The sequence below is a fragment of the Triturus cristatus genome, unplaced genomic scaffold (assembly GCF_964204655.1).
Source record: "Triturus cristatus unplaced genomic scaffold, aTriCri1.1 SCAFFOLD_255, whole genome shotgun sequence".
NCBI lineage: Eukaryota > Metazoa > Chordata > Amphibia > Caudata > Salamandridae > Triturus > Triturus cristatus.
The window spans coordinates 931220-996000 of NW_028187355.1; the positions used below are offsets into that span (position 1 = coordinate 931220).

The 64781-nt window shown below is 50.4% G+C and overlaps 1 protein-coding gene across 1 annotated transcript; it reads left to right on the forward strand.

Annotated features, from left to right (window-relative positions):
• Positions 1 to 8586: 8586 nt before the first annotated feature.
• Positions 8587 to 51814, forward strand: LOC146771209 (E3 ubiquitin-protein ligase TRIM11-like). Its single transcript, XM_085640292.1, has 3 exons — positions 8587 to 9043; positions 35516 to 35611; positions 51497 to 51814. The coding sequence occupies exons 1-3, from the start codon at positions 8630 to 8632 to the stop codon at positions 51791 to 51793; spliced, it is 807 nt and encodes a 268-aa protein (XP_085496418.1). The 5' UTR covers positions 8587 to 8629; the 3' UTR covers positions 51794 to 51814.
• Positions 51815 to 64781: the final 12967 nt, after the last annotated feature.

Consider the following 64781-nt stretch of genomic DNA (forward strand, 5'->3'; position numbering starts at 1 on the left):
AAAACAGGTGCATTAGGGCATCAGTAGTGCAAGCTTGCCCACCCAATAGAGCAGGTACATCAGGATATCAGCAGTGCAGGGTTCCCTCACTCACAGAATATATACATCAGGGCACCAGCAGTGCACGCTTTCCTCTCACAGAACAGGTACTTCATGATAACAGAAGTACAAGCTTCCCTCACTCACAGAACAGGTACATAAGGGCATCATCAGTGCTAGCTTCTCCCACTCACAGAGCAGGTACATCAGTGCATCAGCAATGCAAGCTTCCCTCACTCACTGAACAGGTACATCAGGGCATCAGCAATGCAAGCTTCCCTCACTCACAGAACAGGTGCATCCGGTCATCAGCAGACCAAGTATCCCTCATTCACAGAACAGGTACATATCACCATCATCAGTGAAAGATTTACTCACTCAAAGACCAGGTGCATCAGGGTGTCAGCAGTGCAAGCTTCCCTCTCACAGAACAGGCACATCAGGGCATCAGCAGTGCAAGCTTCCCTCAAACACAGAACAGGGACATAAGGGCTTCAGCAGTGCAAGGTTCCCTCAAAAAAGGACAGGGACTTCAGGGCATCAGCAGTGCAAGCTTCCCTCTCACAGAACAGGTCCATCATGGTAGCAGCAGTACAAGCTTCCCTCTTTAGGAACAGGATCATCAGGGCATCAGAAGTGCACGCTTCCGTTACTCACAAAATAGGTACATCAGAGCGTCAGCAGTCTGAGTATGCTTCTCACAGAGCAGGTACATCAGGGCATCAGAAGTGCAGACTTCCCTCATACACAGAACAGGTAAATCAGAGCACCAACAATGCCAGCATCCCTCACTCATAGACTAGGTATATCAGAGTATCAGCAGTGCAAGCTTCACTCATACGCAGAACAGGTACATCAGGGCATCAACAGTGCAAGCTTTCCTCACTAACAGAGCAGGTACATCAGGGCTTCATCAGTGCAGGCTTCCCTCACAGACAAAACAGGTACATCTGGGTATCAGCAGTGCGAGCTTCACTCACTCACTCACAGAGTAGGTACATCTGGGCATCAGCACTGCAATCTTTTATTACTCAAAGAGAGGGCACATCAGGGTTTCAGCATTGCAGGTTTCTCTCACACACAGAACAGGTACATCAGGGCATCAGCAGTGCAAGCGTCACTCATTCACAGAGCAGGTACATCAAGACATCAGCAGTCTAAAGTTGCCCCTCACACAGCAGGTACATCAGGGCATCTGCAGTGCAGGCTTCTCTCACTCACAGAATAGGTACATCTGGGGATCACCATCTTAGCTTGTCTCTCATAGAACAGGTAACAGGGCATTAACAGTGCAGGCTTCCCTCACTCATGGAATAGGTGCATAAGGTTATCAGCAGTGCAGAGTTCCATCACAAGCAGAACAGGTACATCAGGGCATCAGCTGGGCAATCTTCCCTCACTCACAGAACAGGTGCATCCAGTCATCAGCAGACCAAGTTTCCCTCACTTACAGAACCGGTACATCTCACCATCATCAGTGCAAGCGTTCCTCACTCAAAGACCAGGTACATCAGGGCACCCGCAGAGTAAGCTTCCCTCTCACAGAACAGGTAAATCATGGTAGCACCAGCAGAAGCTCCCCTCTCTTAGAACAGGTCCATCATGGTCGCAGCAGTGCAAGCTTCCCTCAAACACAGAACAGGGACATCAGGGCATCAGCAGTGCATGCTTCCCCTCAAACACAGGACAGGGAATTCCTGGCATCAGCAGTGCAAGCTGCCCTCACTTACAAAACAGGTACATCAGGGCATCAGCAGTGCAAGCTTCCCTCTCACAAAACAGGTCTATCATGGTAGCAGCAGTTCCAAGCTTTCCTCTTTCAGAACAGGTACAGCAAGGCATCAGATGTGCACGATTCCCTTACTCCCAAAATAGGTACATCAGGGCGTCAGCAGTCTGAATTTGCTTATCACAGAGCAGGTATATCAGGGCATCAGAAGTGCAGGCTTCCTTCACTCATAGAATAGCTATATCAGGGTATCAGCAGTGCAAGCTGCACTCATACGCAGAACAGGTACATCAGTGCATCAAACACTGCAAGCTCTCCTCATACGCAGAACTGGTGCATTAGGGCATCAGCAGTGCAATCTTCCCTCACTTAGAATAGGTACAGCAGGGCATTAGCATTGTAGGCTTCCTTCATGTACAGAACAGGTACCCCAAGGCATCAGCAGTGCAAGCTTTCCTCTATCAGAATAGTTAAATCAGGGCATCAGCAGAACAAGCTTCCCTAATTCACATAACAGGTGCATCAGAACATCATCAGTGCAAGCTTACCTCATAGAGTAGGTACATCAGGACATTAGCAGCGCAATCTTTCCTCACACATAGAACAGGTACATCAGCAGTGCAAGCTTCCCTCACTTACAAAACAGGGACATCAGGGCATCAGCAGTGCATGCTTCCCCTCAAACACAGGACAGGGAATTCCTGGCATCAGCAGTGCAAGCTTCCCTCACTCACAAAACAGGTGCATCAGGGCATCAGTAGTGTAAGCTTCCCTTTCGGAGAACAGGTACATCATGGTAGATGCTGTATAAGCTTCCCTCGCACAGAGCAGGTACACCAGGACATCAGCAGTGCAGGCTTCCCTCACTAACAAAATGTATATATCAGGGCATCAGCAGTCGAAGCTTACCTCTCAAAGAACAGGTACCTCACGGCATGAATAGTACAGTTTCTCTCACTCATAGTATAGGTACATCAGGGTATCAGCAGTGCAAGCTTTCTTCCTGACAGAATAGGGAGGTCAAGTCATCAGCAATGCAAGCTTCCCTCAGTCACAGAACAGGTACATCAGGCATCAGCAGTCTAAGCTTGCCTCTCACAGAACATGTATATCACGTGAGCAGCAGTGAAAGCTTCCCTGTCACAGAACAGTACATTAGCTATGCAAGCTTCCCTCACTCACTGAACAGGTATATCAGGGCATAAACAGTGCAAGCTTCCCTCTCACAGAAGAGGTATATCATTGTAACAGCAGTACAAGCTTCCCTCTCTCAGAACAATTACATCAGGGAATCAAGGCATCAGCAGTTCAAGCTTCCCTCACTGAGAGAACAGGTACATCAGGTCATCAGCAGTGCAAGCTTCCCTCACTCACTGAACAGGTAGATCAGGGCATCATCAGTGCTAGCTTCTCCCACTCACAGAGCAAGTACATCAGGACATCAGCAATGCAAGATTCCCTCACTCACTGAACAGGTACATCAGGGCATAAACAGTGCAGGCTTCCCTCTCACAGAACAGGTATATCATGGTAGCAGTAGTAAAAGCTTCCCTCTCTCAGAACAGTTACATCAGGGCATCAAGGCATCAGCATTGCAAGCTCCCCTCACTCACAGAATAGATACATTGCCACCTATTGGCCGCCCGATCCCGCCTCCCAGTTGCTCCTCCCTCCCTCTCCCCCTCATATGGAGGCCGAGCGCAGCAGCCGCGCCGCTGGCGCGCCAAAAGCGCACCAAAGGCAAGCCCGTCTGCGCCCGTCCACGCCTGGACCGCGCCCAGCGCCAGAACCCCTGGCCCCCACCGCACCCAGTACACCCGACTGAGATACGCCTCCGCCGCCCTCAACGCACTCAACACCGGACGAACACCCGCCTGCTACCGAGCCACCCCGAAGCAAACCCATGGGCTCTTCGCATGTCAAGCCTGCAAATACACCTGCCTCCAACCCCGCAGTACACCCACCGGACCTCGCATCAACAACAACCACCCCAAATGCATCCTCCTCAACACACGCTCCATCCACAGACACGCCGTCGAACTGTGGGACCTCCTCGACACAACAGCACCAGACGTCGCCTTCCTCACGGAAACATGGATGAACGCCTCCTCGGCCCCCGACATCGCCATAGCCATCCCGGACGGCTACAAAATCACCCGGAAGGACCGCATCAACCAAACCGGAGGAGGAATCGCCATCGTCTACAGGAACACCATCAACATCACGACCAGCACCGAAGACACACTCCCCACTGCCGAAAACCTTCACTTCCAGATCCACACCGACCCCAAGACCACCCTTAGAGGAACGCTCATTTACAGACCCCCGGGCCCACGCACACAATTCAGCGAAACCATCACCGACTTCATCAGCCCGCACCTCACCAGAATACATCCTCCTTGGGGACCTGAACTTCCACCTGGAGAAAAACAGCGACAACAACACCACCACCCTGCTCGACAACCTCGCCAACCTCGGACTCAAGCAACTGGTGAACACCCCCACCCACAGCGTTGGCCACACGCTCGACCCCATCTTCTCTGCCAGCAACCACGTCTCCTTCAGCCACTCCTCGGGACTACACTGGACCGACCACAGATGTATCCACTTCACCTACAAAAAGATTACATCCCACCACCGCACGCAACAAATCCCCCGCAGATACTGGAGCAAAATCACTACAGACCAGCTCCACTCATCACTAAACCAGAACCCGCCAGCCAACACCACCGACACCAACGATGCAGCCCTCAACCTCACACAGTGGATCACCAACTGCGCCGACATCCTCGCACCACTAAAGAATCCCCCAGGCATGGTCGGCAACAGGAAAACCTCATGGTTCACCGACGCCCTCAAAGAATCAAAGAAATCCTGCCGAACCCACGAAAAAACCTAGCGCCGCGACCAAACTACAGAAAACATGACCGCCCTCAAGACCGCCACCTGCGAACACCACCAGCTGATCCGCAACACCAAAAGGACATCATTCAAAGAGCGACTAGACAACAACACCCACAACAGCAAGGAACTCTTCAACATCGTCAAAGAGCTCTCCAACCCCAGCGCCAGCAACAACGACATCACACCGTCACAAGAATTCTGCAACTCCCTCGCCACGTTCTTCCACCGAAAGATCGCAGATATACACGACAGCTTCGGACCCCAGACTCCATCCCCAGTCACCGAACCAGCAACCCCCACCACCACCCTCAGCGCCTGGACCCCCATCAGCACTGAAGACACCACCAACGTCATGAACTCCATCCACTCTGGCTCCCCCTCGGACCCATGCCCCCATCATATCTTCAACAAAGCGGACACCATCATCGCACCCCATCTACGAAACGTCATAAACATCTCTTTCGCGTCAGCCACCTTCCCCGAGAGCGGGAAGCACACAGAACTCAACGCCCTTCTGAAAAAACCCACAGCGAACCCCAAAGACCTCAAGAACTTCCGCCCCATCTCTCTTCTCCCCTTCCCGGCCAAGGTCATCGAGAAGACCGTCAATAAACAGCTGACTGCCTTCCTCGAGACAAACAACTCACTCGACCCATCCCAGTCCGGATTCAGAGCCAACCACAGCACCAAGACTGCCCTCATCGCAGCCGACGACGACATCAGAACCCTGATGGACAACGGAGAAACGGGAGCCCTCATCCTCCTGGACCTCTCGGCTGCCTTCGACACCGTGTGTCATCGCACCCTAATAACCCGCCTCTTCAACACTGGGATCCGAGGAAAGGCCCTGGACTGGATCGTCTCGTTCCTCTCCGACAGAACCCAGAGAGTCCGCCTCCCTCACTTCCGCTCAGAAGCAACCAAGATCATCTGCGGCGTACCCCAAGGCTCCTCACTCAGCCCAACCCTCTTCAATGTCTACATGAGCCCCCTCGCCGCCATTGCACGCAAACACAACATCAACATCATCTCCTACGCCGACGATACCCAGCTGATACTCTCCCTCACCAAAGACCCAGACACCGCCAAAACCAACCTGCACGAAGGGATGAAAGACGTCGCAGAATGGATGAAGCTCATCCGCCTGAAGCTGAACTCAGACAAGACGGAGGTCCTCATCCTCGGACAATCCCCAGCCGCCTGGTACGACTCCTGGTGGCCCTCAGCTCTGGGCTCCGCACCAACACCCTCGGACCAGGCACGCAACCTGGGATTCATCCTGGACTCCTCCCTCACAATGACCAAGCAAGTCAACGCCGTCTCATCATCATGCTTCAACACCCTGCGCCTGCTCCGAAAGATCTTCTGGTGGATCCCCACCGAAACCAGAAAGACGGTCACCCAGGCCCTCGTCACCAGCCGACTGGACTACGGGAACGCCCTGTACGCAGGAACCACCGCCAAACTTCAGAAACGACTACAATGCATACAGCACGCCTCCGCACGACTCATCCTCGACATCCCTCGCTACAGCCACATATCCACCCACCTGACAAAACTACACTGGCTCCCAGTCAACAAGAGGATCACATTCAGGCTCCTCACCCACGCACACAAAGCGCTCCACGACGCAGGCCCAGAATACCTCAACAACCGCCTCTCATTCTACACTCCCTCCCGCCAGCTCCGCTCCACCAGCCTCGCCCTCGCCACCGTCCCACGGATCTGCAGAACCACCGCCGGAGGAAGATCATTCTCCTACTTGGCAGCCAAGACATGGAACTCCCTCCCCGCACGACTACGAACTACCCAGGACCACCTCACCTTCAGGAAACACCTCAAGACCTGGCTCTTCGAGCAGTAGCAGAACCCCCCCTCCCTTCAGAGCCTTGAGACCCTCACGGGTGAGTAGCGCGCTCTATAAATGTCATTGATTGATTGATTGATTGATCAGGCCGTCAGCAGTCTGACCTTGCCTCTCACAGAGCACGCACATTAGGACATCAGCAGTGCAGGCTTCGCTCACTCACAAAGTAGGTACATCTGGTGATCATCGTCTAAGCTTGTCTCTCGTAGAACCGATACATCATGTCATCATCAGCGGAAGCTTCCCTCACTCAAAGAACAGGTACATCAGGGCATCAGCATTGCAAGCTTTCCTCTCACAGAACAAGTAAATCAAGGTAGCAGCAGTAGAAGCTTCCCTCTCTCAGTACAGGTATAGCAGGTCATCAGCAGTGCAAGCTTTACTCAAACAAAGAACAGGGGCATCAAGGTATCAGCAGTGCAAGCTTTCCTTACTCACAGAACAGATACATGCCTCTTACAGAGCAGGTACATTTGGGCATCAACAGGGCAGGCTTCCCTTACTCAGAGAATAGGTACATCAGGGTATCGGCACTGCAACCTTTCTTCATGTACAGACCAGGTACATCAGGGTATCAACAGTGCAAGCTTCCCTCACTCACAGAATAGGTACATCAGGGCATTAGCAGTCTAAGCTTGCCTCTAACGGAGCAGGTAAATCACAATTGGCAGCAGTAGAAGCTTTCCTCTCTCAGAACAGGTACATAAGGGCGTCAACAGTGCAAGCTTCCCTCAAACACAGAACAGGTACATCAGGGCATCTGCAGTACAAGCTTCTCTCTCACAGACAAGTTGCATCATTGTAGCAGTAGTACAAGCTTTCCTCTCTCAGAACAGGTACAGCAGGGCATCAGCAGTGCAAGCTTCCTCCACTTACAGAATAGGTACTTCGGGGTGTCAGCAGTGCAAGCTTCCCTTACTCAATGAACAGGTACAGCAGGCAGGAGCAGTGCACACTTCCTTCTCACAGAACAGGTATATCATGAGAACAGCAGTGCAAGCATCCCTCTAACAGAACAGGTATATCATGGTAGCAGCATTGCAAGCTTCCCTCACTCACAGAATGGGTACATCAGTGCATAGGCAGTGCAAACTTCCCTCACTCACAGAATAGGTACATCAGTGCATCAGCAGTGCAAACTTCCCTCACTCACAGAATAGGTACAGCGGGGCGGGAGCAGTGCAAGCTTTCCTCACTCACCGAATAGGTACAGCAGGGCGGGAGCAGTGCAAGCATCCCTCTAACAGAACAGGCATATCATGGTAGCAGCGAACAGGCATATCATGGTAGCAGCATTGCAAGCTTCCCTCACTCACAGAATGGGTAGATCAGTGCATTAGCAGTGCAAGCTTCCCTCACTCACAGAATAGGTAGATCAGGGCATCAGCAGTGCAAACTTCCCATCAGGGCATCAGCAGTGCAAACTTCCCTCACTCTCAGAATAGGTACATGAGTACATCAGCAGTGCAAGCTTCCCTCACTCACAGAATAGGTAGATCATGGCATCAGCAGTGCAAACTTCCCTCACTCACAGAATAGGTAGATCAGGGCATCAGCAGTGTAAGTGTCCTTTACATACAGAACAGACAATAAGAGGCAGCAATATATTCTTCCCACACACACAAACTACTATTTTACCGGCCTGACCAGCAATGCTATGGTAAGGCCAGTAAAAACATTGATAAACGAGCAAAAGTTGGTCTTTTTCAGCCTTTCAAACAAAAATTAAAAAACAATTACAGGAAGAAATCACTTTTGAAAGTATTTTAGAAATGTTTATGAGATTCCTAAAAGATTTTAAAAAGCGAACTTGCAGAATTGGCCTGTAAAAAATAACACAGATGATTTTACAGAAACCCATCTACAAGCTCCAGTTCTGCACTTACAGATCCTCGAAATAAAACCACATGACGCGTAAATGGTGTCACCCGAAAGTTAATCACTAGCAGCAGAAGAGTCAGTTCTCTGCTCTGTGACTGTAACATGAACCCGGAAGTCCCAGCGCAGCCAGAGAGGGGCAGACGCACAGACACACCCACTTCACAAAGAGAGAAACTAAAACCAAAGTTCACTTCCTACATTTCTGAATCATGGCGACAGCAGCTCAGCTCGGGAAGCTCCAGGAAGAGGCCACTTGTTCCATCTGTTTGGAATATTTTACTGATCCGTTGACTATCGATTGTGGACACAACTTCTGCCGCTCCTGCATCACTCAGAGCTGGGAGGGAGGAGATGGAAACTTCCCCTGTCCACAGTGCAGGGAAATATCTTCTGGGAAAAGCCTCCGGCCCAACAGGCAACTGGGGAACATGGTGGAAATGTTAAAACAGCTTCATCTGCCCCCCGTGAAGCCCCCGGAGGAGAATCTGTGTGAGAAGCATAACCAGGCACTGCTGCTGTTCTGTGCAGAGGATCAGAGGATGATATGTTTGGTGTGCCGGGAGTCCAAGGACCATAGAAATCACTTAGAGAGTCCTGTAGAGGAGGCTGCAGAGGAGTACAAGGTATGTGCGTGGGCATTCATGGATTCCAAAGTCCCAGTGTGAGCCCCATTAAGGAACCTACTAAGGAGCACACGGTGTGTGTGTGTGTGTGTGTGTATGTGTGGCTTTTCTGGAATGACAAGTGAAGGTCACAGGGTATGTCTGGAAATTCAGGGTTCACAAAGTCCCTCTGAGAGCCCCATCAGGGAAGCTGCCTGAGAGCGGGAGCTATGTGTGCAAGTGTTCAGAGGTGACAAGTCATTCAGTGTACCCCATACAGGAAGCTGCAGAAGAGCACAAGGTATGTGTGTGGGGGTTCAGGATTCACAAGTGTATACACTACTGGAGTCTAATAGAAGATGCAGTGTCTTTGGGTGTGGAGGTCCCACATAAATGGTTGTCCAAGAGCACAAGGTATGTGAGTGGATGTTCAGAGTTCACTAATGAAGACATACAATGATTCCAACAAAGGAATACACAGCATTTAAATCAGATTTTAGGGGTCACAGGTTAGTTGCGCCTCCTAGAAGAGGGCAAGGGACCTCTGTGATCATTCAGGGATCACCGTTCACTCTGTGGGTCTCCATGGGTCCCTGGAGAAGGGACATCTGTGATCATTCAGGGATCACAGTTCACTCTGTGGGCCTCCATGGGTCCCTGGAGAAGGGACATCTGTGATCATTCAGGGATCACAATTCACCCTGCGGGTCTCCATGGGTCCCTGGAGAAGGGACATCTGTGATCATTCAGGGATCACAGTTCACTCTGCGGGTCTCCATGGGTCCCTGGAGAAGGGACATCTGTGATCATTCAGGGATCACAGTTCACTCTGTGGGTCTCCATGGGTCCCTGGAGAAGGGACATCTGTGGTCATTCAGGGATCACAGTTCACTCTGCGGGTCTCCATGGGTCCCTGGAGAAGGGACATCTGTGATCATTCAGGGATCACAGTTCACTCTGTGGGTCTCCATGGGTCCCTGGAGAAGGGACATCTGTGGTCATTCAGGGATCACAGTTCACTCTGTGGGTCTCCATGGGTCCCTGGAGAAGGGACATCTGTGATCATTCAGGGATCACAGTTCACTCTGTGGGCCTCCATGGGTCCCTAGAGAAGGGACATCTATGATCATTCAGGGATCACAGTTCACTCTGTGGGTCTCCATGGGTCCCTGGAGAAGGGACTTCTGTGGTCATTCAGGGATCACAGTTCACTCTGTGAGTCTCTGCAGGTCACTAGAGAAGGGACATCTGTGGTCATTCAGGGATCACCGTTCACCCTGTGGGTCTCCATGGGTCCCTGGAGAAGGGACTTCTGTGGTCATTCAGGGATCACAGTTCATTCTGTGGGTCTCTGCAGGTCCCTGGAGAAGGGACATCTGTGATCATTCAGGGATCACAGTTCACTCTGTGGGTCTCCATGGGTCCCTGGAGAAGGGACATCTGTGGTCATTCAGGGATCACCGTTCACCCTGTGGGTCTCCATGGGTCCCTGGAGAAGGGACCTCTGTGATCATTCAGGGATCACAGTTCACTCTGTGGGTCTCCATGGGTCCCTGGAGAAGGGACATCTGTGGTCATTCAGGGATCACAGTTCACTCTGTGGGCCTCCATGAGTCCCTGGAGAAGGGACCTCTGTGATCATTCAGGGATCACAGTTCACTCTGTGGGCCTCCATGAGTCCCTGGAGAAGGGATAGCTGTGATCATTCAGGGATCACCGTTCACTCTGTGAGTCTCCGCAGGTCACTAGAGAAGGCTTACCATACGCATTAGGTAAGTTTGTTAGTTGTAAGTGCGTTTCAGAGTGTGACCCATGTAAGAAACTGCAGAAGATCCCACTGGGTGTCTGTCAGAGCCCCGAGGTTTTCACCTCGCACCACATAAGCAGCTGCAGATAATCAGAAATCATATGCATGTGGGTGTTTTGTGATACCAAGCAGGGCTTTAAGTGGGCCGGGTCTGTCCGGGTCTGAGCACCAGCAGTTATTTTTAGGGGGCCTCGAAACTGATCTCTATCGGGCTGTATTTTCGGGCCACACAAAGGTAGTCCGTTTTCTTTTTTTTAATTGGACTGCAGTGAGAGCAAGCACATCGCTCACTACTGAGAAGTGGAGACATCACGCCAGGTGAGCCACGTTATAGGGGACGGGAAATCCTTTAAAGAGAGCCCTTTTCTCTCAGGATTTCCCTTCTCTTTTTGCAGTGTGTGAGAAGTTGGCCTGGTATATGCTGTCCACTAGTTCTAGTGGGCACCTTGTATCAGTCCAAACAACCCTTATTGATGATAAGTTAAAGACAACCTTTATTGATAGCTATCCTAGTGGTAGCTGTGGAGAGCAGCCTTCAGGCTAAGTCTCGAAGGAATGTAAAGCAGCTTGTTTTACAAGTCTATAATCTCTGAAATGACCAAATGAAAAGAGATCCTCACCAGGTGTATATATAAAATATATGTATTTATTCTAAAACACACCCCCCTAGTCTCTTTATGAGTTACAAGGCAAATATCAACAGTAAATAAGCACAACATACAGTTAGCCCTAGGGGCGTACGGCCGCGTACCAAACCCTATACTAAAATAGTGGTATAAGAACCACGACTGAACTAGACACAGGCCTAGAGCCTCTAGAATTGCTGCGACCCCAAGGAACCACCGAAGGTAGTGACACAGGGGACCGTGTGCAGTGTGACAACACAGCCGCGAGCTTCCGTTAGCTTCTATAGAGAATGTCGTGGTTAGATTTTTAAAGATAAAGGACACTTAGGAGAGGACTTGCAGCTAACCCTTTTAGACTTAAGGGGTTCTAGGGCCCACACCCACGGAAGCATCGGAGTACTCGTGTTACCTCCCCCAGGGAAGCCGGGTGCATAGGTGTCAAATGGTGTCGGGTCGCGTCGTCGTTTTCAATGGCTAACTGCTGCAAAGTGCTGCTGCCGGGACGAGGAGAAGTGTCCGAAGAGATCCAAGCCTGGATCGAAGATGTAGAAGACCTGAAAGCAGAGGGGACAGAGTCTGGGTCACTTGCCGGTGACCAGGTGCACGGAAGTCGAATGAACACCGATGTCGGGGGTTTCTGGTGAAGAAGGTGAAGTTTGACTCTTCAGCCACGAGGACCAGGAGGTGTCGACGATGACCAGGAGCTGGATTCGAGCTGCCCACGAAGGATGTCGAGTGCTGCGGTGTCGGTATCCGGATTGGACCCAATAAGCCTTGGCAACAGCAACCCACGCAGAAATAGAAGAAATGCTTCGGTGCGGACCATTAAGGTCCGAGGGACTCCCCCAGCAAGGAGGAGTGAGGGCACGTCTGGAGCAACCAGGAAAGCCCAAGGAAAGCCAGAGTTACTTTCTCAGGGACCCACAAGTCGACAGACAATTGATCGCAAGGATGCGTCGAGAAGAATCAATGGTGGCTCACGTGTCACTCGGAGTGGGTAGGCCAACAACCTTCGGTGAGGTCACTGCTCAGTGTATGGGCTACGAGTAACCCAATTCACAGCCTCAAGGAACATTGAGAAGCTGATGCACTAGCAAATGTGATCGATGTCCAGGGATTCAGGTTCCACGGTACCCACGAGGTCTACGGGTCTCAGCCTTGCTGGGGACTCGGGTCAGCCTCTGGGAAGTCTGGAAATCCACCTCTGGCATTGCAAAGTCTTCGGCGTCTGGTGGGAGCTTCGGAGATGCAGACCGGACAGATGCTTCTTTGGTGCCTGCCAATCAGGGGAGTAACTCCTTTACTCCAAGGGAGATTCTTCAGTCATCTGGCGTTGAACAGATTGTCGAAGGTCCAGGATTCAGTTGCAGAGTTTCGTCCAGGAATATCTAAAGTTCTGGTTACAGGGGTTCCTTCTTTATACCCAAGTAAGGGGTTGGACTTACTCTGGGGACCCACCTATGGGGGGGTTTGGAAAGAGGGGTGGCTGCACCCATTTCCTTTGTCCAGTTTCGCACCAGAGCAGGGGCTTGTAGCCCCTGCAACCGGTTTGAACTGGGCTATGCACAGGGACACCAAATGTGCCCCGTGTGCAGGACTTCAAAGCACTCTTGGAGTGCTCCCACCCAGTCCCAATACACATCAGCCTGTCTGGGAGGTGGTTACACCTCCCTGTGACAGGAAATCTATTGTCCAGGCCTCCCCTGCCGGAGTTTCGGTCAGCAGTAGGAGGCCAGACTTGTGTCTGTGGCTGCAGCATCCATTTTGTGATGCTAAGGCTGTATTAAGTTTCTACTGGGTATACCAGTACTGCCATGTCTCTCCCTCTAGAAGGGTGGGATCATACTCCCACACCAGTTTCTGGTGTGGAGGTATGATTCCAAGGTGTTAGACACCAAATACGACATGTATCCGTGCAGCCAGTCCAAAGTTAGCATTTACCGTTTGGTTATAATGTACTTAAGAGTATATGGTCAGGCTGCACCACTGACAACCCCGGAGGATAGATTCTGAAGGCTGCAGGGGTGCTCTGATCATGCATGGGCACCCTCTCACATATAACCAAGCACCCTGCCTTCAGGATTGATAAGGCCTGCCATAGGGGTGACTGATAGGTTTGTATGTGCAGTGATAAGTGAGATATAGTGAACCTACATCTCTGTAAGGGGTGCATGCACCACCTTACCCAGGCTGCAGTAGCAGTCCTGGGGTGTCATTTTGGATGGCTTTCCAGGGGTGGCACAATACATGCTTCAGCCCCTGGTAGGCCTCTGGGGTACCTATGCCCTTGGTACATAGTATACCATATACTAGGGACTCATAAGGGTACCCCAGAATCCAATCTGGAGTGTATCTAAAGTATATGAAATAATTTTAGAGAGGAAGCAGCTAGGCTGGGGTCCTGGATTACAGGGCCCCCGCCAGACTAAAGTCGAAAAACAGTGAAACATCAGCAAAAAGTCGGGGTAACCATAGGAAGCAGATCCTACTCTCCTACACAGTGCAGGAGCAACATCATCGTGGGATGATTAGGAGAGAGAAGAGCGTGCAACGCCCATTGCCCCGCGCTGAGACAGCTTCCACACACACAGCCGCACCCAGTACTTCACAGGTCTTTAAAAGACCATTTGCTTGTAAATGAGGCTCTGTTGTTTTTCACCCCTTTTTACAGCCCCTGCATCCCCACTCTGCCTATTGCTGGAAGAATTAGCCTCCCCCGAAATTTGGCTCTAGTTGCGCCTCTGCAGAACACCCCAGGCAGCCAACTCCAGCACGACACTGCTCTGACCTTTCACAGTGTCTTGTTTTAGTGCTACGAAAACACACACTTTGCCTGGCTCACTTTGGGGCAGATTTACAAGCCCATTGCAACACATTTACGCCGCCGTTGCGTCACTTCTGTGACGCAGCACCCATGTAAATCATGCGCCATGTTGCGCCGTATTTACAACGTGATGCATCTAGGGAGATGCGTCACGTTATAAACCCCTGCGCCACATGAAACCTGCGTCAGGTTTCATGTGGGCGTTCCAGCGCAGAGTGGGCGTTCCCTCACAGGTATGCCTCGTAAAAGTGACGCAGTGAAATCTACAAGAATTCACTGAGTCACTTTTACAGCCATGCTGCTTTAAAACCCTGCGCCTGCTTGAAGCAGGCGTAAGGATTGATGCAGCATGTTAGGCATAGGGCACCCCCGCCCTTGCGACGCGACTCCACCACTGTGCCGCATTCCTGCCAGGGTATGTGACACGCATCTGCCCATCCATGCGCCACGGCGCGCCGCATTGTAAATGCGGCGCATCAGTGGTGGCGCACGTGTGGTTTTGCGGGTCGCAAGTGTTCTGGCGCATCCCTGCCGATTTGCAGAGATGCGCCAGACCTTGTAAATTTGCCCCTTTGTTCTCACACCCCCTCTTTCATATGAAGATAGTAGCGTCACCTTGTAAATATGACCCTTATGGCAGCAGTCCGCTGCAGTAAAGGGAGGGGCTATGGGTGTTGCTGTGTGCGTTCCACCACAAATCCCAGTGCTTTTCTAGGCTGCCCCTTATTTACAAGGGTGGTGTAAATATGGGGCAGCACCAAAAATAAGACCAGGGAAAACCTGGTCTTAAACAGGTGCAACGAGGAGAAATGATTAATTTCTCTCAGTTTTTGCTGTTTCTTTGTGTGCGCAATTCGCCATAAGCGATTGCTCATGTGCAGAAAGGGGCCCTTCCTGCACATAAACAATCATTCAAAAAATGACGTTTTCCAACTTCTATATGTGCTGCATTCTTAAGCACACATAGAGATTACAAATCGCCATTAGTGCTTGTTCATGCGCAAATGAACAATTATTCCCTGCAACGCAGGCACCCTTGTGGCGCTAGGCAGCTAAATTTAGTGCCATCACTAGGGAAAATGCAGGAGTGCGCCGCATTCTTGCAAATACGGCACATCCCTGTGTTTTGAAACTGTTGAAGCGTGGCGTTAGAAATTTTGGCTTAAGACCTAGCTCCGAACATTTCTTGTAAATATGCCCCATAATGTGGCAATGCAGGGTTATATTAGATGCTCATGTGGTTATGGTACACAGAAGAAGCGGTGCAGTAATGCAGGGTGTCGCACATGGTTATGGAACATGGCAGAAGAGGTGCAGTAACGCAGGATGTGGCACAAACAGTCTCATGGTCATTGTACACAGCAGAACAGGTGCAGACGAAGAGGTGCAGTAATGCAGGGTGTGGCACACGCTGTCACATGGTCATGGTACACAGCAGAACAGGTGCAGACGAAGAGGTGCAGTAATGCAGGGTGTGGCACACGCTGTCAGATGGTCATGGTATACAGCAGAACAGGTGCAGACGAAGAGGTGCAGTAATGCAGGGTGTGGCACGCGCTGTCACATGGTCATGGTACACAGCAGAACAGGTGCAGACAAAGAGGTGCAGTAATGCAGGGTGTGGCACGCGCTGTCACATGGTAATGGTACACAGCAGAACAGGTGCAGACGAAGAGGTGCAGTAATGCAGGGTGTGGTACACGCTATCACATGGTCATGGTACACAGCAGAACAGGTGCAGACGAAGAGGTGCATTAATGCAGGGTGTGGCACACGCTGTCACATGGTCATGGTACACAGCAGAACAGGTGCAGACGAAGAGGTGCAGTAATGCAGGGTGTGGCACGCGCTGTCACATGGTCATGGTACACAGCAGAACAGGTGCAGACGAAGAGGTGCAGTAATGCAGGGTGTGGCACGCGCTGTCACATGGTCATGGTACACAGCAGAACAGATGCAGACGAAGAGGTGCAGTAATGCAGGGTGTGGCACACGCTGTCACATGGTCATGGTACACAGCAGAACAGGTGCAGACGAAGAGGTGCAGTAATGCAGGGTGTGGCACACGCTGTCACGTGCCGTGGCCAGCGCGGCCGGTGCCAGATCTGGGACCTGGTTGCGGGTGCCCAGGAGATCCTGGAAGCCACGCGGGGCTCATGGAGGCCCTCGTGTGTGTTGTGTAGCAGCGCCTTGGGCAGTCGTGGCCCCTGGCAGCTGGGGCATAGCCATCGGCCCCCACACAGAAGACTCACCCACATCGGACGGCTCAGACGCGAGAGGTAGTGCGGCATCCTCAAGGTCGACCCTGTGCAGCTCGAAGGGGTCCGGCAGGCGCCTTGAGCCACGGGTGTGCCCCGCAGGGCCGGGTGCCACCCCAGGGATTCCCTTCGACCCAGGAGCACCGGGGCAGACAGTGACACTGACTGTGCCCGGGTCGATCCTGTTGACCAACCTTCGTGGTTGGATGGGCCTGAGGGCCCAGAGAGGAGACCTGCTTGTGGCCGGGGCTGCGCCCACGGGGGTACTCCGGCCCGCCTGCGCCTCCCATCCTACTAGGGGCACTCGTGGGGCCCAAAAGTACCAAGACACAGCAGTGGAGGCAGGCACTGGGCCCCGCTGGCTGGGGTCCGCGACGGCCGGAAGTCGACGTTGCAGCTGATCGACGACCTTGGGACCCGTGCTGAGGGTGTCACGGCCCGGCTGGGGATACAGCAGAGGTGGCTCTTCACATAAAGGGCCTGTGAGGAGACATGCCACTATTTTCCCGCCCCAGAGTGGATACTGAAGCCGCCCCATCGAGGGCTGGTGGAGTGGACCACCCACACTTGAAGGTTGTGGGTCCAGCTCCAGCCGTTTTGCAACATCCTGGAGGGACTGCAGCCTAGGGCCCCGTGGGACTGAGCTGGTGTGAGAAGACCTGTGGGCTAGGGGTCCGGCGAGTCTGATCCAGGTAGGCGGTCTACTTGGCTGGCTGACCCAGGGCTGCGGAGGCAGCTGAGCTAGGCTTAGTGGGGCTTGTGGCCTAGGGCGGCCAGATTCCGTGAGGCATGGCCCGCTGTAGTATACCCGAGTGTCCCCAACGGGGCACCTAGGTGGCAGGTTGCCTATCGGAGATACGTGGCAGAATCTTTAGCGGAAGGAAATACAATCAGAAGCGGGGTAGACACTGCGCTATGGCTCCCCCTCACCACCTCCCTTTTCCATCATGGCCAAGGATAAACCAGTGGTCCCCACCTCCAAGCAAAGCACCCTGGACCAGTTTGCTCAGCCCCTGGTGGCACGAGCAACACAGATACCGGGAGCCCTGTCGCCAACAATTCCACTTTGCTGGCCGCGAGCACTCAGGTCCGCGTTACCCTAGACACAAAGATTAGTGCTGTGGGTTTGGAGGTCTCCTTTTTGTGTCAAGATCTTAGAAAGGCTGTGGATCGCATCACGTAGGTGGAGACTTTAGTCGTACAAGCGTTCACGGCCTACTATGCCTCCTTATACGAGCAGAAGGAACTCGTATCGAGCGTGACGATAGGGGATTTTCTAACAGACATATCTCCCAAAAAGCTCCCAGATCACCTGCGTGACCAGCTAGATGCCCCCATAACCACAGAGGAACTCGATGCGGCTTTATCCAACATGCACGCCGGCCGCGCGCCTGGCCCCAACGGCTTCCTTAGTGACTTTGTGGTAAATAAAATATTACGCTGTCAGACTTTTAAAATATAAATAAGATCATGCATAAAGCAAGAGGCTGAGTCTGTGGTATCAGGTTCATAAAGGGATTTATTCCAATAACTCGAGTCAAAGGGAGAATATTTCCATCACCAAAATTGGATCTGGAAAGGGGCTCAAAAGTATTCTCAATATTCTCAAAACATTATTCACAGAGTACAGTATATATACATTTCTCAATTGTACGTAAGCAAAAGAGCAAGAGAGAATGAGATAAGAGCATGTGGGCGTGTAAGTAGGCGTGAAGGTGGGCGTCCATGTGGGCGTCCACTTGATGATAATGGGTAATTTGTCATGTGTGGGTGGATACCTGGAGAATCCTGCAATGTCAGCAGAAATATTTGGCAGAGATGCGTGCGCAGTCGCATGACGTGTGATAGACGTGCAACTAGAGGGAGAAAGGGACTTGACATTTAGCTCTACATGTGGAGACAAAAGTCTGGGGTTATGTCAACCTAATCCCAAATCATATCTAACATCCTATGTTTAAAGAACTATGTTATCCAAAAGAAAGGTCTCTCGGAGTAGAACCTTATTCTATACTGACTATATTGACTGTGAGTGCGTGTACAAGCGTCTAAGTGTCTACACTAAATGCGAGGGGGTAGGAATATTCCATGGTAACAGGGCTATGAATTACTTGCATAAAGACAGAGAAGCCGGGCCCTTTGCTCGGTAGCTGGAAGAATGTTTACTTAAACTACTAGACAGGAATGCATTGGGCAGGGAACGGAGCAGATAATTTCGAAGGTGAAATACAGTTTTTGGCAGAGAATAGGCTGATGTCAGGCTTCGTGAGCCGTGCAGAGAATGAGACAAAGTTCATGGTCACAGATGCAGGCTCAGACTGGAGCTTTCAGAGGCAGAAGGCAAGAAGAGTTTGATGACAGAATCAGGGCCTACTTGCCTGGACTGTAAAATGGCATAAGTGAACCATATAAAGCCGGTAGCCTTTCATACTTAGGAATGGAATATCCGGCCTATTCATGGCGGATCTGACAGAGGACATGTTGACGGTGGACGCACATGTGTTTGCGTCTTCATAACTGGAACTGGAGGGAACATACATGTACTTGTGATTCATACATGAAACCGTTGGGGTCCAAGATAGGGGACATAACTGATCAGAAAAATCCATATTTCCACATTCCCTCCTTGTCCCCTACTTGCCCGTCAAGAGATATCAATCTTCATCAATCCATTGATCTGTTCATATAGCATCATTTGTTCTTCTTTTTTCTTCTGGGACGAACAAAATCTTGGTGGTGGAATACACGATGTGGCACACAGACCACAAATCGCTGGTCCACATTGTAGGCATAAGCAGCAACTGAATAGTATGAGAAAGCCAATACCTAGGAAAGATAGGACCTTCCATCCAAAGGTAGATAATACACTCCAAAACCAACCGGACCAAGTCCAGGTGCCTGGATTCTGGTGTATCTGGCTTACAATCTTATGAAGGCGAGTTATGGCTTTATATACAGATGGCGAATTTTCTGGTATGAAAAATGCAACAGCTTGATTTGATGACCCTACAAGCTCCGCCCCTATCGGCCAGGATAACGTCAAGGACAAGACTATTTTGAAGCACAACAATCCGCATAGCAGACTGCTCTTCTGTTAAATTGCCTAAGGCGGAAATAGTTTCGTTCACTACTGCTTCAAGGGTTCTGGTTAATCTACGTATCAGCTTACTATTGGTAACTGTACCTATATAGGGAAAGAAACCTTTATTGAAATCTGTGTATTTTTCCCATGCTGTTTCAGTGTAATCGACAATTGGGAGATCTCTCTGCTGTCTATTGTGTACTAAATGAGTATTTCTATGATAATCAGGAGGAGCTAGGAAAACAGGTGGTAGGAGGAATGCTATGTAACAGGTACCATCCCAATCTAGAGGTAGGCGTATATATGCGGTCTGGCCACATATAAAGTAGGAATGACGAGAAGCTCTAAATGTAGACTTGCCTTGATCACTGAATTTTATTACAGTGGTGCATTTACTATGGCCCATGTGTATGGAGCCATTCTTTCTTATACATAATTCCCCTTTTACTGGGAATACGGACATGGCGGGCAAGATTGGTGTAGCTTCAGATTCAACGTTCAGGATCATGAGGTTAAGTGTAAAATTACCTAATCCATATACTTCATGTTCTAGATCAGGTCCTGTTCTTTTGGGAAGTCCCTCCTTGTTAGGGTAGCAGACTTTAAGCAAAACTAAGTTCAGGTTTCCCCATACCCAGTTGTCTTGATAAACTGCGGAATTCGAATCTAGGGAATTAATCAAACTAAACCATGCTCCACAGGAGCCATTGTGTGTGAACGGATAGAGAAAGAGGGGCAAAACTCCCTTATAGTTCTGATAGGGGGGGAGTCGGCCACAGACCCAGCAGTCTGTAGCATTGCTAGTCTGATGTGAATGGTGCAGCATCTGAATAAAGGTATTGTTGCGTAAGGCAAGTCGATATGATAGCTCATAGGATGGCAGATCACTAAATGTGTGCTTTATGGTATCATTAGTGGAGGAGTATAAGAGTGAGGCAATAGGAGGAAAAATAGCATGTAGTATTAAGCTGATACATATTATCGTGATGCACATCTTGCTCTTTTTTTATCAATATTATTGTCCAAGATCTTATGCAAGCCAGAATACATGTTCAACCGCTTCACCACCTAGTGGACTTAATTGATCAAACGGGTTCTGACTTTTTTCTCCTCTAGAAAATGGTGTTCAAAATCCAAAATCCAAGTTTAAAGTCTTTTTCCTTTGTAAAAGAGTGGTGAAGGTGCACTTTGACTTTAACGGCCGTCCCCGTGGTCCAGAGCACTGACTTTGGCGCCTTTCATCCAGGAGCGATGGAGTATTCTTTGACCTGGGTGTTGTCAGGGAAGGCGGCAGCAACCTGCGAACAACAAGAGAGTAGTGCAGACATCAAGGAAGCCAGGTAATCTGTCAGCATGTTATTATCTTTTAGGCATTGGAGTGCCCCACATATTTGGTGGTCTACCAAAGACCACTTCATAGGGAGATAAGCCTGTTCTAGAATGAGCTACAATTCGCATGTAAAAGAGGGCAACCGGCAGGGCTACCATCCAATCTATACCTTTGTCTGCGCAAATTTTTAATGTCTGATTATGTCTTTCTACAAGGCCTGCTGCTTCAGGATGTCGCACACAATGGAATTTCCAGGTATACCCTAACAGAAGGGACACCTGCTTCATTAGTACCAGAACATATTTGTAACCTCTACATCTGTTTATTTGGATATAATCCATTTGGAGCACTTCAAAAGGGTGGTCAGGTGGATGGAATCCACCTTGTTCCATCGGAATGCCTTTACCTGGATTGAATTGGCAACAGATCATACATGTTCTGACCTTTTGTTTCGCTGCTGCACGCAGGTGCTTGTTGAACCATATATTCTGTAAGCTATCTATCATTGCTTTCTCTCCTAAGTGTGCAGGACTATGTGCGGTATTTATGATTATTTGTACCATTGAATCAGAAAGAAAACCATATGGATTTGCCCTTATTCATCCAACCCTGATCAGTCAGTACCCCTCCTTGTTCCGATCATTTCTTTAATTCGTCTACAGTAGCATGTGTCTGTATGTCTTGTACATCCTTGGAAGGATCCCTAACTGTCATGGCTTTGGACACTTATTGAACCTGTAACTTTGTCATGTCTAGTGGGGTCTGAGCTGTCTGTTTAGCAGTTCGGTCTGCCAGATCATTGCCTTGGGAAATGGTATCTGTGGCTCTAGTATGTGCTTTACATTTTAGGATAGCTATGGCTGTTGGTAAATGTATTGCTTCCAGTAGGGCTTGAATATGGGGGCCATGCTGTATCTTGGCCCCATGAGAGGTCAAGAAACCTCTTTCTCGCCAGAGAATCGGTGTAAATGTTTACTCTTAGGTGCTTAGCTCTTATGCACGCTTGTGTCAGGGCGATGAGCTCTGCTGCTTGTGCTGACAATATGTCTATTCTTTTAGTCTCTATTATTACAGTATCAGTAGTCACTGCATATGCTGCCACTAATTCTCCCGCCCCTGTCCTCATGCATGAGCCGTCAACTTATAGTGTTAGGTCGGGGTCTGGGAGTGCAACGTCTGTCAAGTCTTGTCTTGGTTTAGTCACGGTATGTATTACTTCAACACAGTCGTGTGGTGAAACGCTTTCTGTACTGGAGGGCAAAAGGGTAGCAGGATTCAGTATGTTGCATCGTCTGATCTCTATGTGTGGTTGAAATAACGTTGGCTCATAGCCTGTCAGTCTAGCTACAGTCAGGTGTTGTGTTTGTGTCCGGTTCAAGAGAACCTCTACTGCGTGTGGTACTTGTACTGTCAGAGGGTGGCCCAGCACTATCAAGTCACTTTGTCTTATGGCTAAGGCCGTTGCTGCAACTGATTTTAGGCACGCAGGCAAAGCCTGTGCTACTGGGTCTAATGTACTAGAAAAATAAGCACAGGGCTCGTGTTTTCCTGCATGATCTTGTGTTAGGACAGATAGTGCTGTTCCATCCCGCTCTGTCACAAAAAACATAAACGATTTGTAGTAATCAGGGTTTGCTAAAACTGGTGCTTGACATAAAGCTCTCTTTAATTCTTCAAATGCCACAGTGTGTTCTTGTGTCCAAGGGAGGACTTTAGTAGAAGCTGTATTAGGGGCTTGGACTAATTCCCCTGAAAGATCACAATAAAACATGAGAAAAAGGGGAAAACACCATACCTATTTCCTTGGCTTAATTTCTAAGGGGGCTAATTTCTAAGGGGCTTAATTTCTTAAGGGGCTAGCGGGAAGCGAACCTCCTCAGGGGCCAGCAGAAAGCCAATATTCTCCTCCTTCCCCCCCTTTTTGACAGGAGGAAATCTGAAACAGATTTCACTGCTGTCAAACACTATCAAACCCTGTGTCTTGTCAACACTATTAATCCCTGTGTGTAGCTACTGGGCGTAAGCAAAATTATAGGAGATACACAGCGTATTTGAAACGGCGAGAAATCCTTCAAATTAATGTACAAACCTCATTGTGTTAGCTCATAAGCTGGCCAAATGACATCTCATATGCAAATGTCCCTATTACATGAACCTACACCAACCTGAAGTCAATATTAATGCTAGGAGGCCCTAATAGGAATGCTAAATTACCTAAATATTCGGAAAACCAAGTTCAAGAACAGTTGTTAATGTTGATAATTAATAATTTATCTGCTAAAGAAATCAGTCATTTTGCAATAATTTCCACCTATACAATAAATAGCCTAATTTAAAAACAAGTCAACTTTTGGGGCCACCACTTACAAGAATGAGCTTACTAAAGCAAACTTTAAAAAGGAAATCCTGTCAGATATTTTCTCATTACCCTAAATACCGAGCCTTATTTGTCACTCTGTGGTGGCAGTCCTTATTTAAAACAGGCCTTTCAAGAGTTAAGATGCGAGTGCACAGATCATAATTGTTCCTTAATGTCCAATCTGGAAACATATGACCGAGGCTGCCTGTCTATAAGAGAAAGGCAGTCATGTGAAAAATATTTTAGTCTTGCATAATTTTTCCATTTATTTCATTCATCACCAACACCAATTAGACATACACTGATAACGTGTTGTCTGCTATTTTGACAGCATGATAAAGGTAATATCACGTCTGTGAAATTTAGTAATTGTGAACAAGTTCCAGCCAAGCGCTGTGCAAAGATCGCCGTCGTCACGACTATCTCTGTACTTGCACAGGAGAACTTGGTATTAAACGCTAAACAGACTGGTCAATACAACACAAAAACAAAACATATATAAAATACATATGCCGGAGGAGGAGCCTAGCGCGCATCCAAGATGGTCGCGTGAGCACAGGGCTCCCCGGACCCTCTCTGCTCCTCGGAATTTATCCTGAGAATATCCTGACGTGGCTTATGGAATCTGGGAGATAACGACCAGCTGGGCGTATATCTCTTTTCAAAATTCAAATCGGACCTGGGAATCCTGAGTTGTCGTCGTCGGAACTTTTGGGACCCACCCGACGGAGGTGACCGGGGTGAAGGAGACCCGAGGGACCGGGCTGCAATTGAACAACAGCGGCTTCAGCGCGGTGCCAGCTGCCGATCCACCACTTTCGGTTTCGGTTTTGCACTTCAGGAGACCGGCAGGGAGGTGCGCTCGGGGTGGAGAGGTGCTTCCTGGGCCTCTGCATGAGGTTTTCTTTCACCTGCCACTAGAGTGCCTATCGCCTCGGACCCCCTATACCGACAGTTTGTGGTTTTCTTGCTGGTGCCCTTACACCTCTTGATTGGAGTTCCCCTCGGGTGACCGTGTTCACATGGGGGGCAAAGGGGGTCCCGAGGGCCGCAAGACCAAGGCTTCCCTCCGCGGGGGAGCGGTCCAGAGCAATAACATGGACCGCTACACCCAGGGCAGGGGGCCCTCTGGCGCTGCTGGCCTCCCCTCGGACACTGCGGAGGGAGGCGCGACCGTCACTACGGAACTATCCCTGCAGGACATTATGGGCGCCATTGATGGCATCAGGGAAACCATCGCGACGCAATATGAGGCCCTGGCCCGTAAGATTGACACTGTCGCGATCGATGTCACCCTGATCCGGGCCGACCTCTCCAAAACTAACGAGAGGGTCCAGGCTCTCGACGCACGGACATCCACCCTCGGTGCGGAGGTGTCGGATCTGCGGGCCGCGCTTGGAGACATCAGGGTGGTTAACGATCATATGGCCCGGCGGCTTGAGGACTTCGAGGGACGGGCCCGACGCAACAACATCCGCGTCATAGGTGTACCGGAGTCCTCTGACGGCCGCCCGGTTGACCTCGTGGTCGAGGAACTTATCCTGAAACAGTTGTCCTCGGCTGGCCTAAGTAAGTTCTTTGCCGTGGAGCGGGCCCATCGAGTTCCGGGCGGTCGGCCACGGCCGGGGGCCCCTCCGAGGCCTATCGTGGCCAAACTGTTCTACTACAGGGACCGCGACGCTATTCTGCAGGCCTCACGGACCCACGGCCCGGTTCGACATGAGAACTCGACCATCAATTTTTACCCGGACTTCACGCAACTGGTCCAGAAACAACGGATGGGATTCCAAGGGGTGAAGCGTCGTCTCCGTGAGCTGGGCCTAAAGTATTCGATGCTCTACCCTGCAAAACTCCGAGTGGAACACGGGGATCGGACAGCCTTTTTTGACTCTCCTGTGGCTGCAAGTGACTGGCTGGACTCTCTGCCGGACGGAGGTGACCGTCCCGGACCCTCTGCGGGCACCGCAGGTGTTGGGTCCCCTTTAGAATGACTTTTGGTCCTTGATTTTGCCTTTTTGCACTGTACAGTCGGGTCTTATTTCATTTGCACATTGTGTTTTACCAGGACCAGTGAGGGGGGCGGGCGGGGACGGGTCCCTTACCTCCTCTGGGTTCTTTCCGTAGAATGGGGTTAGTGGGGCGACAGGCACACTGCAAGTTGGGGGGGTTTTTTGGCCCGCAGGGGTGCAGGGTGGGGGGAGTTGGTCATGGGGTGGGGGTGGGGGGGAGGAGGGTTTGTTTTGCTGTGTGTTTTTTGTTTACAGGGCGAGGTACTGATTTTTGTCCACATCTGGGAACTGTGCTGCAGGCTGGGGGACCCTTGGTCTATTGGGGGGGATGGGGGGGACGGGTTGAGGCTTATGTCATGGAACGTCAATGGGTTGGGGGACCGTATCAAGCGGGGTGTAGTACTGCAATATTTGCGTCGTTTGACTCCTGATGTGGTGTTTCTCCAGGAGACGCATCTGGTTGGCAATGTTTGTCATGCAATGAACAGGGGGGGATACCGCCTCGTGGCCCATTCTGGTTTCACAACTGGTTCCAGGGGGGTGGGCATTCTGCTGCGAACCTCACTTCCGGTGGAGATCACTAAGATAGTCTCGGATGACAGAGGGCGCTATGTGTGTTTGATTGGGAGGTGGGAGGGGCAGCCCCTTGCCCTGGTTTCAGTTTACGTCCCCCCGGGCCTCCAGAACTCCACCTTCACTGACTTGGGTCGAATGCTGCTTGACCTTCCGGACAGCCTCCTGCTCATGGGCGGGGACTTTAATTCTGTGGTTTCGGGTGAACTGGATCGTCACCCACCGAGGACCCTCCCCGCTGCCCAGGCATGGCTGGGTGGGATGCTGGAGACCTTCGGCCTGGTGGATAGTTGGAGATTAATGCATCCGACCCAATGTCAATTCACCTTTCACTCGGGGGCGCATGGGAGTCTCTCTAGGTTAGACTACTTCCTTATGCCCGCGGCGTAGACTGGTCGGATTCGAGAGGTCAGGCATTTGGCGCGGGGTATCTCCGACCATTCTCCGCTGTGGCTTCTTTTTGACACCGGGCCGCGGTCTGCAGGACGGATCGCTCCCATTAACCCATGGTACCTGCGAGACCCTACGACTCGTGACAGCCTGGTTAAGGCTATGGACCAATACTTCCTGGATAACGAGGGGTCGGTGTCTTCTGCAATGTCCCTGTGGGAAGCCTTTAAAACCGTGATCCGCGGACACGCCCTTTCCCAGATAGTGGTGGCTAAGAGGGTCAAGAGTGAGGCAGTGGTGAGGCTGGAGACTGACATCTTGGGGCTGGAGTCGGCCTTGGAGGCGAATGTTACTCCGGACGGGCTCCATGCCCTCAGCCTGAAACAGTTTGAATATAGGTCCCTGGTCACTGACGCGGCCAAAACTATGTATAGGGAGCAGCAGGGTCGACTGTACGATGCCGGGGACAAGGCGGGAAAGTTGATCGCGTGGCTGGACAGGAAGGAGAGAGTGAATCGTGTGGTCCCGGAGTTGCGTGCGGCGGATGGTGTGTGTGTGACGGAGCCTGACGAGATTGTGGAATGTTTTGCCGACCACCTCCGGGCTGTGTACTCCCCAGTGACTGACAGGGATGAGGACGACTCTCGCCTTCTACTGAGGGATATCGCCTTGCCCTGCCTGTCCGTTGAGGACCGTGAGCGGCTGGACGCCCCCTTGTCGGCGGATGAAATAGCGACCGCGATCCGCTCCCTTCGCTCGGGCAAGGCTATGGGTCCCAACGGTCTGCCTATTGAGCTATATAAATTGCGCCCCGACAAGCTTGCGCCCTTCCTCAGTCGCATGTTCCGTGAGTCTCTGGCGGCGGGTTCCCTCCCGGCCGATCAGCGTTTGGCCACGATAGTCGTTATCCCCAAGGAGGGCAAGCCGCGAGATCGCTGTACGTCTTACCGGCCTATTTCATTGCTAAATGCGGAGCCTAAGATCCTGGCGAAAGTACTTGCCAATCGTCTTTTGAGCGTCGTGTGCGATCTGATTCATCCGGACCAATGCGGATTCATCCCGCATCGTAACACCGCTCTTAACTTGCGGCGTCTTCATGGCGCCCTTGCCAGGGCGGAGCTCCTCTCTGAACCGGCCATGCTGGTTTCTTTGGATGCCACGATGGCTTTTGATACCATCGAATGGCCATTCCTCTGGGCTGTCTTGGCTAAATTTGGCTTTGGGGAAGGATTTATTGGCTGGGTGAAGCTTCTGTACACGGGACCCATGGCTCAGGTGGTGGTGAACGGGCGGGTCTCTCGGCCCTTTGCCCTCGGCAGGGGCACGAGGCAGGGATGCCCGTTGTCCCCTTTGCTCTTCGCTCTCGCCCTGGAGCCACTCGCGGCTTGGCTCCGCTGGGAGCCCTCGCTTAGGGGGATCCGGTGGGCCCCGGGCTTTGAAGATCGGGTTTCGCTGTATGCGGACGATATTCTCCTATATCTCACCTCACCGCGGCAGTCGCTCAACGTCCTCTTTGACGTTCTGACTTCCTTTGGGAATAACTCGGGTCTCACGATCAATTGGTCTAAATCCTGCGTCTATCCGATCTCCGGTGGTCCTCCACTCCTACCGCCTCGGCTTCCGATCCAGGTATCTCTGAGCGGCTTTAAGTACCTGGGGATATACGTTTCGCTGGACCCGGTGGCTCGCTATGAGCAGAATCTCCTGCGTCCGCTCCGGCGATTGCGAGAGGATACGGCCCGGTGGTGCAGGCTGCCCCTGTCCCCGCTGGGTCGGGCCGCGCTGTTCAAAATGATGTCCCTTCCCAGGTTCCTCTATGCACTCCAGAATTCCTTCGACGTCATCCCAGTGGCCTACTTTCGGGAGGTAGAGAGCCTGCAGAGGAGACTGGTGTGGGACGGGCGGGCGCGTATTGCTCTTGCTAAGCTTACTCTCCCCTGGTACGACGGGGGCATCGCGCTTCCCGACATTCGCAGGTATTATTGGGCCGCGCAGCTTTCGGCCATCAACCATGCCACGTATGCGCCTGGCCTGAACCCGGCGTACGAGATGGACAAGTTCCTGCTTCCCGGCGGGGACTATAACAGGGCGCTGTACTCCCGCTCGGCTGGCCGGACCCTTACGGGTCCTACTAAGATTGCGGTGCGGACCTGGAGGGCCGCCACTGCGGCCACGGGCTGGGGTGAGCGACTGACATGTGCTACTCCTTTGTTTGCCTCCGATCGCCTGGGGAGCCTCTGGACTACGAAGGGGTTTGACCAGTGGGACACGATTGGTATCAGCAAAGTGGGAGACCTGTGGCAAAAGGGCGCGGTTAAGACTTTTGCGGCTCTTCAGGCCGAATATGAGCTTACGGACAGGGAGTTCTTCCGCTATGCCCAGGTTCGACACGCCCTGCTCTCGGTCTTTGGAGAGGGGACCAAGATCCCGGTTTCCTCGCCCCTCGAGGACCGCATACTTGACGGACATGTCCCGGACAGTACTATTTCTTTAATTTATAAGAAACTGATTAATCATCGGGCTGACCTCTTGGTGCGCCTTCGGGAGGCTTGGACGGGGGATGGGGTGGAATTGGACGACGAGGACTGGCAGTCTGCACTGTCGTCCCCCAAGGAGGTCGCCATTCCAGCCCGTCTCCGGTTGGTACAGCTTAAGATTCTTCACCGGGTGTATGTGACGGGTCCTCGCTTGGTCTCGATGGGATATTCCGACGATGGGCTCTGTAAGCGGGGTTGTGGGCTCAGTGCCACCTTTCTCCATATCCTGTGGGAGTGCCGCGAGGTGGCGGACTACTGGCGCCGGGTGCATACGGTTATGGGACAGGTCACTGGGGTTGTGCTGCTGCCGGAGGTGCGTCGCTGTGTCCTGAATGTGTGGGAGCCCAATGATTATAGCGCGGCTCAGACTCGGTGGGCGGCCCTGGGGAACATGATTGCCAAGAGAGATATAGCGCAGCTTTGGGGTGCTCAGCGGCCGCCCGCCGTGTCAGTATGGAAGGAGAATATGGACTGGTGTATGTTCAGGGAGAAGACTGTGTATGTTGCCCGTGGTAAGCCGGGGGCATGGGGCAGAATCTGGGGGCAATGGAATGCATATCGCGGGGGTATCTGTACGCCCCCCCTGGTGGACACCGATATCGCCATGTCCCCCTGACCCTTGACGGTTCCGGGCACTTTTTGTAATGACTACATATGGACGTTCATTTCCCTTGGCCCCCCCCCCCCGTCCCCAGCCTCCCGGTACTCCTTCCTTTCATGTGCTGCTTAATGGTCTGACCTGGAGTTCCCCGGAGGAAGCCTGACCTGCGCCGTTTGTCTTTATGCCTCGCCTTTTGTTTTTCTTTTAGTTTTCTGTGTTTGTTGGATTTAAGTCTCCTGTGCCTCTAGAACTATCCGGACTCACTACGGGGCCGACCCCCGGGAACCGACTGCAGCTTTGATAAATGTATATTTCATTCTGTACTTAGCGGCCGGCCCTGGTGGTTGTAGGCCCGTGCTTGTAATCGAATTATTGTTCAATAAAAATTTAAAAAAAAAAAAAATACATATGCCAAGCCATCAGTATACCAAGCACAGAAAGCATAGACAATTACACTAACATATATAAATGAGCAGCGATGCGCAATTACAGTACCTACAGCTCAGATGCGAACATTCTGGCCTGCTTAATTTGTCAGGCTTTTAATCAATAATTGATTTACCTGCCCTATACACCCCCATCTGAAATCACCGTGTCAAGTCTGACACACAGAATCAGCAAGAATAATCAAAAACGAAGAACACACGAACCTGTTTGGTTTCTTTTATAAAAACAGAATCAGCAATAATAATCAAAAACGAAGAACACACGAACCTGTTTGTTTACTTTTATAAAAATGAGCTATGCATCTTCGTCAACACAATGTACCCTAATGTCCCAGACGAAGACGCACCTCTCATCTCTCCTCACATACTTTTAACCACTGGATCATTTATCCAATGCAACTGGTGGCAGCTTGTGGCCACAATTCAAAAATGTCTGAATTTGAAAATCGTTTTTATATAGGCACATAGCCCTTAAAATTCCAAGCAAGAGCAACATTTTACTTTCTGGCCAGAAGCAATATAACAATTGCTAAAAAATAAAACAAATCTTCTCCATAGACATTTCCTCGGGGCACTGTTTTAGCACAGAATAGACCAAGGGAATCTTTCTCGACTTACATTTCTCAGCTGCCCTGTCTTATCAGAGAAGCTAAAAATAGCCCCTCAGCGCGGCCTGAGCCTGGGCTGCCAGCCAACTTTTTTTTTGTTGTTCCGGCTGCAGGCATTACACAGATGCGATGTCAGAGAAGCTTTCTAAGCAGTGCCTCTGTTCTGCTCCTCTCACCGGCCCCCACCTACACTGGCTACAAGGTCAGAATCTGTCTCCGATTTCTGTATCACATACTGCTCTACACAGCCCCCACCTTCTCCTCACTCTGAAGCTGTCAAAGACAAAAAGACTACTCAATTCCATAAAAACTGCAATAATTCGCTCAATTGAAAAATTATTTTTACATACAATTTGCACTCAGGGGGTCATAATCTCACCGACTTGACCCAGCACATTGGCTCACTGGACCACCAAGAACACAAACCTGTATTCTTGAACAATTTGCAAATTCGAAATACCCACAATTCTTTTTTTTTTTTTTTTTTTTTTTTTTTTTTTTTTCCAGCTAAATTTTTCAAAAATTACTCTTTCATAAGAGTGTTTCGTTGTCCATCTACTTGTTCTGCTTTTACTCGGATACCTTCCTCAACTAACATATTTTCTCGAACTTTTTTTTTTGAATTCTCCTTACTCTTCTCTTCCTGCCTACGTGCTTTTTCCGTACGTCTATACGATTCTTTTCGCCATAAATCAATGGCGTCTTTCTGTTACTGTCTGGCTATCTTTTTCCATAATTCTTCTTCTACTCTCATGATGCAATCTGCATCCCATGTCCCAACTGCGGGCCACCTCTGACTTTCTGGTAAATCCTTGGTGTAGTTCACCCATAAATCAAGAAATAATACGGCATCTAGGCCATGCTTATGATACATAAAGTACCCTGGAGTGTCCCTAGGTGGAATGGGAACAGCTTCTTCGAGTACCCCTTTTCTAGTTGTGATCTGTCTTAATTTCGAAAAGAGCGGCATATTGAGAACTGATCTGATACTTGATCTTGAACAAACTTAATACAATAAACACGATAATGAACATTCATTCACACCACAATATGCAGGACGTTTTAACACATTAAACATTTAACATTTAAATGAACAACAATGATGATCGTCTGCAAAACTAAATCACCAAGCATAATTCTCGACAATAACTAGATACTTCGGAATACTTGATATACTGCTAAACAGTACATATACACTGCTGAAACAGTGCAGACCGGATTTGTGTACCCAAATCCGTCTTGACCGGCACAACCTATGTGCACGTCAGAACGCCTCCCCGGCAATGGTACTCACCGGGTAGCTCGGAACGGAAGGCCTCGGAAACTGAACTGAACTTGAACCGGACTGGACTCGACTCGAAAACTTCGGACACTCTGGACACTTGGTGGGCCTCTGTATACCTCGGACACAGCTCTCTCGCAGGTGGGCTCTGGGTAGGACAATCTGCGTTCCTCACCGCCTCGTATGGATGCCTGGTCGCAGTCTGTCCCCTTCGTTGGCCTGAGGGAGTTGGCGGGAAGACCCGCGACATGCGCGCTTGAAGTCCATCACGGCTGTGGAAGGGGCAAAACTGGACCTTCATCTCCGGCGTGTGGGGAAAGAGATTAAACTGTTCGGGCGCCATTATGTGGTAAATAAAATATTACGCTGTCAGACTTTTAAAATATAAATAAGATCATGCATAAAGCAAGAGGCTGAGTCTGTGGTATCAGGTTCATAAAGGGATTTATTCCAATAACTCGAGTCAAAGGGAGAATATTTCCATCACCAAAATTGGATCTGGAAAGGGGCTCAAAAGTATTCTCAATATTCTCAAAACATTATTCACAGAGTACAGTATATATACATTTCTCAATTGTACGTAAGCAAAAGAGCAAGAGAGAATGAGATAAGAGCATGTGGGCGTGTAAGTAGGCGTGAAGGTGGGCGTCCATTTGATGATAATGGGTAATTTGTCATGTGTGGGTGGATACCTGGAGAATCCTGCAATGTCAGCAGAAATATTTGGCAGAGATGCGTGCGCAGTCGCATGACGTGTGATAGACGTGCAACTAGAGGGAGAAAGGGACTTGACATTTAGCTCTACATGTGGAGACAAAAGTCTGGGGTTATGTCAACCTAATCCCAAATCATATCTAACATCCTATGTTTAAAGAACTATGTTATCCAAAAGAAAGGTCTCTCGGAGTAGAACCTTATTCTATACTGACTATATTGACTGTGAGTGCGTGTACAAGCGTCTAAGTGTCTACACTAAATGCGAGGGGGTAGGAATATTCCATGGTAACAGGGCTATGAATTACTTGCATAAAGACAGAGAAGCCGGGCCCTTTGCTCGGTAGCTGGAAGAATGTTTACTTAAACTACTAGACAGGAATGCATTGGGCAGGGAACGGAGCAGATAATTTCGAAGGTGAAATACAGTTTTTGGCAGAGAATAGGCTGATGTCAGGCTTCGTGAGCCGTGCAGAGAATGAGACAAAGTTCATGGTCACAGATGCAGGCTCAGACTGGAGCTTTCAGAGGCAGAAGGCAAGAAGAGTTTGATGACAGAATCAGGGCCTACTTGCCTGGACTGTAAAATGGCATAAGTGAACCATATAAAGCCGGTAGCCTTTCATACTTAGGAATGGAATATCCGGCCTATTCATGGCGGATCTGACAGAGGACATGTTGACGGTGGACGCACATGTGTTTGCGTCTTCATAACTGGAACTGGAGGGAACATACATGTACTTGTGATTCATACATGAAACCGTTGGGGTCCAAGATAGGGGACATAACTGATCAGAAAAATCCATATTTCCACAACTTTCTACGACCACCCAAGGCGCAGCTCGGCCACATCTGTTGGATGCACTCCATGAGGCTCTGGAGCAGCACATCTTACTTCCTGATTGGCGCCGTACTGAGATAGTGGAGTTCCTTAAACCAGGCCACCCCCAGAAGAACCATCTTCTTACCGCCCCATCTTCCTCCTAAATTTTTAACCCAAACTGTTGGGTAAGATCCTTGCTGACCGCCTCCGCACATATGTCCAAGAACTGATCCACCCAGACCAGGCTTACTTCATGCTGCACCGGTCTGCCCAGCACCATATTAGACGGGTCCACAATGCCATTGCGAAGGCCCCGGAGCTGGGCTGCCCTGCGGCCATTCTTTTGGCTGATATAGATAAGGCGTTCGAGTCCCTAAGTTGGACTTATTTATTTCAGACTCTCTCAACTTTGGTCCACGCTTTTTGTCCTACATATAATTATTACTCACAGAGCTCTCGGCCTCTGTGCGGGTAGCAGGTTTTCGGTCAGCACCCTTCCCAATTCGTCGGGGTACAAGGCAGGGTTGCCCCCTGTATCCATTGCTATTTGCACTCGCCACAGAGCCCTTAGCTACATGGGTGCGGCGGGACCCATTAATTCGTGGGTATGAAAGGTCACAGGATCAGTCTGACAGAATTGCGCTATATGCAGACGACGTACTATTCTTTTTAAGCGATCCTGGATTTTCCCGCCCCCGGATTCTCCAGATACTTTGGGTGTTTGGGGAGACCTCCGGCCTTGGAGCTAATCCAGCAAAGCCAGTGTTATTTCTAGTATGCGGAGCCCATGGGCGCGGCTCCTGGGTTTCGCAGTTATCCCACACAACCGAGGGCTTCAAATATCTGGGGGTCTTCATCTTGCCTTGTCCCACGATATCTTGGGCACATAATATCAATCCACGCACGTGATTCGCCCAGGTTAATGCACTCCTTAATAATTGCCTATGTGGAGGGGGCGACGCCTGTGTTGCGCTACGAACCTGCATGCAGTCGACGTACTGTGGCTGTCGCCGAGCTTCCAGGCTTCCGAGCATGGGACCTCATTGGAATCTCTACCCTGAACGACATTCTGCTGGGACCCACTCTCAAATCTTTTCAGCAACTGCAAATAGAATACCACTTGCACCGGACACAGTTTTATAAATATCTGCAGCTGAGACTCGCCCTGACTCCCCTAATCTGCTCGCTGGGAGGTCTACCAGAATTTCACCCCACTAGAGAGACGTTTACTAATGGGGGATCTTGGCACGCATAAGATCTGGGAAAATCTACCAGACACTGACTACTCATACCCAAACCACACTACACAAAACCCGGGATGCGTGGGAAGCAGACATTCCCGACCTTACAGACGATGACTGGACTGAGGCTCTAGCTAGTCCCGAGGTGCCACTATAGCCGCACAATACCGCCTAATTCCATTTAAATACCTCCACCGAGCATACTACACCCGCTCCACCCTCTGGAGGATAGGCGTTATACAGTCCCCCACATGTCTGAGATGCAGAGAATCAGAGGGGACGTTTCAACACATGGTCTGGAGCTGTGGGGCACTGCAACCATTTTGGCATTCAATATCTTCTTGTCTGGGTCTGGTCCTGTCCTGGTGTCTTCCATTCGATCCCAAGCTTTTCTTACTTCACAGCACCGAGGGGATAGGGGAAAATCACTATAAACAACATCTTCTATTGTTGGGCCTCACATTTGCCAAGAGGGGCATTGCCCAAACGTGTAAGGGTACCTCCCCGCCATCAATGGGTGGGTGGAGAAAGGCCATGGACAGATGCATGGAGGCTGAAATCGTGGTGTACCAGGCGCATGGTTGTCCACAAAAACATAGGAAAATATGGTCTTGTTGGGCAACAGACCGCGGCATAGACCTGCCTCCCCTGCCACCATTAGACCCTCCCTAAACCAGGCAATCAAATCAAACTGGACCATATTTAGGGTAGATGAGTCGCTCTGTCTTCTAAACATATACCCCTGAACATTTTGCTTATAGTTAATCATGTAGTAACCTGTGCCAAGTTTAGTTATTGGGCCTGTATGTTCACAGGCAATGTTGTTGTTTGAATATAATTGGTACCATCTCATATAAGCTGTATCCGAAATATATGCTTCGAGCACCGACGGCTATGTACCGTCAAAGTCAATAAAATTTGTTAATAATAAAAAAAAACTGCACTCCATATATCTACACTTATTTCTTGCACTTTCATCTCTGCAGGTAAAACTTCAAGAGTGGCTGCGTCTTCTGAAGAAAGAGGAAAAAAGTATTCAGGAATCTACATTCAAGGAAGAGGAACAATATAAAACCATGCGGGTGAGTGGCTGCAGTGAGTGCTGTGTCTCTGTGTGTCTGTATATGTCCATGCCCATGTCTTTTTGTGACCTCTTTGGGTTCAAGAACACAGAGGCTGATGAGTCACCCTACAAACTGGGTCATGGTCCCCACCAAATAAATATACTGACGGGAGTCACTGCACTTGGATATTGCGGCTGAAACCGGCCACGGGCTCATCCTAAAAAAATCATAAAATCAAGAATTATTCTTCTGATCCTAAGGTAGTACTTACATACTCACACGGTGTGTGTTAGAGTATGTGTGCAAAGTTGTGGCATTATCTGGCTGCGAGTACGTAGCAGTGTGTGTGTGTGTGCGCGTGTGTGTGCGCGTGCATAAGTGTGTGCATGCATGTTCACACTTGGGTGTACATGTCTAAGTATGTGTTCAAGTATGGATGGCCCTGGAGTTATCTATGGGAGTGCATGCATGTGTGAGCATCTCCATATCCGTCTGTGTTTTGGGCCTGAATTAGTGCCTGTGTGTGTCTGCATATGCATCTATAGGTTTTGAGATACAGAGTATGCAAATACATGTGCGTGTCTATGTGCATGTGTGGTTGAGGGTTGTGTATGCTTTAGTCTGTATTTATTGGCTGTGGGTTTGTACTTACGTATGTGGATGCCTCTCTATGGGTTTGCGTATCGCAAGGTCTGATATATGCATGAGTGGTGAGTTACACAACGGTGAGATTTTATATGCATGGATTTGTGAGTGTATATATGTATGGATGTGTGAGTCTGTGCCTACATGGACTGAAGATATCCATCTGTGAGTTTGTACAAGGTTTGTGTGTGAGTCTGCACATTAATGTGTGCATTTATATGAGTGTGTACCTCTGGGTGTGTGTATGCGTGGATCGGTAGTGATCTATACATCCAACAGACAAAGCAAGCCTGGTGTAAGCCCCTTCCTAAACAAAGGTTTTAGCAATGTAATCATGCTATGGTATTGTATATACAACATCAAATCAGAGAACATCCAACAGAGTTCGCCGAAGTAATGGAAGCTCCAACATTGTGTACATGAGTTTTAACCCACGAATAGTTCATCTAAACCAAATGCCCTCTAATCTTAGCACGTTTCGGGACATTTACATTCCCTTCTTCAGGACATAAGCATTTCTAATTCTAGGAATGAAATGGGCAGAGCTCAGCTTCAGCCTCTGACCTTGGACATTCTCTGTTCTGCTCAATCCTCATTGCAAGGTTTTCCTGCAACAGTCTTATTAATCGGCCTTAGTTTGACGCGTCAGTTTTTATGCCTTCATTAGACCTTTCTTACAGGGATAGGCCACAGCTGACGGGAATGTCCCAGGATAACTGGCGCACTTAACCCTGCCTCAGGATGGGAGAAGGGGCAGGCCTGTAACGTTGAAGCCCCTTCAGCAGTGGTGCACATTTACCACCACTCTGACACTGCCATTGGTCGTGATATTAAAGTAATCAACAGGGGGTGTCTGTAGAGATACATTTAACAAGGGTGTCATTGCATAAACCTTTCATGGTATCTGATAAATCCTCCCACAGTTTTCATGAAGTGTTTCTCCTAAGGTGCATTGGGTCCTACTTTATTGTACTCATTTTGCAGACAGAGGAACCAGATCCACCCTCTAAAGCTTTGAAACTGCTTTAGTTGAATTTTATGGCGTGACACAGAGGCTAACATCATGCAAATCTCCTTTATTGCCAGCTCACGGCAGCAACAACTGAAGAATATAGAACTTCAATAACATTTTAATAGGCTATAAAGTCCCCCTGCATGCAGTGTTCTCCCTTTCGTTGTTGCTTCTGCTCACACGATAAGTACAGCCTTTATAATACTAATACTGAGGGCTGATTTCGATGTCGCCGGTCCCGACCGCCTCATTAGGATGCGACGGAACACTGTTCTGTCGCATGCCTATATTCCACTATGGAAGCATGCATTCCAGCTGTAAACCGGCCGTAATGCATGCTCCCATAGTAAAATTGGAGGTACGGTTCATCCCTGCACCCAGTGGCAGGCACCTCAATGTGCCAGCCACAAGGTGCAGGGATCATCAGGGGGGCACCATAGGCACCCCTAGGACTCCAACTCGAGGCTGTGCACCAAAGGGGGCCCTGCTGGGGGCCCCAAACATGTTTTTGACATGGTTTCCATGTCGGGCAGACCGGCCCTTGAGATTACAGGCCGACTGCTGAATGGCAGACGGGCTCTTAGAGCCCGTCGGAAGCAAGCCGGAATGACCATCCAGTTAACTTTCCGACTGCCTACATCTTATTTAATCTTATTTAGGAAAGTAAACCGAATGGCCCATTACGATGCGGCCCTAAAGGCTCCGACCAAAGGTCGGAGGCTTTACAGGGCATATCATAATCGGTGCCTTATTGAGTTATTTTACCTTGAGATATACCACCCTCCTCTATAGAAAATAAGAATAATATCCATCTCCTACCCTAGTACTAACACGCTCAACCAGGTTATTGTGTAACTTCCCATGTCTCCCAATGTCTTTTCCTAACCCTAGGAGGGAGGGTGGTTGTTCTTTTATATTTAACTTCCCCTCTCTTACAGCGTCGGGTCGGAGGTCCTACTACCTCCGTACCCAACACAACTTTTCGGCGTTTCCCTCGGCTCCTTAAGGCCAAGAAATACGCCCTTGCTGTGGACTGCTCTTTTCTCTCAAAGTCCGACTCCATGCCACTTGTTGCTGCAGGCCAGCTTTCTTTGAAAAGTGTGAGCCCGCATCCCGCTGCCATAATAGCGGGAGCTTCTTGAAAGAAAAAAAAAAAGGGGGTTGCGAAGGACACCTCCCACTGAGGCCGTCGCGCTGCGCACGCGGTGACTTACCCATCACCTGCAGTCCAGTGGAGTCATCTCACAGACGTGGCCACGGAAGAGAGTCCGTCTACTTATCAAAGATGCCGGCAGCCCTCCTTTTCCCTCAGCGACTGCTGGCCCATGTAAATAAAGGCAGCGGTGCGATGCACAATCATCGCACAGTTTAATAAATAACAACAGAAAAAAAGAGATAGTCTGGGGCACAACAATAAAGAAAGAACCACACAATTAGAGGAAAGACCCTTAAGAGATGGTCAGCCACACTCTGTACACGCCTGTGCCATTTTAGGAGATTGGGACCCCTGAGCAAAGACACTACAGTGGCCATTTGAACTGATTGGGCAAACTGCTTGAATTCTGGCAGTCGCAGTCCAACGAACTGCCAGAGCAGCTGTTTCCTTACACTGAGCCCAGTAATCTTAAATAATATTTACCTTCTGCCATGTCCCTTGAGCCTTCAGAGAATACTATGGAGCATAGACTGGAAGAACTTCTAAATAAGGCACTGGATAAGGTAATGGGACACTGGATGACACAATTAATAAAAAAGTGAAGGTTGTCTCCAAGAAGGGTTGGCCAGTTGCTGTCCCAGGGCACCCTGAAGGGGGAGATGGGGTGATTAAGGTCCAGAGGAAAGGGGCTGCAGGGGAAATCCTGCCAAAGGGTGTAAAAAAAAGCACAAACCCTCAAAACAAATGACTTCACGATTTTGCGGTGACAAGGATGGTGCCTCGGGCACTGCAGATGGGCAAGAAAAAGGCCCAGAAGTACCTGTTCCCATCACTTGCGATGAAACATTGGAGGATGAAATTAACCTATCCTGTTCCTTCGTTTTTGATATGGATATTGAGGAGATAGAGGTGAGGAATATGGGTACAGCTGACGAGTCATCAAAGGCCTCCAGGTCAAAAATGGGCATTGTTGACCCATTCGGAGAGAGTATGTTTGACCCGCTCAAACAACCCTTGTCTCCAGAGTTGGCTCCATCGCGGCATTTTGCCGAGTACCTCACCTTTTGGCTTAGGAAGGAAATACCAAAGAAGTCAGGTCCCGTCTTAGATCCGAATGCCCACGCCCCGCCCTCCCGGATAAAGTTGGGTCTACCTCAGAGTTAGACGCAAAGGTGGTGGCTCTAAGCGTCAAGGGAGGAAAAGGCCCTAGGAAAGGTATCGATAAAGGCCTCAAGTCCTGCCAAGACTGTCTACTTGATATTACTGACCCACTCACAAAGACGTTTGTGATGGCTGAAGTGGCTCATCTTAAAGACACCCTCATTGACCCCAAGGAATTGCGCTAATGGGCACAAAGAGCCATCTGCCTCCTGGGGAACGCAAATACTGCACTCTCAAATGAGAGAAGAAAAAGCATATTGCAAAAAATATATCTCAAATTGGTCAAACTGGCCACTAGCGGAGGGGTAGCTGCCTCCCAGGATCTACTTTTTGGGGGACAATTTTATTAGGGACGTAGCTAAGTACATCGGAGCATTTAACTCAATTCAGAAGTCCTAGAAAGCCATCAAGAAAGTTTTCCAGGATAGGGTTTTTGGCAGGGCCGGGAGAGCAGGGGGTCGGTTCCTTAGCCGTGGCCAAAGCTCTTCAAGACCCTACCTTTGCTCCACATTCGTCATTTATACCCACAGAAACAAATACCTCATGGTAGAGGCTTCAGAAGTGAGCGGAGACAAAGAGGCTTTTCAGTAGGTAAGAACTATGAAAGACCTTTCAGATACCCCTATAAAGGTGGAAGGCAGACCAGCCCAATTTTGTGGAAACTTGAACTTGGTGAATCAGGACCCTTTGGTCCTAGACACAGTAAAGGGATACAAGATCGAATTTACAGATACACCGTTACAAAGGAAAATTCCCCCAGAACTGATATTCTCACAAGAAAATTCTATTTTAGTAGCACAAGAAGTAGAGGATTTATTGACCAAAGAGGTAACGGAGTCAGGTTTTATCAGCAATATCTTTCTAGTGAAGAAGAAGGACAAAGGGATGAGACCAGTGATACATCTAAAAGAGTTGAACGAATGGGTTGTCTACCACAATTTCAAAATGGAAGGGATGCACCTCCTCAGAGATGTGCTAAGGAAAGGGGATTGGCTAACTCGGTTAGATCTTAAGGATACATACCTGACCATCCCAGTTTGGACTCCACACCAAAGGGTTCTCCAATTCACCTGAATGGGTGGACCATGGCAATTGTGCAGTCTCCCTTTCGGACTTTCTTCATTCCCTTGGTGTTTCACTAAGGCTCTTCGTCCCATAGCGGGATGGCTAAGGGCGAGAGGGGTGAGACTAATAGTTAACTTAGACAATATCCTGATAATGGCACAGTCCACATAAGTGGTCTCACGCCACATAGAACTTACAATGAGCCTACTAGAACACCTGGGTTTTGTCATAAACAGGAAAAAATCTTGCATGGTACCAATCCAGGAAATGCAGTTCTTGGGTTTTGTCATGAACATAATAAGGGCAGAATTGAAATTGCCAGGGAAAAAGTTAAGGAAACTTCACAAGAATTGAGGAATCTCTTAGGGAGAAAGAAATTTCCCTTGTGGGCTCTAGCAAGGATCCTAGGCCTTCTGTCCTCAACAAGATGAACAATCTACTGTGCACTCCAAAGACTCAAAGCCAAAGCATCAAGAACATGTCAATCTTATTCTCAAATGCTGTCTCTGGACCTGGATTCAAAGAAGGAACTACGTTGGTGGCTGAGGAATGAAGAAGCATGGAATGGCAGAGCCATTTTTGGGTAAGACCCGGAGATAGTGATAGAATCAGACGCGAGTTTAGAGGGATGGGGTGCAAGATGTGACGACTCATCAGCAGGGGGACGCTGGACCGATCAGGAGAAGGAGTTGCACATCAACTGCTTGGAATAACTGGCCGGCTCATTTGCAATTCGCTGCTTCACCAAAGACTTAATGAAGTGTTCTGTAATGTTGTGCATGGACAACGTATCTGCGGTCAGATACGTCAACAAAATGGGGGGCCCTCACTCCAAGGGTCTTGCAGATTTAGCCAAGGTCTTCTGGGGTTACTTTCTGAGCAAGGGCAGGCATGTCAGTAGCAGCGGAGCATATCCCAGTATAGAGAAACAGTGTTGCGGATTGGTTCTCCCAGAATTTCAGAGACTCTATCAATAGGAAGTTGAACATGGAAATTTTCCTCAGTTGCCATTCGATATGGGGACCCTTCGGGTGGACCTCTTTGCGGACAGATTGAACACTCAACTGTCAACGTTTTTCAGCAGTATGCCAAACCCTTAGGCCTCAGGGTGGATGCCTTCCTTCCGAATTGGCAGGGCCTAACACCTTATGCTTTCCCTCCTTTTGTCATGTTACCAAGACCTACTACTGCTACCTAAGCTATTGTTGCACGTTCGCAGAAGCAAGGAGGTCTCAGTAGTGATAACACCGCTCTGGAGGTCACAGGCATGGTTCTCAATTCTACTAGAAATGAGCATAGGCTTACCAATCTTAATTCAAACTTTCAGGGAAATAACTACAGGTCCAGACAGACGGAGAGTCACATCCTCTTGTAGAGCAGGGACATCTGACGCTGATGCCCTGGAGGATTTCAGGAGACAATGGCAGATCCAGGCCATTTGGCAGATGCTTGTAGACTCATATCGGAGTCATGGGTGCCTGGCACAAGGAAAGCATATAGACTCACTTGGGAGAAATGGATTTGTTCCTTTGAAGGAACTAAAATCCTGTTTCAACTGATTTAGTACATGTAGTTAATTACTTATCTGATTTATTCACATCATGACTCTCTTAAAGAACAGTTAATGTCTGCAGATCAGCTTTTTCAGCATGTCACTGCCTTGTAGACGGAGTCTCTGTGGGACAAAACTTACTGACTAAAAAATTCCTGCGAAGTATGTGGGTACTAAACCCACCTTCTGTATAATATGCTGCATTATGGGACATTAGAGATGTCCTACAGGTCTTAATAAATTGAGGAGAGAATTTTGGGTTATCCCCAAAGCGTATCTTTTATAAACTCACTGTCTTGCTATGCCTGGTATCTTTTAGATGGACTTCAGACGTAAAAGCCTTAGACATCACCAGCAGGGCCTACCAATCAGAAAGGGTTGGCTTTTATTTAAAAGGAGAAGAGAGACCATGTCAACTTCTGTTTTCTACCCCTTCTTTACAGAGAAGGAAAGACTTTGTGTAGTGAAATGCTTGATGGAATATGAGAGAAGGACTGTGAGTATGAGAGGAAATACATAACAATTGCTAATATCCTATAAATCGCCGCATAGAGCAGTTTCCTCCCCAACCATAGCAAGATCGGTGTAGGAAGTAATGAAAGAAGCAGGTGTAGACATTACTATGCTTGGTGTACACTCCCTTAGGGGTGCATCAGTCTCTAAACCTCTCTTCCCGGGAGATATCCTCGGTGCTGCGGATTGGTCCAATGAAAGTATGTTTAAAAGTTGCTACTTTAGACCTGTTACAAGCGCTATTGACAATGTATTAAATGCACTTTAAACTTGCATAATGATAGCCTCTGTGTCATGTTAACCACAACAAGAGCTGCTCCTAGTGTAGTGACCACTATGAATTTATGGTTGAATTGTGAGTGTAGGCATCTCACAAAATGTGACGGACTGGTCTCACACACCACCAGGTGTCATGCTTCATCATTGACCAGTCCTCGCCCTCTAAAACCTTGGTTTGATAGAGGGCGGGCATACACCTGACGATAGGGATGCACTTCTAAACTAAGTGGGGGCCCGTGAGAACGTGAGTGAGGGTAAAAATCATTCTAGTTATCAAATTATGAATTTTAATATGGCTGGTAACTATATGATATTAAAATCAGTGCACGGTATATGGGGAAGTGATTGTCCCCTAACTGTAGTGTAAGCGGTCGACATGTTTCTGCCAAAATCGCCCAAGTGGGTCCAGGGCATTCATCAGGACCTTAGTACAGAAATCGGGCTCCGTTCTTACCAACTTATGATAGGAAGATACCACTATGTGGGTGGGACCTGAGTCACTCTCCACTAAAGGAAATGGCTTCTAAATTCAAGCCCTAAACAGCAAAACTACTTGCCCCATGGGAGGAGGGCAGAGGAAAACCCCTGTAGTCAAACCCAGGTATCATGCGTTGTTGATTAACGGCCCATTTGCAGCCATGGGCTCTCATTGTTGAGCTCGTTCTCCCAGGCTCGCAGGCAATCAATCAATCAATCAGTGATACTTGTAAAGCGCGCTACATACCCGTAGGGTCTCAAGGCGCTGGGGGGGGGGGTGCCGCTACTGCTCGAACAGCCAGGTCTTCAGCTTCTTCCTGAAGGAGAGGTGGTCTTGGGTCAGGCGCAGGTCGGTCGGGATGGAGTTCCAGGTCTTGGCGGCCAGGTAGGAGAAGGACCTTCCTCCTGTAGTCGCTCTTCGGATGTGGGGGACGGCGGCGAGGGCGTGGTTGGCTGATCGGAGGTGGCGTTTGGGAGCGTAGAAGTTGACTCGGCTGTTGAGGTAGCTCGGGCCTTGGTCGTGTAGGGCCTTGTGTGCGTGGGTGAGGAGGCGGAAGGTGATTCTTTTGTTGACGGGGAGCCAGTGAAGGTCTCTCAGATGTCCGGAGATGTGGCTGGTTCGTGGGATGTCGAGGATGAGTCTGGCTGAGGCGTTCTGGATCCGCTGGAGTCTCTTCTGGAGCTTGGCGGTGGTACCGGCGTAGAGGGCGTTGCCGTAGTCCAGTCGGCTGGTGACGAGGGCCTGGGTGACGGTCTTCCTGGTCTCGGTGGGGATCCACCAGAAGATCTTCCGTAGCATGCGTAGGATGTTGAAGCACGCCGAGGAGACGTTGTTGACTTGCCTGGTCATGGAGAGGGAGGAGTCCAGGATGAAGCCCAGGTTTCGTGCATGGTCTGTCGGTTTGGGTGCGGTGCCCAGGGCGGGAGGCCACCAGGAGTCGTCCCAGGCGGAGGGTGAGGAGCCCAGGATGAGGACCTCCGTCTTGTCCGAGTTCAGTTTCAGGCGGCTGGTTGTCATCCACTCGGCTACCTCTTTCATCCCTTCGTGCAGGTTGGCTCTGGCGGCGGCGGGGTCGTTGGTCAGGGAGAGGATCAGCTGGGTGTCGTCGGCGTAGGAGATTATGCTGAGGTTGTGTTTGCGTACGATGGCCGCGAGGGGGCTCATGTAGACGTTGAAGAGGGTGGGGCTCAGAGATGATCCTTGGGGGACGCCGCAGATGACTTCGGAGGCCTCTGACTTGTACGGTGGAAGGCGGACTCTCTGTGTTCTTCCGTCGAGGAAGGAGATGATCCATTCCAGTGCCTTGTCCTGGATGCCGATGTTGCTGAGGCGCGGTACTAGGGTGCGGTGGCAGACCGTGTCGAATGCCGCGGAGAGGTCTAGGAGGATGAGGGCCGCTGTTTCTCCCTTGTCCATCAGGGCTCGGATGTCATCGGTGGCGGCGATGAGGGCGGTCTCGGTGCTGTGGTTGGCTCGGAAGCCGGACTGTGAGGGGTCGAGGGATCTGTTCGTCTCGAGGAAGGCGGCCATCTGCTTGTTGACGGTCTTCTCGATGACTTTGGCTGGAAACGGGAGGAGCGAGATGGGGCGGTAGTTCTTGAGTTCGGTGGGGTCCGCTGTGGGTTTCTTGAGTAGAGCGCTGAGTTCGGCGTGCTTCCAGCTCTCAGGGAAGGTGGCGGTGTCGAAGGATGTGTTGATGATGTCTCGCAGGTGGGGTGCGATGACAGCGTCGGCTTCGTTGAAGACGTGGTGAGGGCAGGGGTCGGTCGGTGATCCGGAGTGGATGGAGTTCATCGTGCGGATGGTGTCTTCGGTGCTGATCGGGGTCCAGGCGTGGAGGGTGGTGGTGGGGGGCGGTTGTTCGGTCATGGTGTGCGTTGGTTGGTTGTTGAAGCTGCTGTGTATGTCCGCGATCTTGTTGTGGAAGTATGAAGCGAGGGAGTTGCAGAGGTCTTGCGATGGGGTGATGTCGTTGTTTCCTGCGCTGGGGTTGGAAAGCTCTTTCACGATGTTGAAGAGTTCCTTGCAGTTGTGTGCGTTGTTGTCCAGCCGGTCCTTGAATGCTGTTTTCTTGGCGGCGCGGATCAGCTGGTGGTGTTTCCGGGTGGCGAGTTTGAAGGAGGTCCTGTTGTCCGGTGTCGGTTCCCTTCTCCAGACTTTCTCGAGGGCTCTGCAGTTCTTCTTGGAGCTCTTGAGTTCGTCGGTGAACCATGGGGCCTTCTTGCTGCCGGGTCTGCTAGGCGGGGTCCTCAGTGGGGCGAGTTCGTCCGCGCAGTCGCTGATCCACTTCGTGAGGTTGTCGGCGGCTTGGCTGGGGTTCGCTGAGCTGGCAGGAGGGTGCTGGCTCAGGGAGGTGGCGAGCTGGTCTGCTGAGATCTTGTTCCAGCTTCTGCGGGCGGCCTGTTGCTGGTGGTGGTGGGTCGTCGTTCTCTTGAAGGTGAAGTGGACGCAGCTGTGGTCCGTCCATTGAAGCTCAGTGGCGTGGCTGAAGTCGATGTCTGTGCTGGAAGAGAAGACTGTGTCGAGTGTGTGTCCGGCGAGGTGGGTGGGGGTGGACACCAGTTGCTTGAGTCCCAGGTTGGCGAGGTTGTCGAGCAGGGTGCTGGTGTTGCGGTCGTTGTTGTTCTCCAGGTGGAAGTTGAGGTCCCCCAGGAGGATGTAGTCAGCGGAGGGGAGGGCATGCGGGCTGACGAAGTCGGCGATGTCCTCGCTGAATTGTGTGCGTGGTCCAGGGGGTCGGTAGATTAGGGTGCCTCTGAGGGTGGTCTTCGGGTTGGTGTGGATCTGGAAATGCAGGTGTTCGGCGCTGGTCAGGGTGTTGTCGGTGCTGGTCGTGAGACGGATGGTGCTCCTGTGGATGATGGCGATGCCTCCTCCCATCTGGTTGGCGTTTCGGTCCCTCCGGACGATCTTGTAGCCCTCTGGGATAGCGATGGCGATGTCGGGAGCTGAAGAGGCGTTCATCCAGGTCTCTGTGAGGAAGGCAATGTCTGGGGCTGTGGCGTCTAGGAGGTTCCAGAGTTCGATGGCGTGTCTGTGGACGGAGCGGGTGTTGAGCAGGATGCACTTGAGGTGGGTGCTGCTGGTGTTTGACTTGGCGGGTGTTGGTGCGAGGCAGGTCCGGATGCAGGAGAACTTGCAGGCGTGGCAGCTGAAGGGTCCGTGGGTGTGACGTGGTGTGGCTTGGTGGCACTCTGGGCGTCGGCCGGTGTTGAGTGCGTTGAGGGTGGCGGCTGAGTACGTCCTGCGGGTCGGACGGGGTCTTCGAGGACCAGGGGTCCTGGCGCTGGTCGCGATCCGGTCGCGGACGGGCGCAGACGGGCTTACCTTTGGCGCGCCTTCGGCGCACAATCGGCGCGCCCGCTGCGCGTGACCGCTGCGCGTTCGCACGGTCGCCATTTAAGGCGAAGTGCGCGGGTGGGCGGAGCAGCTGGGAGGCGGGAGCGGGGAGGGTTACAGAAGAGAAAAGGGGCGGGGACAAGCGGCGGTGGCGGGAAGGGAGGGCGGAGGGCGGCGAGGTAGGCGGACAACAAGGAAGGAGAGCCTAAAACATGGGCAGAAAGAAAAATGCTAAACAGGCACAAATAAGCGACAAAACACGGAAAAAAAAAGAGGTTAAACGAAGTAAAACAAAAACAGGCACAAATGATCGTCAAAACCAGGCAAAACAAACCCCGCAGCGGAGGCAGCCGGCAACCGGCAAACGAGGCGGCAGCGAGGCAGAGGGCAGGCAGGGGGCACACGCAGCAGCTGGTGGCCGTGCGGCGCGGGGGTGTCCCACAAGTGGGTCACACTCACCTGCGTCGCACGGTCGCCATTTAAGGCCAAGTGCGCGGGTGGGCGGAGCAGCTGGGAGGCGGGAGCGGGGAGGGTTACAGAAGAGAAAAGGGGCGGGGACAAGCGGCGGTGGCGGGAAGGGAGGGCGGAGGGCGGCGAGGTAGGCGGACAACAAGGAAGGAGAGCCTAAAACACGGGCAGAAAGAAAAATGCTAAACAGGCACAAATAAGCGACAAAACACGGAAAAAAAAAGAGGTTAAACGAGGTAAAACAAAAACAGGCACAAATGATCGTCAAAACCAGGCAAAACAAACCCCGCAGCGGAGGCAGCCGGCAACCGGCAAACGAGGCGGCAGCGAGGCAGAGGGCAGGCAGGGGGCACACGCAGCAGCTGGTGGCCGTGCGGCGCGGGGGTGTCCCACAAGCGATAGACCCATCTGTGCTCCCTGATGTGTAGGGCTTTCATCAGGTCAGATTTGCGTTTCTTCATGACCTCCAGGACAACCCACTTGAGGTCTGTGTCTCTGTGATTTGTCTCAACAAAGTGACGTGTCAGTTTGGTATTGGTCTTTTTGCACCTAATGGTGCGCCGGTGTTCATCGATGCGGACCTTTATTTTCCTGGTTGTCATGCCTACATACTTAAGGCCACACGGGTACGTTAAGAGGTACACGCCATTCTCCGTGTTGCAGTTACTGAAATCGCGTAATTGCCAGGGATTGTTGGTGCCTATGTCTACCTTCTTTGTATTGGTTGTGAGGTTGCAAGACGTGCATCCCCCACAGGAGTAGTGGCCCACTGGTCGTGGTTGGTTCCATAGTGTCTGTTGTTCTTCTCCCTCAGGGGCCGTCGCCTTGGCCTGTACTAATTCGTCGCGTAAGCTTTTGTTTCGTTTGAAGGCAAACAGAGGTGCTTCCCATTGTTTCCCTACGCTGTTTAGGGTGTGCCAGTTCTTTCTGATGATCTTCTGGACTGTGTTGGAGACAGGGGTGTATGTGGTAACACATACCAGTCTTTTTGTGTCCTCTTTTGTGACATCCTCTAGTAATGACTCCCTATTGTTGTTTCTTGCTCTTTTTCATGCTTTTCTCACCATCCTCTTTGGATAATGGCATTCCATGAACTTTTCCTCCAGTCGTTCTGCTTGTGCCTGAAACGTTTCAGTATTCGTCCAATTCCTTCGAACTCGAAGAAACTGACCCACCGGGAGATTTTGCCTCAAGGCTTCGGTGGTAGCTCTCATAGAGGAGTAAACGGTTTGTATCAGTGACTTTGTTATGTACCTTAGGTGTGATACCGTCACTGGTGAGGGAGATATCCAGATTTAGAAATACTGCGTGATCCTTGCTAATGGCGTGTGTGAACCTGAGGTGCTCGTCCTTGGTGTTTACCCATTGGCAAAACCTTGTTGCCTCTTCCTCTGTCCCGTTCCACACAATGAGCACGTTGTCTATGTAGCGCTTCCGTACTTTCAGATGTTTGAAGAATGGGTTGGTCTGGTTGAGGATGTGGTCGTCCTCAAATTGTTGGACATAGAGGCTTGCCATGCTGGGGGCAAAATTGCTGCCCATGGATGTTCCTGCAATGTGGTGATAGATCACATCTTCAAATTCAAAAAAGTTCTCCGTGAGGGCTAGTTTGGCACATTCCATCATAAATTGTTGGGGAGTGATGAATTCCCAGTCCATGTTCAGGATGATGTGTCACGGACCCCTCATATCCCAAGGGCTGCTTTTCCCTGGCCAACTTCAATGCGACGTCCCGGTCTCGGTAGTTGAGTAACTTCGCTATGATTGGCAAGGCAGCACCCCCGGGGAAGGTCGGGGCCCCAGAGAACGGAATTGGAGAACGCATCCTCCCCAGCAGGGCTTTCAGAAGCTTTTCAACAAATTGTTCCATATTGCCCATGGGTGTGGCCTCCGGAAGTCCCGTAATTCGCAAATTGCATCCCCGGGAGAGAGCTTCTAAATCCTCGGTCTTATCCTGTAAGACCCTCCGCACCCTGCCCAGTTGCTTGTGCTCAGTGTCAAGCGTGGTATGCGCTTCCTCCACCTCAGTCAGTCCGCGCTGCGACATGTCCAGCCGCTCGGCATGTTTGTCTAATCTTTCCACCATCCTGTCCATGCGGTAAGATAATGCATCAATTTTCGTGCCGAGAGATGAAATGCCGCTCTGCAAACTTTTTTCCATGGCAACTAGCAAGCCTCGGATATCCAGACTTTGTTCCTCTATGGGCTGGCCATGCTCTCTGGAGGCCGTTTCAGCATAAACGTCGCTGGATTTGGACCGCTTCTGATCAAATGACAGCTTTGGCTGCGCTCTATCCACTCGACCCATCTTTGTCCCTCGCAGTTATTACAACCTGCTGGAGGATTGTTCCACGCTTGCTGGTGCGCCAGCTTCCTATTACCACTGCACCCGGTGCAACCCCTGCAGTGAGCGTTCTTCATGCGCGGTACTCAGGCTTCAGAGTCGCCGCCTGCCTCTATGCCCAGGGCCTCAGTGCACCGCTGAGTATTCGGAGTATCAAGCGCCGAGGTCCGCCACAGTCTTCCTACTCCAATGTCATATGCAGCCGCACTATGACCTCATCAGGCTTGCCTGGGAACCACTCGTCCACTGCAACTCGGGCCTGGCTGTGCGATCTCCGTGGGGGTCTGGGAGATGAACCCCTCCGATGGTCTGCCGTCGCGACTCAGCACCCAACTGCCCGCAATAAATCGCGTCACCTTCCCTGGCGCCTCCCAAATTTGTACTGCAGCCACCGGTCTCTCGTGTTCCACCTGGCTCCAAATGAGTAGGGCAGCCTCCTCAAAGAGCCCCCCTGGGGCCTTTACTTGGTTTTGCTCCCTGTGGGCCTCAGCAGTAGTGTCCTAGCTCCACTCAACCCTGTCACAAAATGGTGGCGCTGCAGCATGTAGTATGCCGTATAACTTCGCAGTGGGCTCAACCACAGGGTGTGTCTGCTTCCCCAGCAAGCGTGGGGAAGGTCTGCTGTCCCGCCGTATTTCCTTACTTTATGCCTGCATCTTTCGTCACGGGTCTCAGTGCTGCCGTCTGTATTACGCGGCAGCCCCGCAGCGATATTGAATTCGCTGTGTCCTCCTCACACGCACAGGGATCGAGGTGCGTCTCAGAGGCAGCCCCAGGCCTCACACAGGGGTCGCCTCGCGCCGAGCGCTCACCTCTCAGGTCCGCCTCTCCGGTATCTCCGCCGCTCCCGATCGCGGCTGATCTCCACTCGCGTCACCCGTCTGTGGCTCGTAGGGGAGGTCCGGATGCTCTCTGCGTTTCGCACTCAGGCAAGCTCGGGGATTGAGGCCCAGCTCAGCACACCGCTGCCGTCGCTCTATCTTCGGCGCAATTGGTCACTCAGCTGCCAGGAGTGTCACTTACCGCTCCCGCGTTGTTCCAGAGCTCAGGGGGAACTAATATTTATTTGCTACACGTGCCAATTGCAGGATAATTAGAGGATTTTAGGACGGTATTCACGGAGCTCTCGGCTCAAGCGGTCATGTTGGTCGCGAGCAAGCTCTGCCCCCAATTCAACCATAAATTCATAGTGGTCTCTACACTAGGAGCAGCTATTGTTGTGGTTAACATTTGTTGTTGGAGGCTGCTAGCTCCTAGAACCCTGCGCCTCTAGTTCCCCTCACCATGCATCACGTGGGGCTCTCTTGTGTTTATGGGCCTCTGTGTGATGCCATAAAATTTAGATTTTTCACAGCCTGGTGGGCAGAAAATCTGGATTTTATTAGAGACACGGAGGCTAAGATTATTCCTCCACATTGGAACCCTCCCTAATGGAGAAAAGTTCTTGATTTTGTATTGTTGGTTTTTTTTCAGAGTAGCCAGTTTTCACTGATGAAGTTTTTCATTAGAAAGTTATGGATCTTAGAAACTATCTTGTTAGCAACGCCAAAAAAATGGAGAACACTGTGCAGGGGAACTTTATAGCCTATTAGAATGTTATTGAAGTTCTATATTCTTCGATTGTTGCTGCTGTGAGCTGGCAATTGAGGAGATTTGCATAATCTTAGCCCTCGGGTCTTTAATAAAATACAGATTTTCGGCCCATCAGGCTGTGAAAAATCTAAATTCTCTTTCAAATGTCATTTTTTGGATGTCTCTCAGACAAAGCCTTTGTGCAAGGTGATGACAATCACAATAGGCCGCCCCTCCGCCCTCCTCCTGGACCCCCACTCTCAGGACGGCCTATAGGAAGCTTTATAAGATCTAACCAGCATTTCTCTGCTTCTGACAGAACAAGCTAAGGACTGAGAAGAAGAAACTTGAATCTGAGATTGAAAAACTGCGGCGACTCCTGAAAGAAAATGAGCAAACACTGCACGGGAGACTGGAGGAGATGGAGAAGAAAATTACCATGGTAGAAAATGCAAATATCACCAAACTGTCCAATCAAATCACCTCTCTCAATGCCCTGATAACAGAGATAGAAAAGAAGTGTGAGGTGCCCACATGGGAACTCCTAAAGGTGAGATACTGTTTGGCAAATACAACAAAAGAAGGAAGTGAAATATTCATATTTTGTGCGCATTAATAAATGTATGAGTGGAACACACATGATCTCCTGGCAGGGTCAATGCACAGTGACCCCACGCACTCTGACAGCCGCACACAATATACATTCATGGATTATTTACAGTGTCCTACTTGAGGCTGAGAGCCAGATTCAATATACAAGCAGTGTAATGTACAGTGACCTCTTACATTATCATATACAAGTTAATGCAACACACCGAGTAATTCTAATGACAGTAATTAACAGGGATATGAAGGAGCAAAATGTGAAAAAAGCTGGATAAAAATGTAAAGCATAATGTGAGAAAACATCTTAGAAATTTGGAAAGAAACCGAATTCTCCTTTTCTAAGACGTTTGAAAACATTTCTGTTTTAAATTGATTTATTTTCTCCTGATGCAAGTGGTCACCTACTTTCACGTGCACTGACCTCTTGTTAGGGTGACCAGCTATGTAACTAGGCATTTGGATTGGTTGATGGCGTGTTGCCCCAGATAAAGGTAGAGATTTCCACAGGAAACTCTTTAGTTTGAAGAATAGTGACAATTTTATATTACGAGTAACCCTTGATCATATTACAGAGTGTGCAAAATGAATCTCTGCAAATTGCTGCGCGGCAGCATAGAAATTTAATTTAAAACTAGATTTTCTTGACACCATATACAGCAACCAAATTCCTCTCTAATATGGCTTAGGGTGGGGCTAGAGGTGTAAACCTCCTTATCGTGGTCATACCCTGTCACTTTAACAGTGATGCTCGGCTCAAGTATGTTGATTAGTTTACAGCCAAGAAGCTTCCTGAGAAGTAGCTCCATGTAAAGCGCATTGGATGAGGGCAACAGAGAGCATCCCTCCGAGGGTGACGGAGAGCATCCCTCCGAAGGTGACAGAGAGCATCTCTCCGAAGGTGACAGAGAACATCCCTCCGAAGATGACAAAGAGCATCCCTCCGAAGGGTGACAGAGAGCATCCCTCCGAGGGTGACGGAGAGCATCCCTCCGAAGGGTGACAGAGAGCATCCCTCCGAGGGTGACAGAGAGCATCCCTCCGAAGGGTGACAGAGAGCATCCCTCCGAGGGTGACGGAGAGCATCCCTCCGAAGGTGACAGAGAGCATCTCTCCGAAGGTGACAGAGAACATCCCTCCGAAGATGACAAAGAGCATCCCTCCGAAGGGTGACAGAGAGCATCCCTCCGAGGGTGACGGAGAGCATCCCTCCGAAGGGTGACAGAGAGCATCCCTCCGAGGGTGACAGAGAGCATCCCTCCGAAGGGTGACAGAGAGCATCCCTCCGAGGGTGACGGAGAGCATCCATCCGAGGGTGACAGAGAGCTTCTCTCCGAAGGTGACAGAGAACATCCCTCCGAAGATGACAAAGAGCATCCCTCCGAAGGTGACAAAGAGCATCACTCCGAAGGGTGACAGAGAGCATCCCTCCGAAGGGTGACAGAGAGCATCCCTCCGAAGGGTGACAGACAGCATCCCTCCGAGGGTGACGGAGAGCATCCCTCCGAGGGTGACGGAGAGCATCCATCCGAGGGTGACGGAGAGCATCCCTCCGAGGGTGACGGAGAGCATCCCTCCGAGGGTGACAGAGAGCATCCCTCCGAAGGGCGACAGAGAGCATCCCTCCGAAGGGTGACAGAGAGCATCCCTCCGAGGGTGACGGAGAGCATCCCTCCGAAGGTGACAGAGAGCATCTCTCCGAAGGTGACAGAGAACATCCCTCCGAAGATGACAGAGAGCATCCCTCCGAAGGGTGACGGACAGCATCCCTCCGAGGGTGACGGACAGCATCCCTCCGAGGGTGACGGATAGCATCCCTCTGAAGGTGACAGAGAGCATCCCTCCGAGGGTGACGGAGAGCATCCCTCCAAGGGTGACGGAGAGCATCCATCCGAGGGTGAAGGAGAGCATCCCTCCGAGGGTGACGGAGAGCTTCCCTCCGAGGGTGACGGAGAGCATCCCTCCGAGGGTGACGGAGAGCATCCCTCCGAGGGTGACGGAGAGCATCCCTCCGAAGGGTGACAGGGAGCATCCCTCCGAAGGGTGACAGGGAGCATCCCTCCGAAGGGTGACAAAGAGCATCACTCCGAAGGGTGACGGACAGCATCCCTCCGAGGGTGACGGACAGCATCCCTCCGAGGGTGACGGATAGCATCCCTCCGAAGGTGACAGAGAGCATCCCTCCGAGGGTGACGGAGAGCATCCCTCCAAGGGTGACGGAGAGCATCCATCCGAGGGTGAAGGAGAGCATCCCTCCGAGGGTGACGGAGAGCTTCCCTCCGAGGGTGACATAGAGCATCCCTCCGAGGGTGACGGAGAGCATCCCTCCGAGGGTGACGGAGAGCATCCCTCCGAAGGGTGACAGGGAGCATCCCTCCGAAGGGTGACAGGGAGCATCCCTCCGAAGGGTGACAAAGAGCATCACTCCGAAGGGTGACAAAGAGCATCCCTCCGAAGGGTGACAGAGAGCATCCCTCCGAGGGTGACGGAGAGCTTCCCTCCGAAGGTGACAGAGAGCATCTCTCCGAAGGTGACAGAGAACATCCCTCCGAAGATGACAAAGAGCATCACTCCGAAGGGTGACAGAGAGCATCCCTCCGAGGGTGACAGAGAGCATCCATCCGAGGGTGACGGAGAGCATCCCTCTGAAGGTTTCAAAGAGCATCACTCCTCTCCTACTCCTTCTGCCGGTACCTCCACCTTTTGCAGGGCACTCCTCTAGTGCCCCTTCTTCTTGTACCTCCTTCTCCAGCAGACCACTCTTATGGTACTCCTTCTTGTACCTCCTCCTCCAGCAGACCACTCTTATGGTACTCCTTCTTGTACCTCCTCCTTCAGCAGACCACTCTTATGGTACTCCTTCCTGTACCTCCTCCTCCAGCAGACCACTCTTATGGTACTCCTTCTTGTACCTCCTCCTCCAGCAGACCACTCTTATGGTACTCCTTCTTGTACCTCCTCCTCCAGCAGACCACTCTTATGGTACTCCTTCCTGTACCTCCTCCTCCAGCAGACCACTCTTATGGTACTCCTTCTTGTACCTCCTCCTCCAGCAGACCACTCTTATGGTACTCCTTCTTGTACCTCCTCCTCCAGCAGACGACTCTTATGGTAATCCTTCATGTACCTCCTCCTCCAGCAGACCACTCTTATGGTACTCCTTCTTGTACCTCCTCCTCCAGCAGACCACTCTTATGGTACTCCTTCATGTACCTCCTCCTCCAGCAGACCACTCTTATGGTACTCCTTCTTGTACCTCCTCCTCCAGCAGACCACTCTTATGGTACTCCTTCTTGTACCTCCTCTTCCAGCAGACCACTCTTATGGTACTCCTTCTTGTACCTCCTCCTCCAGCAGACCACTCTTATGGTACTCCTTCATGTACCTCCTCCTCCAGCAGACCACTCTTATGGTACTCCTTCATGTACCTCCTCCTCCAGCAGACGACTCTTATGGTACTCCTTCTTGTACCTCCTCCTCCAGCAGACCACTCTTATGGTACTGCTTCTTGTACCTCCTCCTCCAGCAGACGACTCTTATGGTACTCCTCCTTGTACCTCCTCCTCCAGCAGACCACTCTTATGGTACTCCTTCATGTACCTCCTCCTCCAGCAGACCACTCTTATGGTACTCCTTCTTGTACCTCCTCCTCCAGCAGACCACTCTTATGGTACTCCTTCATGTACCTCCTCCTCAAGCAGACCACTCTATGGTACTCCTTCTTGTACCTCCTCCTCCAGCAGACCACTCTTATGGTACTCCTCCTTGTACCTCCTCCTCCAGCAGACCACTCTTATGGTACTCCTTCATGTACCTCCTCCTCCAGCAGACCACTCTTATGGTACTCCTTCTTGTACCTCCTCCTCCAGCAGACCACTCTTATGGTACTCCTTCTTTTACCTCCTCCTCCAGCAGACCACTCTTATGGTACTCCTTCTTGTACCTCCTCCTCCAGCAGACGACTCTTATGGTACTCCTCCTTGTACCTCCTCCTCCAGCAGACCACTCTTATGGTACTCCTTCATGTACCTCCTCCTCCAGCAGACCACTCTTATGGTACTCCTTCTTGTACCTCCTCCTCCAGCAGACCACTCTTATCGTACTCCTTCATGTACCTCCTCCTCCAGCAGACCACTCTTATGGTACTCCTTCTTGTACCTCCTCCTCCAGCAGACCACTCTTATGGTACTCTTTCTTCCAGTGCCTCCTCCTCTTGCAGGGCACTCTTCTAGTACTCCTTCTGCCAGTACCACCTTTTGCAGGACACACCTCTAGTAATCCTGTTCGTACCTCCTTCTTCTGAAGAACACTCTTCTAGTATCCCTTCTCTTCATACTTCCTCTTACAGGACACTCTTCTAATACCCCTTCTGCTCGTACCTCCTCCCCCTCCCGGGCACTTCTCTAGTACCCCATTTGCTTGTACTTCCTACTGCAGGCCCCTCATCTAGTACCCCTTCTACTCGTACCTCCTCCTCCTAGGCACTCTTCTATTGCCCTTCTGCCAGTACCTCCTTCTCTTGCAGGACACTCTTCTAATACCCCTTCTGCTTATACCTCCTCCTGGGCACACTTCCAGTACCTCTTCTGCTCGTACCTCCTTCTGCAGGGCAATCTTGTAGTACTGATTCAGCTCTTAACAACTCCATCAAAACACTATTATAGTAATCCTTCTGTTCCTACTCCTTCTTCTGAACAACACTCTTCTAGTTCCTCTTCTTTTCGAACCTTCTCCTCCTGGGCACACTTCCAGTACCTCTCTGCTCGTACCTCCTCCTGGGCACACTTCCAGTACCTCTCTGCTCGTACCTCCTCCTCCTGGGCACACTTCCAGTACCTCTTCTGCTCGTACCTCCTCCTGGGCACCCTTCCAGTACCTCTCTGCTCGTACCTCCTCCTGGGCACACTTCCAGCACCTCTCTGCTCGTACCTCCTCCTCCTGGGCACACTTCCAGTACCTCTTCTGCTCAGTGAGTTGGCCTCTTCAAATGAGGTAGATCCAGCTCCTTCAGCAGGGTTAGGACCCCAAGTCCCTTGCACCGCTCCTTACTCACCAGTCAGAAGTGCTGATGACTTTACAAGGCAGGCTTCTCTCTTGGGGGTTCTAATTCACCAACGCCTTTCTCCAGCAGACGGCTCCTCTATTCTATAGGCAGCCGACAGCTCCTCTATTCTATAGGCAGTCGACAGCTCCTCTATTCTATAGGCAGCCTACAGCTCCTCTATTCTATAGGCAGCCGACAGCTCCTCTATTCTATAGGCAGCTGACAGCTCCTCTATTCTATAGGCAGCCGACAGCTCCTCTATTCTATAGGCAGCTGACAGCTCCTCTATTCTATAGGCAGCCGACAGCTCCTCTACTCTATTGGCAGCCACAGCTCTCCTTGCGGGGGTCCTTTCCAGGTTGCCCTCACCTGTAAGGAAGCAGCAATCAAGGATCCTGGCTCTAAACTGATATATAGTTATCTCCATCAGCGCGTTGTGGGTCTTGACACTGGTGAAAGAGACTCCTGGCACAGTGACCTGGGTTTCTTACTAGTATTTGTCCTAGTTTTTTTTAGATGTAGAGGAAAATTCGAGAGCTCCATCTCTGGTGCTGGTTTCAGGCAGTTCTGACATTTTATTTTTCAGCACAGACTGGTCAGGCTAAAGTCTTTGTCACTCAATCTTGGCAGGAAGAGAGAGTGGAGCTGTGTGTGCCGTGACAGAGGAAACTGAGGCAAAGGTTCAGAAGAGAGGCCTTCCCTCCCGGCTTCTGCACAGAACTGCATCAACTCTTCTGGGGATGAAGGATGCAGGAAATGAGCAGTGAATGTCCTTCAGAACATCATTTGTCTCCCTCAATCCTTTCCTTTCACAGACGTCTGGTCCGCCTCGAAGACCTCAAGAAGATTTCCTCAATCTACCTCCCTATCTGGCAGGTCCCTCCATCCTCCATCATATGTACTATTCACACATAGGGGATCCAAAATAGACTCCTGTCCCCATACATTAAATCACAATAGACACACTCTGTCCTCACCCAACTCCCATATGTAGCACAAATGTAACATCCACTCTCTCCGTTGGTGTCTAGGCGCTATAGATTACAGCCTGTAGCTAAACTGTAACAAAGATTATAGTGTGTGAGACCCCATTAGGATGACACACATCACTGCAGAGGTCCAAATACCTGTATTCAGAGCGTGACATACAGAGTGTTCATGAGAAGGAACCAGTCTCCATTTGCCGCTCTAGCTGTGCTCTCAGTGTGTGTGATATCACCTGTAGGTCTTGTAAAATGTCTCCTTGACGGGTGGAAATCATTCATGATTTATAATATTATGTGAAGTTCTCCATGTGCTGGGTCATATGACACAGATTAGAATATACCAGACAATGCAGTGTCATGTGACCCCATTCGAAATATCATAGACTGTGTCATTTTGCCTCATTCAGTAAATCCTACACTGCACTGCTTCATGTGATAACATTCAGAATTTCACAGATTGTGTCATGTGACTTGTTTTGGACCAGCAGACTGTGTCATGTAAACTCATTCATATCACCCACTGCTATGTCATGTGACCAGGGAAGTTGATTCTAGGAGTGGGCGGCAAACTCTGCTTCTTTGGCACAGTTTTGCCACATTCTGTGCTCTGCTTGGAGCACGGAGTTTGGCAAAAACTCTGCCTGACGCTGGCAGAGCAGAGTTTGGCGCCCACCCTACCAACACTGCTCAGACATCAATCTGCTCCCAAATATGCGAGTGGGAAAACTAGCTGCTTACATGGGCATTGTGGGCTTTGTGCATCTCTGAAAAGCCCGAAAGCTGTAAAATGCCTGCACACATCCGTGTCCACACTTTCCAGTTCGTCTGAAAACTATGCCCTTCAACACCCTTTAACGTCCTTCAACGTCCCCTTTCATTCTGGCGACAAAGCTGAATTCACAATATAAAACATCTGCTTCCACCAGTAACACTGAAGACGGTGCGGAAGTACGGCAGGATTTGCTGTTGCTGTTGTTACAGTGTTACAGAGTTGTCACAGAGTGCCATAGCTGTTGGCCCGAGACAGGTTCACCTTCTCCTAATATATAGGTAAGTGGTCCCCGCTTCCTCCTGATGCAATGCCCCTATAGGCCGCTACTTGCTCACATTGGATTCTTCGTATTTGTTGTTATGATCTGCTGGTAAATAATATGCGCAGTTCACACAGCATGTCGTAAGTTGGACAATAACATCAGAATATTGGAATTCTCTATGGGAGGGTGACGCAGGCAGCGGACGTGTGCGGAATAGGTGCACGACTGTCCCTCTTGCAACTCCCGCTCGTTCTACAGTGGTTACTTTTTACTGCATGAAACCGTTGGTGCTGCCCGTAATCCGTGTACACCAGGGGTCTCCAACCTTTTCTGTAGCGCGAGCTACTTCTGATCAGTAAAATCATTGGGAGCTACTAAAGGCCGAGCAACTGGTGATTGTTCCCGGAGTCCCCCCTAGTACCCACTAATAAAGTACCGCAAACCGGAGCCAGGAAACGATTTTACATTTCTCTCATTATTTTATTACAATTTATAATGCATTCAATGAGGGTCTTTAGGCGCTGCCCATAGACCGTAGTCGATAGGAGATTAAGTCATTTGCCCAGAATCAGAGGATGTCGAGCCTATGCCGAGACGCGAACCTGGATCCCCAGGTTCGACGTCAGAAGCTCTGGCCCTTACGCCATACCCTCTCAGTCATTTAAATTCAATGAAAAGAAATGTAAAATAATATTCCTGGCTCCGGTTTGTGGCCAGGAATATCTCTGAATATACTTGTATGTATTTAAAAATAAAAGATCCCTGTGAAACGCTGATTTAATTTACATGATCAGTCCTCGAAAAATTTTAAAAATGCATGTCTACTTTCTTGAATACTCTACTGAGAATCTAGAGTGCAGCTAATAATTCAACAAGACACACACACGCCGCAGTTGGCGCGTGGGGGTTTCCGAGATGGGATCTTGCGAGAGGGATGGGATACGAACCCCCGAAACAACACTGTATGCTCACGTTTCCAGTTATCTCTGGACACGGAGTTGTGAACATGCACCACCCGCTTCCCACCAGTCAGCCCGCACTGCTAAAAGAGCAAGTATTTAAGGGGCCATTCCTGAGGTAACAGTATCATTTTTCATTTAGCTTTATATAGCGCAAACTCAACCAGAAGGTATCAGAGCTCTTTACATGAGCACCAGGTGCGTTTCAGACGAACACATTCATTTTGTTAGGCACGGGGAGATTAACTGGCTTGCCAGAATCACAGGATGTTCAGCATCCTACCGAGGCCTGAACCGGGTTCCCCAGCTGCAAGGTTCACCATTTTAGCCATTAGGCCACATCCTCTTCTAATAATATCACACACCTGAATTGTGTACCTGCCACTATTGTTTAAGATGTGGGAGCTGGAGCGGATTCCAGGGTCGTGCAAGTGCCAGCTAGTATAAAAGCTATTAGCTAACGGGGGCTGTTGTTGGTTATTCATTTTGGACGGCACCCAGAAGGTCATGCTGCAGGGTGCTGAAGAGGAACCCCCCATCATGTCACTTGACTCTGAGAGAACGGCACACTGCACTGACGGAAACTCACCAGCACAAACACGCACACAAAAGGGCTTTTTAAGTGTAATAATGTTTATATTAGACTTTTAGTTACCTGAATTCAACGATCAGCAACACGTGGGGGGCTGCAAGCGTGTCAAGCTGTACCATTTCCAGAGAATGGCTTGGTGGAGCGGGAGCTCAGCCAGCTTCTGAAGCAGCTGATGCACTTCTGTTTCTAGAGAAAGCTTCACATCCACAGGCGCCGCACTAGCAAAGCAGCTGATGCACTTCTGTTTCCAGAGAAAGCTTCTCATCCACAGGCGCCGCACTAGCAAAGCAGCTGATGCACTCCTGTTTCTAGAGAAAGCTTCTCATCCACAGGCGCCGCACTAGCAAAGCAGCTGATGCACTTCTGTTTCCAGAGAAAGCTTCACATCCACAGGCGTCCACTAGCAAAGCAGCTGATGCACTTCTGTTTCTAGAGAAAGCTTCACATCCACAGGCGCCGCACTAGCAAAGCAGCTGATGCACTCCTGTTTCTAGAGAAAGCTTCTCATCCACAGGCGCCACACTAGCAAAGCAGCTGATGCACTTCTGTTTCTAGAGAAAGCTTCTCATCCACAGGCGCCGCACTAGCAAAGCAGCTGATGCACTTCTGTTTCTAGAGAAAGCTTCACATCCACAGGCGCCGCACTAGCAAAGCAGCTGATGCACTTCTGTTTCTAGAGAAAGCTTCACATCCACAGGCGCCGCACTAGCAAAGCAGATGATGCACTTCTGTTTCTAGAGAAAGCTTCACATCCACAGGTGCCGCACTAGCAAAGCAGATGATGCACTTCTGTTTCTAGAGAAAGCTTCACATCCACAGGCGCCGCACTAGCAAAGCAGCTGATGCACTTCTATTTCTAGAGAAAGCTTCACATCCACAGGCGCCGCACTAGCAAAGCAGATGATGCACTTCTGTTTCTAGAGAAAGCTTCACATCCACAGGCGCCGCACTAGCAAAGCAGCTGATGCACTTCTGTTTCGAGAGAAAGCTTCACATCCACAGGCGTCGCACTAGCAATGCAACTGATGCACTTCTGTTTCTAGAGAAAGCTTCACACCCACAGGCGCCGCACTAGCAAAGCAGCTGATGCACTTCTGTTTCTAGAGAAAGCTTCACATCCACAGGCGCCGCACTAGCAAAGCGGCTGATGCACTTCTGTTTCTAGAGAAAGCTTACCATCCACAGGCACCGCACTAGCAAAGCAGCTGATGCACTTCTGTTTCTAGAGAAAGCTTCACATCCACAGGCGCCGCACTAGCAAAGCAGCTGATGCACTTCTGTTCCAGAGAAAGCTTCACATCCACAGGCGCCGCACTAGCAAAGCAGCTGATGCACTTCTGTTTCTAGAGAAAGCTTCACATCCACAGGCGCCGCACTAGCAAAGCAGCTGATGCACTCCTGTTTCTAGAGAAAGCTTCTCATCCACAGGCGCCGCACTAGCAAAGCAGCTGATGCACTTCTGTTTGTAGAGAAAGCTTCTCATCCACAGGCGCCGCACTAGCGAAGCAGCTGATGCACTTCTGTTTATAGAGAAAGCTTCACATCCACAGGTGCTGCACTAGCAAAGCAGCTGATGCACTTCTGTTTCTAGAGAAAGCTTCACATCCACAGGCATCGCACTAGCAAAGCAGCTGATGCACTTCTGTTTATGGAGAAAGCTTCACATCCACAGGTGCTGCACTAGCAAAGCAGCTGATGCACTTCTGTTTCTAGAGAAAGCTTCTCATCCACAGGCGCCGCACTAGCAATGCAGCTCATGCACCTCTGTTTCTAGAGAAAGCTTCTCATCCACAGGCGCCGCACTAGCAAAGCAGATGATGCACTTCTGTTTCTAGAGAAAGCTTCACATCCACAGGGTCCGTACTAGCAAAGCAGCGGATGCACTTCTGTTTCTAGAGAAAGCTTCACATCCACAGGTGCCGCACTAGCAAAGCAGCTGATGCACTTCTGTTTCTAGAGAAAGCTTCACATCCACAGGTGCCGCACTAGCAAAGCAGCTGATGCACTTCTGTTTCTAGAGAAAGCTTCACATCCACAGGCGCCACACTAGCAAAGCAGCTGATGCACTTCTGTTTCCAGAGAAAGCTTCCCATCCACAGGTGTCGCACTAGCAAAGCAGCTGATGCACTTCTGGTTCCAGAGAAAGCTTCACATTCACAGGCGCCGCACTAGCATAGCAGCTGATGCACTTCTGTTTCTAGAGAAAGCTTCACATCCACAGGCGCAGCACTAGCAATGCAGCTGATGCACTTCTGTTTCTAGAGAAAGCTTCACATCCACAGGCGCCGCACTAGCAAAGCAGCTGATGCACTTCTGTTTCTAGAGAAGGCTTCACATCCACAGGCACCGCACTAGCAAAGCAGCTGATGCACTTCTGTTTCTAGAGAAAGCTTCACTTCCACAGGCGCCGCACTAGCAAAGCAGCTGATGCACTTCTGTTTCTAGAGAAAGCTTCACATCCACAGGCGCTGCACTAGTAAAGCAGCTGATGCACTTCTGTTTCTAGAGAAGGCTTCACATCCACAGGGGCCGCACTAGTAAAGCAGCTGATGCACTTCTGTTTCTAGAGAAGGCTTCACATCCACAGGCGCCGCACTAGCAAAGCAGCTGATGCACTTCTGTTTCTAGAGAAAGCTTCACATCCACAGGTACCACACTAGCAATGCAGCTGATGCACTTCTGTTTCTAGAGAAAGCTTCACATCCGCAGGCGCCGCATTAGCAAAGCAGCTGATGCACTTCTGTTTCTAGAGAAAGCTTCACATCCACAGGCGCCGCGCTAGCAAAGCAGCTGATGCACTTCTGTTTCCAGAGAAAGCTTCACATCCACAGGCGCCGCACTAGCAATGCAGCTGATGCACTTCTGTTTCCAGAGAAAGTTTCACATTCACAGGCGCCGCACTAGCAAAGCAGCTGGTGCACTTCTGTTTCTAGAGAAAACTTCACATCCACAGGTGCCGCACTAGCAAAGCAGCTGATGCACTTCTGTTTCTAGAGAAAGCTTCACACCCACAGGCGCCGCACTAGCAAAGCAGCTGATGCACTTCTGTTTCTAGAGAAAGCTTCACACCCACAGGTGCCGCACTAGCAAAGCAGCTGATGCACTTCTGTTTCTAGAGAAAGCTTCACACCCACAGGCGCCGCACTAGCAAAGCAGCTGATGCACTTCTGTTTCTAGAGAAAGCTTCACATCCACAGGCATTGCACTAGCAAAGCAGATGATGCACTTCTGTTTCTAGAGAAAGCTTCACAGGCACCGCACTAGCAAAACAGCTGATGCACTTCTGTTTCCAGAGAAAGCTTCACATCCACAGGCGCCGCACTAGCAATGCAGCTGATGCACTTCTGTTTCTAGAGAAAGCTTCACATCCACAGGCGCCGCACTAGCAAAGCAGCTGATGCACTTCTGTTTCCAGAGAAACTTTCACATTCACAGGCCCCGCACTAGCAAAGCAGCTGGTGCACTTCTGTTTCTAGAGAAAACTTCACATCCACAGGCGCCGCACTAGCAAAGCAGCTGATGCACTTCTGTTTCTAGAGAAAGCTTCACATCCACAGGCGTCGCACTAGCAAAGCAACTGATGCACTTCTGTTTCGAGAGAAAGCTTCACATCCACAGGCGCCGCACTAGCAAAGCAGCTGATGCACTTCTGTTTCTAGAGAAAGCTTCACATCCACTGGCGCCGCACTAGCAATGCAGCTGATGCACTTCTGTTTCTAGAGAAAGCTTCAATATCCACAGGCGCCGCACTAGCAAAGCAGATGATGCACTTCTGTTTCTAGAGCAAGCTTCACATCCACAGGTGCTGCACTTGCAAAGCAGCTGATGCACTTCTGTTTCCAGAGAAAGCTTCACATCCACAGGTACTGCACTAGCAAAGCAGCTGATGCACTTCTGTTTCTAGAGAAAGCTTCACATCCACAGGCACTGCACTAGCAAAGCAGATGATGCACTTCTGTTTCTAGAGAAAGCTTCACAGGCACCGCACTAGCAAAACAGCTGATGCACTTCTGTTTCTAGAGAAAGCTTCACATCCACAGGCGCCGCACTAGCAAAGCAGCTGATGCACTTCTGTTTCTAGAGAAAGCTTCACATCCACAGGCGCCGCACTAGCAAAGCAGATGATGCACTTCTGTTTCTAGAGAAAGCTTCACATCCACAGGCGCCGCACTAGCAAAGCAGCTGATGCACTTCTGTTTCGAGAGAAAGCTTCACATCCACAGGCGTCGCACTAGCAATGCAACTGATGCACTTCTGTTTCTAGAGAAAGCTTCACACCCACAGGCGCCGCACTAGCAAAGCAGCTGCTGCACTTCTGTTTCTAGAGAAAGCTTCACATCCACAGGCGCCGCACTAGCAAAGCGGCTGATGCACTTCTGTTTCTAG

Excerpts from the sequence above, each read along its gene's own strand:
- LOC146771209 (XM_085640292.1), top strand. The coding sequence starts at position 8,630 with ATGGCGACAGCAGCTCAGCTCGGGAAGCTCCAGGAAGAGGCCACTTGT. Across the intron at positions 9,044-35,515 it reads AGGCTGCAGAGGAGTACAAG|GTAAAACTTCAAGAGTGGCT; the intron begins GTATGTGCGTGG and ends TCATCTCTGCAG. Across the intron at positions 35,612-51,496 it reads AACAATATAAAACCATGCGG|AACAAGCTAAGGACTGAGAA; the intron begins GTGAGTGGCTGC and ends TGCTTCTGACAG.